Source organism: Cucumis melo, chromosome 10 (genome assembly GCF_025177605.1).
Source record: "Cucumis melo cultivar AY chromosome 10, USDA_Cmelo_AY_1.0, whole genome shotgun sequence".
In the NCBI taxonomy this organism is placed as follows: Eukaryota; Viridiplantae; Streptophyta; class Magnoliopsida; order Cucurbitales; family Cucurbitaceae; genus Cucumis; species Cucumis melo.
In genome coordinates, this window is record NC_066866.1 from 13,307,741 (window position 1) to 13,379,829 (window position 72,089).

Genomic DNA, 72,089 nt, shown 5'->3' on the forward strand with positions numbered 1-72,089 from the left:
AAACAAACCTTACCAGTAAGATAATTTCAAGTATTTTCTACCATTTCAAGAAATCACATATTTTTGTTTCATTCACTAGGCAGAACCCATCTCATATACATGAAATTTGAACATTCATATACCTCGCCAAAATGGGACAGATTTTAGAACATTCATATACATGAAAATAACAAAACTCATACAATTAGATCAAAGAAAAATGAGAACACTTAGATCATACATGCGCTAACCTTGCCTGATCCTTGTTGGGATGCAGTTCTAGCAGGAGAGTAAATAAGAACCTGATATAATTACATAAAAGGAAGACAAATGAATCTAGAGGGTCAATATAGAAAACGAATAACATGACAGGAAAATATGAACCAATGGTTACTGTATTAGAATTACAAGATTAAACCTCAACTCACTTCTCCACTTCTTTTCAACTTTTCTACAGTTTAATGAAACCAACAAAGAAACAAAAGAAATTAAAATAAAAAATAAAAAAGTAGCTATTTTGATCAACATATCAGTTTATTTCCACAAAAATAGACAAGAATCATCGCTAAAACTAAAATACATTTAAAACAAACACAAACACAATTCTTCTGAAGATTCATCACAAAGATTTAATTCATATTCATAAAATCAAATCCAGAAGAACCAATCTCAATACAAGATACTGTAAAACAAAAGATGATGATGAAGAAAAAAAGATAGAGTAATCTCCAATACATGGAGAAGACTACCCAGTATACAACCTTTTCTTCCAGAGTCAATTTACTTGTGAAGTTCAAGAACTTTAGCCCAAGATGTTCAAGAACTTTAGCCCAAACTGAAGGACTCACCTCCTAAGTATTTGGATTTAGACAGTCTTTTCTAATAAATGTCAAAAACTTTGCCTAATTCAGTTTCACTTTGCTCAACCACTGCAAGATCGACATCACCCCACCCAAAAACTGGTTTTAAGCAAAGCTTGAACACTAATTTCATGACTACTGGGTCAAACTGGGTCAAGTAAATAATTATGGCTATGTACAGAGAAATTTGAGTCAAAGAAAGGATGATGACCAATTCATTAATTTTCACACTACTTTTCTTTTAGAGAGAAATGCATTAAAAAAAAGTTTGAAGTTAAAATTGTTAATGAAGTTAATCTCATTAATTTAATTTTCACCCTACTAAGAAATGAAAAAAGGAACAAAAAATTGATACTCAACTACGATCATTCAATGAGGAAAAGAAAGCATGATTAAAAACTATCTCCAACCTACAAGCAACAAACAAACCATGACACTAGATATTAAGCTCTGGGTCTAAAAACTTGAAGTATTGGGTACTTCTATGTGTTCAAAGCCGTTAGTCCAATTGGTATGCATTTCTCAGTGCAATCATACCAAGATTACCACTGTACCAGCAGGCTAATTCATTTGCTTCTGTCTCAAAGTTCACAAAATGTACAACCTTTATAACAAAGTGAAAAAAGTAGAAGTTTAAAGCAATACAGAATTAGGATATTACTTAATCAACTCCTCCCTGAAAAAAAAAAAAAAGAAAAGAAAAGAAGAGAAAACCCACCTCAAATCCTCCTTGAAAGAAACCCAAAGAAGCAAAAGGAATTGTCTTTCATAGCAGACATGAATCAACTTTTAACTTCAATAACATAATCACTAGTTTCGTCAACAATAGCAAAACCAAAACTAAATCCAAGAAAAAAATCAATCAACCCAAAACCAAAAAAAGAGAAAAAGAATCCCTAAAAAAGCAAACTGAGGGACCAAAACTAAATACGATATTTGAAATCAAAATTCAGCAACAAAAAAAAATATTTTGAAGTCTGTTAGATTCCAAACTTCCATCTTTTGAACAACATACATTCACAAAAATAATATTCAAAAACAAAACAAAACACTCACGCAATGCATAAGAAAAAGAGACTTTTAAGAGACACTTCATCAAACACCTTATGAGCATAAACTAATAACTCAAGTATGCATCTTCTTCATCTTTCCACACACATCACAAGTTGAAATCTAAATTCCACAAGCAACAAAAAAAAGTTTTTGAAGTATGTCAGACAACCTTGCAAATCCCAGCAGAATATACCTACCAAGAACGATCCTCTACAGCCGCAGACTATGGGTTTATGAACCTAATCACGCTATAGTCAGAAGGAAGAAACTCAAAGAACAGTGAGAGAAACTTGATTGGATTTGAAAGATTTGTTCAAAGGTCGAAGATAAAAGAGTGAGAAATGTGGGAATAAGATCTGAGAGGGAAACAAAGCACAAAAAAACTCACCACTTTGATGTCAAGAAGAATCGTGAAGACTTGCGAATAGAACAAGCTAAATACCACTTTGATAACTGCACAGATTGGTAGAGGAAAATACACAGTTGTGATGGTCGGCGATGGAAGTACACGGTTGCGATGGTCGACGATGAAAGGAGTTAAAGCTGACGAGGAAGATGAGAGAAATGAGAGAGAGAAGGGAGATGGAACTTTGCGACGGTGGAGATTGAAGAAAGGGAAGAAGAGGAGATGAAAGATGGACGAGGATTAGATGCAAGAAGGGGAGACGAGAGGGATAAAGGGAAGGGATGGAGGCGGCTGCTAATGGGTTAAAGGAAAAAGCATTAAAACCCTAGTGTAAAAGGGAAATATTAATTAAATAAAAATAAAAATAAAATAAAAAGTAGCTTTAATGTCGGTTTTAAACCGACATTAATCCTTCCTCTTTGATGTCGGTTTTAAACCGACATTAAACATCCGCATTTTGAAAACCGACATTAAACATTCATTTTCATTTTTTTCAACCGACACCAAAGGTCATATTTCTTCTAGTGATAGTATATTAAATAGAATAAATTGAGGAACTTTGATTAGTACAGTTGATGAAAATTTATGGAAAAATATGGAAATAAAATAATTGAACTAAAAGTTGGAATATGAATATTTCAAATAAAAATTTGAAACAACATACTAAAAGTCTAATAATAAGAAGGAAAAACTAGTTCAATGAAGATAACTTGCATCTCTTTTGAATAGGCTCGAGGAAAATGGCTAATGAATTGTTGTACAAAATATATCTCGATTATCCTTGATCTTAGCCAAGGATGAAGTTGAAGGCCAACCTTCTTTGTCTAACGATCAAAGCGTACTATGATCTATTTAGGCCTTGGGGAAGATGACGTGGTGGGTCAAAAACTCAAACTAACCTCCTCGGCCAATGATGGGTTATGATGAGATTGAGGCCAACCTTCTCCATTTAGAACGCACGAGTCCATTATGCATACCTGAGAAATAACCTATTTTATTTCGGATTAGGAAATTGATCATATTCTAATCCAATTGTTAGATGAATTATATCACAAACCCTATAACAAAACCTTTAGTAATGTTGTAACTTAAACTTCCAACGTCATTCTATAATTCTCTTAGTGACTTAAGTATCATACCTGTTTTTCTTTATTTTACAAATTCTCTCTTTCTAAATTAATTAAAAATTCACAACCATTAAATTAGTGTTAAAATTTCACATCTAACCATACATAATATATTATATCTGAAATTAAAGGGGAAAGGGTACAATCAAACACACATAATTCAAATGATTTTTGTTTTGGTTTTATTATTTTTTGTTCTTTTTCCCTATATTTTAATTAACTTAATAATCCAAGTTCCAAGTGTTGTATGTATTTGGGGCTTTATCATTTCTTTTTCTTTTTCGAGTCCAATAATTTAGTTTGTCATGATTTGTTTTGAAGTGACTCAAACTGAGATTTATGATACAACAAAATCTTTGACCTTGTCTGTCTCTTTATAAACTTTGTTATAGTTTTTGCTTTTTCCTCGATCCATTTTCTATCTAAATTAAATCTTGTAGTTTATTTTTTTTTTCTGTTTCAAAAGTAAACATATTACCATTCATCATTTCACTGTTGTTTCTTCATGTGTGACCCAACTTTCAACAATAAATCTTCCCTCATAATATAGCCAATAACATCAATAATGTTTTAAAATATCGTAACTAGTTAAAGATATATGTCACCTATTGGATCTCTAACTCTTACCTTGCGAACTTCATATATAGATATATTGGTCTCTTCTTCGAGTAACAGTTTATTTCTTATTTTCTAAATTTTTAATAATAATTTAAAGGGATCTTTTCAAAAATATAAAAAAGCGGCAAAATATTTACACTATATAAAACAATTCCGAAAATAGAAAAATTCCAAGGTCCATCGTGTAAAATACTAAAAAAGTCCCGTCAACTACGCCGTCAACAACGAGCGCGTAATATATTTGCGATTGTTTAGATATTTGCGATCGTTTAGATTTGACTATTGTTTGGTACACGATCGTTTAAATATGGTTACAATTTATTTTTCAATTCTATGGTTTAATTGTATTACATGATCGTTTAATTTGGTAACACAATCGTTTAGATTTGCATTTGGCTATTGTTTGGTACACGACCGTTTAGATATGCCTACAATTTATTTTTTCAATTCTATTGTTTAATTTGGTTACGTTTAAATTTCGTTACACGATCATTTAAACGATTTTTTTTCAAATCTTGGTACACGATCATTTAGATTTGGCTAAATGATTTTTTTAAATTCTTTTACTACACGATCGTTTATTTTTTTTATAGGATCGTTTAGATTTGTTTACACGATTGTTCAGATTTGGCTAAATAATTTTTTAAATTCTTTTGGTACATGGTCGTTTAGATTTGTCTATCGATGATTTATTTTTTTTACATGATTGTTTATATTTGACTACTTCAATTTGAATGATTTTTTTCAAGATTTTTTATACACGATTTTTTAGATTTGCTATTTTTTGTATACGGTCATTTAGATTTGGTTATCCAAATTCAAACAACGTAAAAAAAAGAAGAGGAAAAGAAAATAATGGAAAGAAATCACAAAAAAAAAAGAGATGGAAAGATTAAACGACGTAAAAAAGAATCAGAAAAGAAGAAAGACGAAGAAAATATTAAACGATGTAAAAAAGAATAAAAAAAAGAAGAATAGACATTGAAAGAAATCGCAAAATCAGAAAAGAAGAAAGTCGATGGAAAGAAATCACAGAAAAAAAAGAGGAGAAAAAGAAAGACAATGAAAGAAATCGCAGAAGGAAGAATATGAAAGAAATGACAAGAGGAAGAAGACGATTTCATGGCGAGGAAGAGAAAAAAATGAAAGGACAAACCTGAAATATTTAAAAGTGACTAATTTGATGAGTTTTGTTACACAGACCGTAAATAGTTTGATATTTTGTTGTATGTATGTAAGTTTCTCTAATTTAAAACTAATTTATCCGTCCAATTTAATTTTATTGTACTTTACAATTATTCTACGTAAAATGTGATTAAAATATCATATAATTTTCTTATACACATGAGATTGTTAATTTTGATAATCATCTAAATTTGTAGATAAACTCTAAGGTTAATAATCAATAGAAAATTATAACAAAGGTTCAAAATATTTATCTTTTGGTAGAAAAATCAATTTTGTATATTAACTATAAATAGTTTGTTAAAATGTTTCTATTTTAAATAATAAAAAAAAAGGTACCTTAATTAATTACATTTTATTTTATTTAATGACCAAAGAAGGACAAGAAAAAATTTAAATTATCGGAAACTAAAATGATATATAAATAAATGGTGTAAATTAACTCAATTTTGTACCATTTTAAAATTTTGAAGAAATAATGTTTTTTCGAAAAACACAATGGAAACTTCATATTTTTAACACATTCTTTTAAGGATAAGGATTATAACATATGATTTGGATTTGAACATTGTAAGAAAGAGACTGCGTGATAAGATGTGTTGGATGTGACCCTTCACTACTCCAAAATGATTTATGGGAATTTTTTATAAGTTATATATTGGAAGACTTAGGAAGTAAAAATTGAATCCACAAGTGTTATTAACAATATTCTATTTTTGTATTTCTTTTTTTTCTTTTTTTTTTCTTTTTTTAAATAAAAGAATTATAGGCGTAGCATAGATTATATTGGCAATGAGAGCTCCCGATTTAGAATTTAGGTTCTACATTTGATGTGGTTAAATCCGCATTTCCTTATAACCACTCAACATCATATATTTACTATCTTCTTCTCCTTCATAAAATCCAAATTAAAATTATCTTCATAAACTAAACATACAACCTTTCAACCTTCTTTGTTCTTGTTCCCATACTTTCTACAAAAATTCCCTAATTGTCCCCTATAGAATTGTTTCATATTAACCATACTTATTTTTGGAGTTTCTATGTGACTAAATCACAAAAAAGATAAAAAATAATGTTACACCATATTAATATTAATAGTAACCACCAATTAATTCTTTTCGACCTTTCTTGTAACGACTCAGCTTTTTAAACTAAGTCAAGGTCATTACTAAAAAAAACGAATAACGAAATACATTTTCTTTAAAGAGATAGACCATTCAAATTCTTATAAAACAAAGATGCTCGTGAAATATAAGATTATCAAAACCAACAAAAATAATTTGAAAACATGACTCGCGCATTCTAACAATTTTAAAGAACTAAAAACAAATAAATAGGACAAAATCTTAAGCAAAATGTTTAAATTTTAAAAATACTAAAAGACATATAATAAATGCGGAAGCTTAACTATGTTCTCATATGGCATGACACGGATCCCTATCTGTCGTTCGCCAGCTTCTTAAGTTCTTTACCTTAGCCTGAAAACATAAGAAATAGTAAGTATATAAATATACTCAGTAAGGGACCCACTACCAGTCTCACTTTATGATTTGTTAACTTTTCATTAGAAACATAAACGTAGCATCGTGTGTCCAATGGAGCATACCTAAGTGAGTGAGACCGTACGAACACCATTAAATCGTGCGAGCGATCCCATGAGAACACCCTAGTCGTGCTAGTGATCGCAGGTACACACTCCATAATATATATATATAATACGTAGGTACACCCTTAATCGTGCGAGTGGTCCCATCAGTCGTGTGAGCGACCTCGTATACATAATATAATTGTCCCCTAACCATGCACGTGATCCGTAGATACACCTCAAATCTTGTGAGTGATCCCGTAGGAACATCTCTAGTCATGCGAATGACCCCATAGATAGGATCACGATACAGGTGGGGTAAGAAACTTATCATATAAAGTTAACAGACATATCATAAACCAAAAGCATGTGACATCATCATAAGCATCATAACATAACATGAATATTAATCGTAACGTCCTTAAGCATGCAATTAACGTATCGTGTATCATAATAATCATAGACATAACAGTCATCATTAACAACATATCATCAGTTATCGCCAACAACTTAACATCAATCATAATCTATAGCATCGTATTATGCATCTTAGCTACCATTGATTTCATAATCTTAAATACATGCAGTCTCTTAAATTTAGTTCGAAGGTCCAGTAGTAGAGTCTCTCACCTCGAGATTAGCTTAATTCCACAAATATAATCCTGACAGAATGATCAAGCTTCCTAAGAGAAATCCTAAACAGTAAGAGAAAATACTAAGTTCAATAACTTAATTAACAGTTGATTAAGGATCCAAAAATCCAATTTATCCTTGGTTGGGCAAAATTCCATAGCTCAAAACTTCTAAATAAAATCTAACAAAAATAATCCAAAATTTAATTTATGGTCCAAAATTATTATATATTGGGTATTACCCAAAACCCATCAAATACTTACCAAAAAAATAAGGAAAAAGGCAAAAATAAGGTTGGCGGTTTAAAAAAAATGGTTTGGCGGCTCAAGGAATAGGGTTGCGACTGGCAAGCGACTCGCAGCTTGGGAGGACAAACCGGCTCAGGCGACGGGACAGCTCAGGCAGCTTGCAGCCGTGGCTGGAAGCGACTCGACTGGCTGCTCGCGCAGATCAGGCGGATGCCTTGCACCGGTCGGGCGGACGGTTGAGGAAGAAGCAACCCGCATACTCACCCGACTCGGATGGCAACTCTGACGTTCGTTGACGGCTGTTGCTCGACGGGATGATGTAGCGAAAGACGACGCGCAACAAGAATGGCTCAATCGACGAGTGACAAGTAAGGTGAGCGGCATGCGCTCGGAGATTAATGGACGAGGTGCGACATGAACGATGATCCACGGTAGAGGCTTCGATGGCTGACTACGGAGAAGGAAGGCGCGATGACAGCGGCAAAGGGAGTGAGGGCGACTAGGGTTTTGCACTAGGTTTTCTAGTGCAGAAAGGTTGAATATGGCAGCAATACGAGGGTTTAAATATCATTAATAATAATAATATAAATATTATTATTATTAATAATATCTCCTTTTTCTAATTTTAAATCTTTTTCAAAATACATTCCAACCTTGTCTCCCATCATTTAAAACTTTCATCCAATCAAACTTTTTTTTCTCCTCATAATTATCTCTTAATATTTATATTTGTCATTATATAATTATTACTTTAAACTTCTTTTTCTCTCTCCACGATATTTTTCTCTAAAATATTATTCTTCAAATAAATCTATCTTCTTTCAACAATACGATATCTTTTCTAAAATAATTATATCTTAACAATATAATTATCTTAATCTTCTTTTTTTTTTTCCAAAATACTATATATTTTCCTTCCCAAATTATATTTTAACAAATATAATTATTCTTTTCATTTTCCATAATAGTTATATGTATATAAGTCCATATATACATAAAAAAATTCCAAATCTTTAAGAAAATCACTTCTCCAATTTAATTAAATAAGCCCCAAAATTATTTAATTAAACTCCAATTTCTAAAGAATAATTAATAAATCGTCAAAGTAACATCCCCTATTTTGAACCTAATTACACAAAACTAAGATAATAAGTTCCAAAAATTATTTTAAATTTCGGAGTGTTACATTTCTCAACCACAATTTTATATATTTAGGATTTGCTTTTTTAGATATGATATTGATTTATTTATATACATTTATCCTATGATCTTTTTAAGTCCTAATGTTGGAATTAATAATTTCATATAGCTTTTTGTTTTAATATCTATCTTTGAAATAGTGTACAAACACATAAAATTAGTAAAACTTAAAAAAAAAAAAAAAAAAAAAATCTGTGTGTATTTATTCAACGTTAACTTTTGTATTGCATGAGGCCTTGAACTATTTAATTCTATGGCCGTTTAAAGAAAAAATCAACATACAACCTCAAACTTAGGGGTAATAATTGATTTTTCCTCTAAAGTTTTATTTACATAATCTATTTTTCTTCTATAGTTTCAGTTACATCCGTCAACTATATATTACATTTGGCTACGTGTAATGAAGATTGGTGCAATTGTAATGAAATTTCATCGATTGATCAATAGTAATAAACTTGAATCATAAATGTAATTAGATTGTCTTTTTATCGCTTATACTTAAGATCATGAATTTTGCAAAATTTACTATTATTTTTACCATTACCTCTACCTCATAATCAAGCAATAGCGGTTAGTACAATTGCAAATTTACATAACACAAGTTGTGTTATGTATTGAGCTCCTACGAGCCATTAATCAAATTGTGTTATTTCATCAAAGAATTGGGTGTGGGCTCCACGTGTTAGTACAGTTTGTAATTACATGCCACCAAATAAAGATTCAGTGTGTAATTCTTCTTAATCTACTAGGTAAACATAACCTTATATTCAACTTTTAGGTTAATAATAAGTTGGCATATATAACATGTTGATTAGTTGAAGCAAATTGTTAGGTAACGTCATCACTACAATAAATGTTACCATCAGTACATGGAGATATAGTATCCAAAATGATCTCAATATTAAATTCATATATACATTAATATGCAATGTAGGTTAAAAATGTAGAAAAAGAAAGAAGGTGTTAAAAGGACACGTAGATATGTTTGAAAATGAATGAAAAGAAAGGATGTGGTCTCCAAAGTGTACAAAATGTTGCTAACTAAATTAAATGCAAAGAGAGACCAAATTAACAACAACATATGAATATGGCTGTTTGCCACACATCCATTTATGCTCTATTCTACATTCCTCTTTTCTTAATCTCTTTCATTCATTCATTCATTATTATTATTATTAATTAAAATGTTTTCCCTAACTTATTTTACCGTTAAATTACAAATTTTTTCATTTTTATTTCTATTTTTTGTTTTAGATATACTCAAATTTTTAGTTTTACAATACGATGTTCTTAAAGTCTACCGTGTTATTGATATCAACTATTGAAACTATCACTAATAGATTTTGATATGTTTACAACATTTTAATATTGTTATACACTCAACAAATTTTTATATATTTACAACTCTAAGAATGATACGTATTCTAATTTAACATGTATTTTCGAGAATGCTTTCGTCTCATCTTTTGTTGCAATTGTTTTTTCCTTATCAGGTTTCTTTCACTGCAAATGAAGATCCCTTAGAAAAGTACTTTTCAAACAATCAACTGTGACAAGTAAATTTGATATAAATCCATTCTTGAAAGAATTTCCAAAGACATCAAATTTTGGAGAGAAACTAAACATTAAAGAAAGGTCTATTTAATCGCATAAATGTACTTTTCAAACAATCAATAGAAAGATACTTATAACGAAAGCAGTTTTGAGAAGAAAAAAAAGTACTTTCTGGAGAGAAAAAATTGTAAGACATCAAAAATATTAAATTATGAAGAGCACTTTTAGCCAATATTAACTCAACATCTTGGAAGAACAAAACAAATGCATTTTTTCTTTCTCTTCCAATAAATACAAATAATAAATAAATAAAATTTATCATCCAAAGAAGGGTCATTGTCAAGAAATAGTGATTATGAAAATGGACCTAAAAATAACAACAAAAAATGTCAGCCACATGAGGTTTCCCCTTAGATGCAGATTTAAGGGGTGTTGGATTATAACACTACCATGTGGCCTTTAATGGCAGCTCTATGAGGGTCCCTAAAATGACCCTTCAAAAGTGGACAATTTAGTAATTTTGCTTGTCCCACCAACCTGTATAATACAAGGGATCAATAACAAATGAACAACAGAGAGCATTGAATACAAAATCATCATCATCATCATCATTGTTTTAGTTTTCATTCAGAACAAAGAACCACAAAATGGTCGTTCTCATTCTCAGGATCTTTCAATATTCAAACTAATCTATATAGCTGCAACTATGGACCAAGCTATGAGTTGAATAATGAAGAATGAACAAATTCCTTTACCAAAAGAAACAATGTTTTTTATGACAGCAAATGGGACTATGAAACAGAATTCCAGCCGAGAGAAAGCTTCTCTTTCTATCACAAGAATATTTTTGTCTCACCCGTCGAGTTCCCCGAACGCGAATTAATGAAGAAAAGAACGAACAACGAACAAATGTGGGAAAAAAATTCTGTCAACAGGGTCAATCTATGAACAAGCCATATTTTCACTGGGAGGTTGAAGCATAGGTTGGCAAAAAAATTGGGTTAAAATGTGCTGCTACTTTCACTGACTGATATTGAGGAACCTTCTGGCTTTATTTCTGTGTCTCTGCTACCAATATCGAGACCCTGCAATCGGGTAATAGGATCCTGCTGAAACATTTCTGTTAAGGCATGAGGCTGGTGCGATGCAACAAACAAAGCCTGATGTGGGTTTGGTAAATTAGAATGGAATGGTTGAACTTGGGGTCTTTGCGTCGTCATCCTCTGTGGGTTGTGTTGCCCAGGTTGTGGTTGGTGTGAAAAGCAAGATTGGGGATATGAAACTTGAGGCATTCCGAAGTTATACGAATCGGTAGCTGTCATTACTTCTCCCGTCGCAATCTTGAGCCGCTCAACTTCTTTTTTCAAAGCTTCATTTAGAGCTGCATATTACAAAAAGTCATAAAAAGATTATATTGCATTGTCTTTCGTTCAACCGTAAAGCAACAATATCACTATAATGCACAATAAAAGCTGGTCCAACGGCAAGACTTTCTCATGCAACCTAAGGTGAAGAAGAAGCATCAGGATGACAAGATTAATGCGCAAATATAGACATCAAACAGCTCTTAAATTCAAACATTTATTCAAGATCATCAAAATCTGGAAAAGGCAGCTTCTAATTAGGTGGATTTGAAACAGACCCTACTTGGACAAGTGAAAGTTAAGAATAAAGAAAGAAAAACCAATAGCAGATGTAAAGAAGTGGATATCACATTATTCATGACACCTAAAAGCTAAACAAAGAGGGTTGGATCAGGTCAATAATAATACATAGACAGGGTATACGTGGATGCATACCATCGCGTAAATGAGCTTGCTGTTCCATAGCTTGTAAACGAAGTTTGAGCTCTGAGTTTTCGGTTGAAAGCCCAGTGGTATCTCTCTGAAAGAAAGAACATGAACAAAAGATGAAATGATCAAAGGAAAACTACTGTGAAGCCTGTTTTCATTCATATGCTCGTGACAAACTCCAGACCACGCTTACTTCACAAACATCACAACATGTGAAAGTTAGATGACAAGTTATAACTTGGGGAACTAGGATTAGCACATGACTGTAATATGCTCGTCAATAAAGCTTTTAACAAAATGTGATGTTGACTATGCAGTTAGAATTCAAAAAAAATAGTGGTAGTAATAATAATAGTAATAATAATATTTTTTTGCAATGTTCTTATTGTAACTTTAATAATATTCATGTCATCACTCTAGTTCCTTTATAACGTGATTTTTGTGAGAGAGTTAGATGAAGAAATGATACTTGGAAGGAGAGATGGGGAAAGGGAACCCAAAGTGAAGGTAGATTTTGGTGTTTATGAGGAGAAAGTGGAGGTCAAACATAAAAAAGACAAGGAAGAAGGAAAAGAGAAAGAGAGAAAAGGTAAGTGATGTGATGGATGGACTAAGAACTCTTTTGGAAACTCTACTAGTACACTATACAATCATACCTCAGTGTTACCACCTTTTTCACTTTTTCTATTTGCTAAGAAACGTTTAAGTAATTCCCATTTGTATCCTCTTTCCTTTCCATGAAAAAGAAGGCAAGTCTCCAATCTCCATCATTACCTCCTCTAAAAGCATCAACAACCTTTTTAAGTGAAGGCTACTAAACTCAAAGGCAAAATGTATGAAATAAAAGCGACACTCTATAATCACATTCTAAATTTTAGAGAAAAAGTAAACTCTGTAATCATATTGGAACTTTCGCCTATTGCATTTTCAGGAAAAGCTAAAATCCTAATTGTCAAATTTAGTATCCATTCAGCAAGTTTCAGATTAGCTGCCCTTGTCCATTTTTTGTGGAAAACAAAGGGTTTTCTTTCATAACCAGGGTATTAGAAGGTAATTATAGGAGATAAAAAGAGAGAAATTACTAAGTTCTATAAATTACTGGAGGTCATTTGATAGCTATTTGATTTTTGAAAATTAAGCTTAAAGATACTACTTCCATCAATGAGTCATTTTTGGCCCTGTTATCTAATTCTAAAATTGTTAAGAAAGTCCAAGCCAAGTTTTGAAGACTAAAAATGTATCTTTTAAAAATTTATTTGCTTTTGGAATATGACCCATAATTTCAAATATATCTTTAAAAGATGAACTAATCATAAGGAAACATGCAGAATGTTCAAAAACAGAAAATTATAAATGAAATCATTATCAAACTTTGAACCATCATGGGATGGTCTACCGGTAAAAAATGAATATTCTCAATACCTAACTAAGAGGCTATGAGTTCAATCCATCTTGGTTACCTACTTAGGAATGATCCAAACACTCACGAATATAAAGAAAATAGTTCTCAAAACATGACCTAAGTAAACTATAATTGTTACATAAGAAAAATTGATACTAAATTTTGATGGGTTTTTCACCTTAGATACTAAATTGTTACAAATTTGAAATACATGATTTAAAATTTTACAAATTCGGTAAACCATTTAGTAAAGTTCAAAGAATCAAATTATAATTTAGTAAAGTTCAAAGACTAAATAATTACCTTTTATAAAAGTTTATGGTCCAAAAGTGTTTTCCAAAAAAAGAATATCGATATTTAGTACAGAGAACATGAAAAGTTGTCATAATATAAATTTTAAATGATTAAAATAAAACTACAAAAGTTCAATTTTGTTTCAAGAATTAGGTAAGAAATTAAATTTCTCCATAATGGAAAAATAATTACATCTAACTTTTAAAAGAATATGTTTATCAATAATGATAGTAACAACAATGATAAATAAATAAAGCTTGGTCAGGGGAGGGCTCCATTGCCTCCCCCAAATTCCAAAAGCAACTTTTCAGAAGTAATAGAGCGGAAAATCAATGTACAAAATCAAAATTCAAAATTCAAAATTCATCTAACTTAGATGACAAGTGGAATTATTTTAGATAACAAAATTGCAGAAAACATTAACCAATAGATGGCGCTATATTCGTAAATATTTTGGTTCATTTGGTTGAAACCAACCCTTTTAATGCAATGAACATTGTTTATGGAGAAGAAATAGGTACAAAAATTCCAAACTCTCAAAGTTTTTCTTCAACCAAAATTTATTTGTTCATTTCCAGAAGAAATTTTAATAATAATAAAAAGAATCACACACACATATATATAAGAAAATAACTTTAAGAAACAACAGTAGTTTTAAAGATTAAAGTAGAGCTTTCCTTCTTTTATCTTTTACTTATACTTTCGGGAGAACGTACTAAGTCCTCTTCCCACCCACCACTTTGCATAGGGACTTCTATGATTTCTCTATTTTTTTCATCAATCTTTTTAAGTGGTTACTTCTATAACTTTAATGCAAATCTATTTCATCTCTTACTAACAAAAGCTAAGAAATTTCATAGCAAGGGAATTCTAGTGTTTCCACTGAAGTGTATGAGGCAAATAATGGCAAGAAAATAGCTTCCCCGATGTTATGTCTACTTTCAGACTCTAAATATGTAATGTGACCTTGATCATTGTAAGAACAAAAGATGAGATAGGTGAAAATTAAAACCTGATACAATGTGAGCTGTGCAGAGAGAGTTGTCGCTTCGGTCTGAAGGCTTTGAACTTTTCTCTCAAGTTCCATTATGTAGCGAGCTTTCCTCTCTTTTGACCGAGCAGCAGACTGTCTATTTGCCAAAATCCTGCAAATGAAGTACTAAGAACAGATTAAAACTAGTTGTAAAAGTTTTAGAAACAGGAAAAGACGACACAGACTGAGACAGCTGATTAAGAAGATATAGATTAACATAATACGTGTTTTTCCCATTCCTTGATTGATAAGGTAGGGACCTGATTTAAAGTTATTGAACTTGAAGAACCACTATGAGATGGCCTAATGGTCATTAAGGAAAATGGAAATATGGTTAAACATACTTTGAAATTTGGAAGAATAGGTTCAAACCCCACATAATGGCCTACAGTATCTGGTTGTCAAAAACCTAGTAAGATCTAATATCACAAGAATCTCTCATATTAACCAACTAAAACCAGTCTATACATATAGCTAAATCCCCCCAACATTTAATCAATAATTAAAACTTCATCCAACCATCAGAAATTGAACTAATTCCCATTTAGTCAAATGAAACACAAAGTACTGTCCTAGGGGAAAAGGCATTCACTAATTCGATCTTCCAGCCATGAATCGAAAGTCCAATCAACAAGCAACGCATTTCAAGAATGAGATTAACACAAAACACATTGCAATTGGAGAACCTAAAAACAAATTGAAGCACATTACAATAGAATAGTACAAAACCTCTTGGCACGTTTAGGATCAATAGTCCACAACTCAGCGAGCTTATCAGGATCCATGGCCTTCTTAGCCTCAATAGACTCCAAAATGGAAGACCCATCAGCAGAATTGCTATGACGGTGCCTGGGGCGGGAGATTTTCTCCCCTTCAACATTCACCCCCCCAGTACCACCGGCAGCCATTGCAGGATTTGACGAAGACCCATTTTCGATTTTAGATCCGATCTTCTCGATGTCCATGAAAGTACACAAGAGATCATCCTCAAAGCCCAGATCTTCAAATCCAGAAGAAGGGGCGTCGAAAGGGTCGGAGACTAGATCGAGATCGTCAGGAATCCGGAAATGGACCTCGGAATGAGCTCGACGGTGGAAGGAACCGCGAAATGGGGGAGTGGGGTTGGAAGAGGAAGCCATTTGATTGGTGGGATTGGGGAGTTCCATGGATTGAAAGGCTTCCTCTTACAGAAAGAGAGAATCTGCTGATTATATTGTTCCCTTGTTGTCGTTGTTGTTCTTCTTGTTGTTGATGGGTAAATCAAAGTAGCTCATGTTCATCCAAATCCATTGTTCTCGTGCTTTGTTTTTGGTTTCTTACAATTTTTTTTATATATAAGGAACAGACACAGAAGAACACGTTGCGGTTGGAAAATTTGGATTTGTATTTGTATAATCTTTATAACATTAATCCAAATCTAAATCTCTCTCTCATTCTTACGATTCAAAACTCAAACCAAATTCAATGTTCCTTAAACTTCCTAGATTGCGAGTTTATGTCTTTAACTTTTAACTTCAAACAGCAACGTCAATTCATTATCCCAAATGTTATTTTATCTTATTTGATTTATCAACTTTTAACTTTATTCTGTTGGATCCAAATTCACTCATCAACCAATTTAAATGTGTTAAATACAATTTCCGATTCACCAATTAGACACCAATATAAATTTCAAGGACTAAGTTCATAATATAACATTTTTTACTTCTTTTCTTATTAGAAAAACGTATTCTTTTTACCTTTGAGTTGAACAATTGAATCCAACTATTAACCTCAGCTCAATTTGACTCATTATAAAATTGTAGAAACTATTTACGAAATTTTGTCCGACCATAAAGATTAAATTCTAACATTTTATTTTCTAAAAATATCTAACTTTTTAAATCATGGTATCTAAATATTAACTTCTTAGAAATCATATTTACCAAATTTGTGATTTAACAAAAATTATATTTGATAAAGATTACACGAGCATAGTGGAACAAAAGACTGAAATTTTATCCTAATTGCAACTAATTAACAAAAAAAACCATAAACCGAAATAAGATTAAATAAAGGGTTTTTAACAAAAACTTACATTCGAAACTTCGATTGATGCTTCAACCACCATTAGGGTTGATCTACTGTCCTCCGGACTCAGAACCGGGTTGTGGGACCTGTTGGATGAAGGAAACCGGGAGAGAGAAATAAGATAGAAAAAAGGGTTGAGATTTAATTTTTTATTTTTAATAAAACCAAACAAATAAATGGCAGCCCAAATTTTTTTAGAAAAAATGCTAACCCTCCTTCTTAAGGCTCCAAGAGACCATTTTATATAGAATTCACATGCAAGGTTGCATATGCATGCACACACATGGGCCAACAACACGTAATCAACTAACCCATTAGTCGGCTTAATGCCTTTATAGTTTGCTAACACCTAGCACACTATAGTTAGTGGGTTTATCCAACTAAATGTTGGATTTTCCCACTAACTTAGGCAAAGGGTAAAATTGTCATTTGGTCAAAGCCAAACTTTGACTTTTCAAACAAAAAAGTCAACATTTTGACTTTTTACAATTTTATCCGTCTTGACTAATTTTGACCTTTCGAGCATGAATCCCCATTTATTTTCTCAAGGTTCAAATCCCATTTGAATATATTGTCGATCAAAATTTGACTTTTCAAAAGTAAAAAAATCAACATTTTGACTTTTTACAACTTTGACTATTTCCATCTTTTCAGAGCCTCTGAGTATGAATCCACATTCATATCTTTAATATTTAAATCATATTTAAGCATAAAACTCTATTAGTAATTTAACACCGATGACTATATCACATATACTTATCGGTTTCTCTCTTCTCTCCTATTTCAAACAATTTGACTCATTCCATCATACTGTTCTAAGTTATTTCATATGAGCTAGCAGGGAAACCTAATGGACCTATAGATCACGGGCTCCAACGATCTAAGATTAACAGGCTAAACTCTTTTATACCGTGCTAATCAACATCCGTTAACTAACGGATCATTCCACTATAGTCCTGTAGTTGCACTCCCCTCACTATAGATATATTTGTGTCCATTTAATATAACCATGATCAGTAAGTTAATCCTTCACAGGTTGTTCGTAAGCTTGGCTGGGTCGAAAAGTACCATTTTACCCCCAAGACTACATCTTTCTCCTTAAGTCTCACTGATCCACTATTGAACAATTAGTTTTAAGGTACAACCTATAAATCGAATCCCTCTCAAGCCAATGAGAGGGTGGGGCCCCATTGTTCAAGACTTGAATTCAATCCTTAAGGAAACAGCTTATCTACTAACCCTAAAATGGGTAGAAGTGAATTCTTTCTTGCACCCTATGTTCCCAACTATCCACCCGATCTTACCCCTGAAATGGGAGGCTTATTGGACCAACGTTAATGAGTTGCCCTCACCTATGCAAATCTAAGGATAATCTCGTGTGAACAGGAGTTCATAACTAGCTCAAGATTAAGATTAAGTTACCTAGGTAATCAATAATCGAGATAGCCAATTTTAAACAGTAAACTATGTTATAATGTAAAAGTGACTATTTCATGGTTCTATCTTATGTAAATCTTTTACATAAGATACCCCCACTTTCATGTCTCTACATGAACGATTCAGGATTACATCGTCTATATTAACTACAAAGCGGGCCGCATCCATAGTATCTCTGAATAAGGCGCCTAACCTTTATTTATATATTGTAGACTATTTAGGCTATTTACTCGAACTTAATCCATATTTATGTCTCTACATAAAGTTCAAGTTTTGTAACGACCCAACTCTTTATACTAAGCTGAGATCATTACTAAAAAGAAACAATGACAAGAGACACTTTTTGAAACGAGGGAAGAATAAATTTTTATTAAAAACGGAATATTAAAACACTGAAACATAAACGCGGAAGCAAAACTGAGTCCCCATATGGCATGTCACGGATCCTTCTCTATCGCTCGCCAGCTTTCCTCTACCTTTACCTTCGCCTGAAATGTTAAACATAGAAAGAGTGAGTATAAACATATACTCAGTAAGGGACCTACTACTAGTCCCGCTAGGTGTCTGTTAACTTCCCATTAGAGTCTTGTAAATGGTACCCAATCTCTGACACGTTCCCGAACACGTGCAACATGCGCTCCCATAGGAACGAAAATCTGGTCTCCGGTGTCTCGGGGGAGCACCTAGGACATGTTGGTCTGTAGTGAACTCGGGGGTAACATTAAGACAATCGAGATGCGAGGACCCCGTCGAATCACTGGAATCATATCTATATCCATGCTAGACTGGCGTCTCGTCGGACCACACAGTCCTAAATAGGTGGTGATCCCGAAGGACACCCATGCAGGTACGACTCTAATAGACAAAGTTAACAGAACACCCTATCCATAGCATGTAGCATAACATAACATCATAACATGGCATGAGTATTAATCTTAACGTCCTTAATCATGTGATTAATATATCATGCATTAACAATCATCAACATCAATCTACCAGTCATTAACATAATATCAGTCATTATCATCAATCATCAACATAATAATCTCAGTCATCATCATCAACATCAATACAATGACAGTCATTATTAGTAGCATCAAGTTATGCATTTTAGCTACCATCAATGCATAATCATAATTACATGCGGTCTCTTAAATTCAGTTCAAAGGTCTAGTAGGAGAATCACTTACCTGGAGATTTTAGCCAAACAAAGGTACTCGCTAGTTGACAGTAAAAATTCTCCAATTAACTTGATCCTAATCATAAAAGGAAAACTTAATATCTTAATTAATGAAATTAGCAATTGGCTAACATCCAAAAATTCTCCCAAATTAATTAACTTTCTAAAAAAAAAGGGGTTGAAACCAATTCAACCTTAATTGGGAAAAATCCAAGATTTAAATCTTAAAAAGTTTAGCCAATTGAACCTTTACAGAAACACCAAATAGATCCAAAATTAAATTAATAAAATATTAATTTAATTTTATTGGCTTACCAAGGTTACTCAGATGGAGGTTGGAAAATCCTCTTATCCTTGATGAAAAATTCATCACTTTAAATCCTCAAGCTTCCAAAGAGACCAATCTTAACTTCAACTGAGGCGACGACAGCAGAGGGTTATCTTAGAGAAGAAGATAAAGAACCTTTTTCTTTTTCCTTTATTTCCATCTTAAGCATTCCAATGCTATTTATAGACCCAAATAATAACAATAATAATAATAATTATTATTATTATTATTTCCTTTTCCTTTTAGGATATATATATATATAATACCAAAAAAATATACATATATCTTTATTCCCATTATCTTTCCTAAATAAATTTCTTAATCTTAGGCATTTATAACCATTAATAATAATAATAATAATACTTCTTTATTATTATTATTTTTCTCTCACCAAAATCTACCATAAATATATATTTATTTAAACCATTATTCTCTCTTATAAATAAATATATATCTTTTTCGTCCAATCAAATCAACCATCTCTCTCCTTATGGATTATCTTCTTTTCCAAACAAATATAATTATATTCCATCATATAATTAACTTCACTTTTTCAAATTATTAATTAAATATATATCCACGTATATATACTCAATTAAATCCAATTCCACTAAAAACAACTTTTCCCTCCAAAATCTCAAATTAACTTAAATCCTCAATTCTTTTAATCAATCAAATCTTTTCCAATAAATCACTTATAACTTCCAACATGAATTATCTTAACCCAACCATAACAACTTCACTCCAGAATCAATATTTATCTTTCTGCAGAATAATTAATTATCATCCACAATAATTAATTATTATTTACCTTTCTTCCAAAATAATTAATTATCTTCTACAATAATAATTATTATTATTTATCTTTCTCCAAAATAATTAATTATTTTCCACAATAATTAATTATTATTTATCTTTCTCCAAAGTAATTATCCTTTTACAAATAATTGTATTTTTTAAAATATAATTATTTTACTTTTTCTCCTTACTAAATATTCTTTCTCCAAAATAATTATCTTTTCCTTAAATAATTATATTTCAACAAATATAATTATCTTTTCCATTAACATAATAATTGTGTATATAATTCCACATATACATATAATTATTAAATCTCCAACAAACTTTTCACCCGATAATTTAATTAAATAACATCTATAATTATTTAATTAAATTCAACTTCAACAACACTAAAAATCCACAACTTTATTTAATCCTCTTAACCTACCATTTAAACAAAAACTTAACAAACACCACATGCCAATACCTCAAATTAATTAAATATTCATCCAAGAAATATTTAATTAATTTCAATTCCCACCTAAATCAAATAATTCTCATTAAATGGATTCAAAATAACGCCCAATAAATTATCTTATTTTTTGGGGCGTTACAAGTTTACTTAAAATAGCCTTGGGATCTTAGTTTATTGGAGTTAAGATTATAGTATTTAATTTCTCAATAACAACTTTATTGAATAGAATATGATTACAAACTACGAGTTTAGGACATAAATTCCAACAAACTCCCACTTGGACTAAAACTCTTAGTGAGATGAAAATGTTTGAATTTAACTATAAGAGAGAATAATACATATGAGTACAATAAACATATGAATATAATAAACTAGGGCACATGCCTAATAAGTCTCCCACTTGTCTTAGTTTACAAACATCGTAGACCTAAATTCTGTAGGTGGCCCTCAAACACCTTAGTCGTGAGGGCTTTTGTAAAAGGATCAACAATGTTTTGCTCGAAAGAAATGTGGATCACTACAACGTCACCACGATGTATAATTTGCCTGATAAGATGGTACTTGCGTTCGATATGCTTTCCCTCTTTATGGCTTCTAGGTTCTCGTGAATTTGCAACTGCACCACTGTTGTCACAGTATAAAGTGATTGGCAGATGCATACTTGGAACAATTTCTAAATCTGGCAAGAATTTCCTTAGCCATATTGCTTCCTTTGCTGCTTCACAAGTTGCTATATATTCAGCCTCCACTGTGGAGTCGGCTATACAAGTTTGTTTTACGCTTCTCCATACTACTGCTCCTCCATTAAAATGAATATTGATCCTGATGTAGACTTTCTAGCATCTTTATCCGTTTGGAAATCAGAATCAGTGTATCTAATAAGGATCAGATCCTCAGTACCATATACGAGCATGTAGTCTTTTATTCTTCTAAGATATTTTAGAATATTCTTAATGGTTGTCCAGTGATCACATCTGGGATTGGACTGATACCGACCATCCCTACTGAAAAGAAAATGTCGGGTCTAGTACATAACATTGCGTACATCAAACTTCCAACAGTGGAAGCATAGGAAATTTTTCTCATATCCTCAATTTCTTGAGGTGTCTTAGGACATTGTTCTTTTGAAAAATGAATTCCATATCTGTATGACAGCAGACCCTTTTTGGAATTCTGCATTTTATATCTAGACAACATTTTGTCAATATAAGATGCTTGAGACATGGCTAGTATTCTATTTTTACGGTTCCGAACAATTTGGATTCCAAGAACATATTGTGCATCTCCCAAATCTTTCATTTGAAGTTGCATAGCTAGCCATTTCTTGATATAAGTAAGATAACCTACGTCTTTCCCAATGAGTAGAATATCATCTACATATAATACTAAAAATGTTATAATGGAATTGACGACCTTTTTGTAAACACAAAGTTCGTCAACATTTTGTTCAAAGTCATAAGACTTGATTGCAGTATCAAATCTTATATTCCAGGATCTAGATGCTTGCTTCAAACCATAAATGAATTTCTAAAGCTTACAAACCTTTTATTCTTGACCCTTTACTATAAACCCTTCTAGTTGAGCCATATAGATACTCTTTTCAAGATTTCCATTCAAAAAAGTTGTCTTGACATCCATCTGCCAAATTTCATAATCATAAAAAGTGGCGATGGATAAGAGTATTTTAATTGACTTTAGCATGGCAACGGGAGAGAAAGTTTCTTCATAGTCCACTCCCTCTCTTTTGGTATAAGATTTTGCCACAAGTCGAGCCTTAAAAGTGTGTACTTTATCAGCTTGTATCGTTTTCTTTTGTAGATACATTTACAACCAATAGGTTTTACGCTATTTGGTTGATCTACTAAAGTCCAGACATAATTGAAATACATAGACTCCATTTCAAGGTCCATGACTTTGATCCATTGGTCACGGTCTACATCATTTATTGCCTATTTATAGGTTAGTGGATCCTCTATGCCATCATCAGGTATGACGACTTGAGTTTCACTTAAACCCAATTAGCAATCAGACTGATGAACAACCCTCCCACTACGTCGAGACTCTCTCAACTCTTGAAAAGGATGTGTTTAACCAGATTTCCTAGTTTTATCAACTACTTTAGTGGATGAACTAGGTTTATCTGTAGCACTTTTGGAAATCTTTTTTAATACTAATTTACTGCGAGGTTGATGATCCTTGATGTGCTCTTCTTCTAAGAATGTGGCATTTGTTGATACAAATACTTTATTTTCTTGAGGATCATAAAACAGACCACCTCTAGATTCCTTTGGATAACCTATGAATAGACATAATTTTGAACGATGTTTCAATTTTTTAGGATTTTGTACTTACACATATGTCGGACATCCCCAAATTCTAAAGTGACGTAAACTTTCTTTACGTCCTTTCTAAAGCTCATAAGGTGTTTCTGAAACACTTTTAGATGGAACGTTGCTCAAAATATAGACAGCTATTTCTAAAGCATATCCCCAAAAGGAATTCGACAACTGAGCAAAGCTCTTCATAGAGCGAATCATGTCTAACAAGATTCGATTTCTTCTTTCTAATACATCGTTCTGCTGAGGCGTACTAGATGTAGAGAGTTGTGACTGGATTCCATGTTCTTCAAATAGTCATGAAATCGCAAGTCCAAATATTCTCCACCTTGATCTGATCGAAGTATTTTTATTGTTTTATCTAATTCATTCTCAATTGCAGCCTTATATATTCTTTGAATTTTTCAAAAGAATCAGACTTGTGATGAATTAGGTAAACATGACCGTACCTCGAATAATCATCAATAAAACTAATAAAATATTCACACCCTCCCCGAGCTTTGACGTTCATTGGTTCACAAAGGTCCGAATGTACGAGCTCTAAAAGTATTTTGGCTCTGAGACATTTTCCAGTAAAAGATCTCTTGGTCATTTTTCCTTAAATACAAGATTCACAAGGAGGTAAAGAGTTATCTTCTAACTCACTTAGAAGTCCACTTTTAACTAATCTTTCCAACCCTATTGAGATTTTTTGACCAAATCTCAAGTGTCATAAATAGGCATTAAAAGAAACTTTTTATCTTTTATTCTGAGTTTTGGTTGTTCTAAACATTTCAATATTTAAGAGAAAATTTGATTGTGTTGGTCTTAACTTATATAAGTTTTTTTCATGTATAGCAGAACAGATTTGGATACTTTTATAGAAAATGAACGCTTCATTAATTTCAAAAGATATTCTATACATGTGTTCCAAAATACAAGAAATAGATATTAAATTTATTTTCATTTGTGGTACATACAAGACATTCTTTATTATGATATATCTATTTCCAAAATACAACTTTAAATCTCTCACTGCTTCAGCTGAGACCATCTCTTCTGGTCCAACCTTGAGAGTGATCTCGCCTTCTGAAAGCCTTTTCCAAGAACTATTTTCCTGAAATGAGAATCAAATATGGTCAGTGGCTCTTGAATCTAATATCCATATTGAATTTTCATATTCCACTAAACATGTTTCAACAACTAGTATATCATATTTACCTTGCGTTTCCTTCTCTGTCTTTTTCTCTGCAAGGTACTTTAGGCAGTTTCTCAACTAGTGTCCGTTCTGACCATAGTGGTAACACTTACCTTTTTTTGTAGCTTTCTTTCCCTTGTTCTAGTTAAGAGTCTTCCCCTTTCCTTTCTTTTTATAGGTTTAGGTTTTGAGGGTCTAGCTTTGGTTTTAGAGGACGATTCTCTTGAAGATTTTATTTTTGTGGTAGCAACATTTGCTTCCACTTGTTTTCCCTTACCCATGGTAAGGGTCTGGAATCGCTGGAGCTCGTTTAGAAGGGTTGTTAGGTTAAACTCTATCTTGTTAAGGGACACATTTGTTTGAAATGATATGAAACTCTTCGGAAGAGACTTTAAGATAAAACTAACCTGATTGGCCTCATCAATGGCACCACCATTTACTTCAGTGATGTTGAAGTGCATCATCATGTCCAGGACATATTCTCTAACAGAGGTCCCCTCCTTCATACGCTTAGTGTAAATGTATTTGATTGCCTCGTGTCTTAGGGACCATTCTGGTTGCCCAAACATTGCCGTTAATTCATCCATAATTTCTTTAGTCGTGGCTAAGGATTCATGTTTCTTTGCTAGAACATCTGACATGCTGGAAAGAATGTAGACACGGGCTTTTTCATTAGCCTTTACCCATCGATCATATGCTTCTTGACTAGTTCGATTAGCATTAGAGGTAGGGGTTTGAAGACATTCCTCAGTTAAGACAAATCTCAAATCGTCAATTACCAGTATTGTGTTAAAATTTGATTTTCATGTCGCATAATAATTGCAATTAAGTTTTTTAGAAGCTAACAATTGAACTATTGAGCTATTCATGCTAAAAAAACATATTGTAACGACCCAACTCCTTATACTAAGTCGAAGCCATTACTAATTTTAAAAAAACAAATAAAGTTTATAAAGTTTGGATAAAATGAAACAAAACCTCAAAAATTTAAATTATTTAGAAGTCTAATCAAAAGTAATTTGCGATATGTGTAAAGGTAAAATCCTAACTCGGGCCCTATCTAATTTTAAAGAAATAAAATAACAAATAAGGAATAACTAAAATGCAAACGTTTAAGGTCTGAACTTGGATATAAAGCGGAAGCAAGAGATCCCTATGGCTCGCCACGGTCACTTCTGGTCGCTCGCCAGCTTGCCCTTGCCTGAAAAAATAAAATGGAAAGAGTGAGTATAAAATACTCAGTAAGGGACCCACTACTAGTCCCGCTAGGTGCCTGTTAACTTCCTATTAGAGTCCTCAAAATGGTACCCAAGAACTGACACGTTCCCGAACACGTGCAACATGTGATCCCGTAGGAACAAAATCTGGTCTTCGGTGACCCAAAGGAACACCTAGGAAAAACTGGTCTGTAGCGTACCCGGAGGAAACGCTAAGACAATCGGGTTGCGAGGATCCCGTCGAATCACTCGAATCATGTCTATATCAATGTCAGATTGGCGGTCTGGTCGGACTACGCAGTCCTAAATAGGTGGTGATCCCGAAGGACACCCATGCAGGTACGACTCTAATAGGATAAACTAACATGCACCCTAACCATAGCATACACGTAACATAGCATCATTACGTCATCATGTTACATCCTATCATCATATCACACCACATCATCATGTCAAATCATATCATCATATCAAATCACATCTTCATGTCATATCATATCCTCATTAATTGACATGTCGTTATGCAATCTAGTCATCAATGTGCATAACTAAGAATGTATTCGATCTCTTAATTCTACTCGTATGGCTAGTAGTAGAATCTCTTACCTGAAGATTTGCTCAACGAGTCCTAACTGCAAGGTCACGCTTTCCCAGCAGCGAAGTCCTACTGGTAAGAACACAAATTTTTCATAACTTAATCACCAATCGACCAAAGACTCCAGACATTCCATTGAAGTAACTTACCTTAGGTTGAGGTTGCGACGCTTGAGCCCTTAACTGGAGAAGTCCCACGCTCCAAGATCAATTGGTCCTAGATGTTTCTTAAGAGAAATAATTTAATTTTTAACCCCAAAATTAAATTATTTGAGATCCAACAAATTTTAAATGTTTAGCTGGGTATTCCAAAACCCAATCAACTTAACAAACTAGGTGAAAAAGATCGAAGCAGGCTGACGACTCAAAGACAGGTGAAGCGGCTAGGCGACTCGGCTAGAAAGCAGAAAACGGCTCGGACATGCGGCTCGCGCGTGCGACTCGGCTACTGTGTAGGCGCTGGCGCGGCTCGCGATCGGCTCACGGAGAAGGGCGCGGGTCGGATCAGCTTCACGCGGTGAAGAAAACGCGGGTCGAGCTCCGGGTCGAAGGCGAGGGCACGGCTGTTCGGGTCGGGTGCGCGTGTGTGACTCGGGTTGCGGAGGTGCGGGTGCGGCTGGGCTTCGCAGACTTTGACGAACGGTGCTCGATGTGCGACGACGTGGCTGAGTGAGCGGTTGGGCTTCGCAGACTTCGATGGACGGCGCTCGATGTGCGACAGCGTTGCTGGGCGAGCGGTTGGGCGACGCGACTGAACTCGTAACGGCAGCTGACGGAAATGCTCGGGCGGACGACGGATCGGTGAAGACGATGCAGCGGGGCTCCACGTGAACGACTTAGAGACGCGGCTGAGATCCGCGCGTGACGGCTGGAGCTCAGCGGGCTTCGGTCGACGGTGGCGGCGGCGTGGCTTCGGCTAGGGTTTCTTTCCTTTTTTTTTTCTTTTTCTTTCTCAAAGAAGGTGATGATGGTTTGCACAAGTCCCAATGGTCCTTTTTAAAGAGATAATAATAATAATAATAGGCTTAATATTCTTCTTCTTTTCTCTTTCCCTAATTTAATCAATTGAATCCACTTAATCTCTTTCTTATTTAAGCCCAACAATCTCCCATAAAAAAATATCAAAATCACCCAATCACCTTAATCTTTTTTCCAAATAAATATCACCCTTAGATATTTTCTTGATGTCTAAAAATCAAATGTTCATAAATCACTTAATTGAAAACACTCAAAATTTCAATAACTACACTTAAGATAATAAATTAAATTCTAAATTGTTGGGGCGTTACACATGTTCTCTTTAGAAATAAACCTATAATCCTTTATAAACCAATCTAATTTAGCAACGACTAATAATGTACCCTTCATTATTTATGTTTTGCAACAATATTTCAAAAGTTTAGGATAACCTCTATCGAAGGGCAGTCGATTATTCCTCCTTTGAACCAAGACAATCTTGTCTAGATGCTAACTCTAGAATAACATTTAGTTATCGCTTCTTTGGTCGAGAATGTACTAACAACTTAGTAATTCTTATAAGTGTAACCCGTCATTTTTGGATCTCAGAGATCAGAACCAATACGCTCCCGAAAGTGGAAAGACAATATGAAAACTGATCTAAGAAAAACTATCAATCTTTGGAGTTCGCGATGTGCTGAATCCTATAACACAATTCTCTGAGGGGGAACTTTGCTCCAGAGCAGACAAGCAAGCGCATTATAGGAATCTCACAGTGCGACCTAATAGAAGAGACCGTGGGATGTGTCGTCACATATCCCTTATCCACTTACTATGAACTACTTCCCCTATTCACCTTAATCTTGATCCATGCAAACACTCTCCGAAGGGAGTCCGCTCTTATATACGGTGTAAAGCCCTGCATGGATCTCACAATGTGAACTCTTAGGGACGCTAGAATTAAAAGTACATTACTCCTCTCTAGCTAAAGTGTTCTATAATGATTTTAAGGGTATTAGAAACTTTAGGATTATATTTAGGCTAACGTAAACAAATCCTAAGTCTAGGTAAAACATCCGAGCATAACTTATTATACTAGATTTTAATCTACGATGTCTAAGTGATAAACCAATTTTATTACCTAACACCTCTCACGCATGCTCATAAAACTAGGTTAACTAGGCTCAAGAACTGATAATTACGATCTCCAAGTAGGACGTGTTCCGTAAACCGTCAACTTAAGAATCTCCAACCTTAGTCATCTTGTCTGACTTGTTAACAAGATCGAATCAAATAAGCCTCTTGTAACCAATTTTACAAGATATCGACCTAATTCTATGAAATTTGGAAGATATGATTTTTAACCTAGGTGAGCATGCATCTTATCTTTGTTATAGATTTCAAACGTCTAATTCATTTTATAACACTTAAAAAAAACTTAGACAAACCTATAACATACATCCAACAATATATAACCATTATATAAAGAAATTAATTAATATGGATTTACTTTATTTAACTTTCAATTAAATCATATTTTAATTAAATTAAATCATACTTAATAAAATTAAATAAATTATTGATTAATTAATTAATTAATTTTATTAAATCATATTTAATCAAAATTAATTTAATTAATTAAATAATTAATTAATTATATTAAATAAATAAATAAATAAATATATTAATTAATATCCATATTAATTAATTAACATGCATGTTTATATTAACTACAAAGCGGGCCACATCCATAGTATCTTTGAATAAGGCGCCCAACCTTTATTTATATACTATAGACTATTTAGGTTATTTACTCGAACTTAATCCATATTTATGTCTCTATATAAAGTTCAAGTTTACTCAAAATAGCCTTGGGATCTTAAGATTATAGTATTCAATTTCTCAATAACGACTTTATTAAATAGAATATGATTACAAACTACGAGTTTTAGGACATAAATTTCAACAATATTGAACTAAACATGTATTTATAAAAGGGAATAATGATGGTTGAGGATACATTTAGCATTTTAGATTTAGGTTTAATTTTCACATTACTATCATATTTGAATTAGAATAATGGAAAATTATCTTTTAGTCCCCAAATTTTGAAGAATATGTGTGTTTGGTCCTTGGATTTGGAAAATGTATTTGTTTTGTTCCTAGGTTTATAAGAGAAAAGTTATAGTAAATAACAAAATTTTGGAAATAAACAAAAAATATAACACAAGGATAAAATATTTGTAAAAATAGCAAATGTTTACTAGTCAACTTGTAAAATTTTATAATTGCAACTCTGCTCTTTTGTGGCTATCATTAATAGATGTTATCACTAGTAGACGATATTAATGATAATAACTGATAGTACATTTCTTTAATTGAAGTTATCACTAATAACATCTATCAGTGGTAGCAACTTATAGCAGCTATCAATCGCTATCATTAGTAGCTTCTATCAACAATAACTTCATTTAAGAAAATCGGGAAGAAACACTCGTAAAGGTGACAAATAGAAAGTTATCACACTGATAGTATTTATAAGTGATAACAACTAGTACCATCTATTGGTGATAGTAACTAATAGCAACTATTAGTGACAACATCTATTGGTGATAGCTGCTACTACTAATATTTGTTATCATTGATAATTTTTAGATTGAGGAATTTGGGAAAAAGTGCCCAAAATTATAGATGGATATGAATTTTTAGTCTTTTACTAATTTTGTGTTGTATATGCAATTATTTTATCATTATACTATATATTCTATTATTTTGACTTAAATGTTATTTATGCATGAGTCTTTTATAAAAATAGACTCATTTAGTTCCTGAGTTTCTAAAATGTACCATTTTAGTCACCGAATTTTAAAAATAGGTTTAAAAATATATAAAAATAATTTCTAAAATCCATATCCTCTAAAACTACTTTTAAAATTTTAAATGTTATATAGCTATTTTAAAAAATAAAACAAAACTAGGATTTTCTAAATCTATTATTAAAATTTAAGGACTAAAAAAGATACAATTTAAAAGCTCATAGACTAATAAATCTATTCTTATAAACATGAAAACTAAAAAGGTAAATATTTAAAACTCATAAATCAAATACATATATTCATCAAAACTTGAAGATTAAAAAGGTAATTTTTTCATAGAACAATTATTTGAAATGATAAAACTACTGAAAAAATATTTCAAATATTGCAAAATGTAGTACGTTAGAGATAGATAGTGATGAACGCTAGATGAATAATAGTTTATCCTTGTATACATTGATAGACAATAATATTTTACTATATTTATAAATATTTTTGATCCATTTTATTATATTTGATAACATCTGTAATAGGAAATAAATAATTAAAACAAACCTAATAAATGTAGATGGATAATTGTGCTTAAAGAGTAAAATGGTAAGAAAATAATAAATATAACCAAGATCAAACCCTCTATTAATTTATTGATTCTGTATAGTCAACTTATTTTTTTAACTTTTTTACTTTAGTTTCATGTTTGTTAAGTAAATATTTGAATTATTAGCTAAATTTTAAAAACAGAATTTAATAATTACGCATATAACTTGAACTTGGATCAAGAGTTCAAATATTCAAATTCTCACCTTGCCACTTAAACATTAACCTAATGCAACAACGATTACACATACTTGAATTTAACCACTATTATAATAATTAAGAAAAGAAAGAAAAAAAAAAAACATTGTGCAAAAGAAGTTCAAAGGTGGTAGGGTTCATTTAGATAATTCAATGGCAAGATTGTTAGCCAATGATGATATGGTTGGTTGAGACACACCTCTAGTCCCTCCCAAGTACCATTTCTTAATCATCTCAACCACATTTCCATTCTCAACTTTCATCTTTGATTCCTCCTTCTCATCACTTGAAAACTCTATCTGCAAAAATTCCACATACCAAATATAAGATATACTCTTTTAGAAATTATAATGCAATTAATTGTTCATTGAATTTTATTGAACACAAAGTTGAAAGTTGAAGAACTTATGTTAGATATATACTTGAGCACTTTGGAGAATCACACTTCAAAAGTCAACTATTTGGAATGGATTTGGGGTGGGAGAGCCAACAACTTAAATATACCACTTTTTTCATTCCATTCTAGCCAATGTGGGACAAAAGCATTTCATATATACTTACCTTGCATGTCTACTAACAACTTATTAGAAGCTTTCTAAAGTTTAAAAGTCAAATAAACACCTCAAAATGTATGAACTAAACTTTCATAAATAACCCATATAGTAGGAACTATATATGTATGAAGATTGTATCAAACCACGGGACTATTGATTAGATTTAATCGAACAAAACTCTAACATTTTCTAAAGAACCAACATTGTGATTAAAACTAAATTTAAATAAAAAACAAAAATAAAATGATAATCTCTAAACATTTAGAGAAGTTAGTTACCTGAGCAATGGTTGAAGCTGGTGGGAAATGAAAGTTTATAACAGAATGCGTCTTCAAATATTTGGACTGAAAAAATTCAACAATTTTTTCCAACTGAGCTTCCTCTTCATCTTCATATTTGTCATCAGCTGCCAATCTATCCCTAACTGCACTCTCCAACTGAACTCCATATTGTGACCCTTTGATCTCTTTGATCACCACTACTCTTATTACCTTCTCCACTGGAGCTGTCACCATTTTAAGCATTTAAGGTCTAGACTTTAGCTTTCCCAATTCCAGTTATTAGTTGAGATTTTGAGACAAAGATTTGATTAACTTTCCGTACTTCCAAAAGTTAAAATATTACCCTCGAAAATTTAGAAACATTTTGAAACTACTTTTAAATTATAAATTCTTTAGAATTGTAGATGGAAATAAATTGTGATATAAAAGGGTGATCATAGTGACATAGAACAAAAGATTTGGGTCAATACGTCCTCTTTAATATATCTTTGAAATTCTCAAGGAATTGTCTCCTCCAAATATTTTTGAAACATTTGTGAAAATTTAGGACTCATTTTACAATTATTGAAATGATAAAAGGTATTTTAGAAAATGACAAAATCCAAAGGTGTTGTTATATAATTTAAACTTAATTTAATATATGTTTTTGGATTCTAAGTTCACTTATAACGGTTTTACATTTTGCTTCGGAAGTAATTTTCAAAGTATAAATAATATATTTAGATATGCTTTCATTTCTTTTTTTTTTAATCAAATCTTTGACTTTTGAGACTTATAAAATTCTCACTGTATATAATATGAGAAATTTTTATGAATGGCAAAGTAAAACTATTAACAAAATTTAACAAAAAGGTTAAATAGACTCTAAAGAATTTTATAGAGTAAATAATTATAACTTTTGGCTATAATTGAAAATGTTCCTATATATATACACGTGTTTTTCAATTAATATTTTTTAATAATTGTTAAAATTTAGTAACAATTTTAATTAGAAAAATTGTTAATAAATGATCATCTGGATCTATTGCGAAAGTCGTTTTGTTATATTTAAAAACTACTCTTTTAATTCTCTCAAATAAAAAGTAAAAGTTTTAATTTCCTGTAATTCATTTCAATGGTAACAAGAGGTTCTATTGTTGTACTAAAAAATATTTTATTTTCATATAAGAAAGATGAAAATAAAAAAAATAAACAAAACAAAAGATGTAAGTGAATATTTAATAAGCACAAAAAAATTGAATGCACCTTTCAAAAAAAAAAAAATTGAATGCGGAGATCGGAGAAAGAAAATTTTATTCTCTCTTTCCCCGTAAATTATTGAAAAACAAAAAGCAAATCAAGAACATAAAACGAACACACCAGGGGTAAAAATGTGATATGATCTTTCTTACACAAATAAATAGAATTGTAACTCTTGTAAAACCAATAGTTCATGAAAAACATGTACAAAAACATAAACATTAACCTTTACAAGTCATTCAATTAGGAAGCTTTCGAAAATAAAAATAACCCCCAAACTTCTCACTAGACTGACACACCAAAAGTCATCACCCCGCCAACTAGCTAACTGTGAGATAGATAATTTAGAAAGTGACAAAAAAAGAAAAAAAAAAGAAAAGAAAAAAACACTTATCACAAGCATATCCATACTATCTATCTATCTATCTATCTATCTATATATATAGAATAAGCTAAACGGGACGAATCTAATTTTGTCATTGGTTAGAGCTATTTGAATTGAAATAATGTATAATCTTTCTAACAATGAGATATGTTTGAATGGATCTCATGTGTGATGCGATAGTATAAGAAACATCATAGATATGAAACATTACGATCCAATAATGAAATATGTTTGAACGGATCTAAATCCTTTGCACGTGTGACGAGGTAGTATATGAAACATCATAAATATGAAACATTACGATCAAACAATGAAATATATATGTTTGAACAGATCGTCAAGTAATTCACATTTAGGAATGTGATGAGATAGTATAGTTAAAAATAGGATAACTAGGGAGATACCAGAAACAATAGCCTGAAAGAAGTCATCATCTTCCACTAAGTCCTTAGCAGCTTTTCCCTTCCATTGTTGCAAATGCTCCACAACTGAAGGCTCCAAATAAACTCCAATGGCAGTCAACTTTATTTCTAGAAAGTGAATCTCTATCTCTGTAGTTCCTGTTATACACACATATACATATATCCCATACAAATTACTATTAATTAGTTAAATTTATGAATAAGTTTATATATTAAAATTTTTTGTATATTCATTGTTCTAAATAACACGATATCATAACTTATAATACATGATAATATAAAAAGTACGTTTGGTTTCTAAAGTTATAGGAAGCAACAATTTAGTCCCTACAATTTTGATTTGTGACGATTTAGTTCCTATAGCTTCAATTTGATAATGATTTAATCCTTGTACTCTTATTTTCGTAATGATTTAGTCCATATAATTCTATATTGTAACAAAATCATTATAAATTTGAGAGTATAAATTATTACAAATTTGAGAGTAAACTGCAAACCCAATTTGATGGACTAAATTGTTCATTATAAGAAAGTTTTTTTTTTTTTTTTTTTTTTTTTTTTTTTTTTGACTAAAAGTGATATTTTATTTTATTTTGTAATTTAGCGATAGGAGAGAAAAAAGTGAAATGAAAGGAGGATGAACTCAACTCACCATGACCCAACAGAGATAACGGCTTGGCCTTAACGATCTGCTTAGGGAAAGCGATGTCTGCTACCACTTCCACTTCACTTCCCACTGCTCACAGGGTTTTCCAAACACCCAACACAAAACAAACCCATCAGCCAATTCACACAAAATCAAATAAAAACCCCACAGATCCATCAATCAGTTCGAGTTTCAAAGGCCATAAACACATAAAAATCCCCCAATATGGGAGCAAAGAGATAAATTAGAGTGAAATCACATGCGAGTATTCCTTGAGACATTTACACAAACAGTGGATATGCATAGAAACAAGAACAAAAATTGCTATGTTTTTAAGAGTAAAAGAAAGAAGATCATACTAAACACAACTGGAATTTCGAAGGCTATAAACACATAAAAAGGCCCAATTTTAAGAGCGGAGAGACAAATTAGAGTCAAATGGCATGTGGGTTTTCATTGAGACATTTACACAAACAGTTGATAAGCATAGGAACGAGAACAAAATTTGCTGTGCATTTAAGAGAGGAAAGGGAAAGAAGAGCTTACTGATCGGCGATGGAGAAAGAAAGGAAGATGTTGAGCGGGAGAGAGAAAATAGGGTCACCGGTGAAGGAGATGGGATTTTAAGCTTGGTAATGGAGGCCATAAATAGAGCTCTGTCATTTATCAATGGGGAGGCAGAGTGGGTTGGTAGAGAGGACGGGACACACAGCTGAGGAGTTTGGTTTGGTGGTTTAATTCTTTGATTTTCCCTTTCTAAATCTTTCAATATCTCTACGTTTGTTGTTTTATATGTAACCGTTTTTCTAATGGCTAAAAGAAACTTTCAACTTTAATACTTGGGGAAATTTGTACCAATAGACCTAATTTCTTGACTCAAAATTCCAAATGATTCACTAAAAGAAAAATAATGTCATTTAACTGATAAGTCCTCACATTATGTGTTTTGCCCTCACTTGCACTTTAATTGATGATGTGATTGTTGGCTAAATTACGAACGATTCGACAATCCTTCTAAAATGAAACAAGCATTATGAAATTGTTTATGAGGAAGCTTGAGAGATTGAAATCAAAGATGAGTGTAAGAGAGTGTTACACAGAGGAGGATGTAAAGTGAGAGATAGTGAAACATAGTGAGAGCAAGACATAAAAATTTCTCGATTTAAGACACAAATGTTCATGACAGTACATAAAGAAAGAAATGGTCCATCGACAATGTATGCGTACTTTTAGTACCCTTTCTAGAGATTTAGTTTTTGTTTGACACAAGTATATAGTAGTTTGGCTTTCCCTTTGAAGAATTGATTTAAAGATGGTTATATGGAACTTTGATTTCTTTTTTAAAAAGTTTTTCAAGCACATGTCATAAAATGTATGCCCACTCATAGTTCATTTGCCTTCGTGAACCATTTGAGTAAATTATTGATTTCAATGTATTGCTACTAAAAGGTCTTATTGATTCGGTAAGCAGAATACTGATTTTTTTTAATTATTATTTTATATGTATTTTAGTACAACAAAAATATAGGAATTTTGAATTCAAAATAGAGATAGTAAATGTCAATCAATTATCAATATTAGCATATATAGCAAGCAGCATTTTAAAAAATTTATAAATATAACAAAGTTGTCAAAGTCTATCACAAGTTTATTATTGATAAACAATAAAATTACAAATATTGGTAATTTATTGATAGACGAAAGATAAATCTTTTTGTAACTTCAAGATGATACTATACACTAGATTATTATTTTTAAAACCGGTATTCATTATAATTATGCTATTGAACAGACCAAAGATTACAGTCATATAAATAAGAACAGTTAATTTAATTTAATTTTTTTCTTTAAAAAAGATTAAAAATACATAGTCGAAATTTTATTGAAAAATGGTAAAATTTTCAAGATCCTGTCAAAAAAAAAAAAAAAAAAAGAAATTCTTTTAATCTTAAAAGTAAGGATATAAGAACTAGAAAGTTGTAAAAAAACAAACTTAGTAATTTGAATATGTATATATTATATTATATTATATGTTAGAATTAATAATAAATTTGTTGCATGGAAAAACATCCCAAAGTTGGTCATTCTTTTAATTTAAACATTTCCAAAAATTAATGAAGGTGTAGTTATTGTTGTGATATGCTTTGTTGGCCATGTTTTAAGCCTCAAGCTTTGTAATCCAAATCCACCGTTCATTTCACCAACCTCGCTTTCCTAATCGCTATGCTTTCACTTTCCCCTTTTTCTCTCATTTTCAAACACATTTTCATCCTTATAATCAAGCAAGCCCTTCAATTTTCATGCATTTTGATTCTACAACAAATCCATGTCGTTAATCAAATGTTTATGATATATATAGGATCTGAGTTTGATTTAAATCATAATCATAATCTCACCTCATAATTAGATCCAAATGAAAAATGTATATTAAAGAAAATTGATGGAAGAAAAGGTTGAAGATCATGCTGGATTTTTTTTTAAAGTGCAACCTATTTCGTTGAAAAGCTTAGAAACGTCATTGTTTTGTCCTACATCGAGAGGTTTAAAAACGTTATAAGTTATAAAAGGAGTCATGTTTTTTGTTTTCAATTGTTTAAGTTAGAAACACTTTAAGCTTTAGAGTGTGTTTTGGATTGATTTTTTGAAGTCTTTAATTTTTAAAATAATTCATTTTAAGATAGACTGAGATATTTGACATTTGCTTAAAATAATTTTTGAAAAAAATAAGATTATGAAATAAATTATTTTAGAAAAAATACATGGAACCAAATTTTAGAATAAATGTTTATTTGATGTTTAACGAGGAATCTCTCCCAAATATCTTTTTTTCTTCCTTTGTTTTTTCTATTCCTTTTTTTTTATCTATTTTTCACTTCGTCGTTCTTTTTTATTTTGTTTTTTTTTTATTTTTAAATACTTTGAATATTTTTTCAATGTGCATTCATATATGTTTAAATATAGGGATTTGCAAATGTTCATCTCTCAGCCAAATCTACTTCACCTTAACATCTGTGATAGAAATCTCGAGGACGTCAATGAAGAACGTGATCGAATTGCACATCTTTTTGTCTAGTTAATATTATATTGTCTTAGAAAAATTATTGAGCTTATTTATATTTTGTTGTTAGAAATCAATTGTTTTTTTTTTTGTTATGCGTTTACATTTCAAGATATGTGTGCTTCTAAAATTGAAATATCCAAAAAAAAAAAAATTAATACAAAAAAAAATGAAATTAATGTATAGTTTCAAGTAACTAAACAATTAATAATTTTAAGATAACGTACGATTAATTTTAAAATATATTTATGAAAAAAATATTCAAAATGTGTGTATTTCTTTATGAAATTAGTTCATAATGTTTAATAGTCTTTTATGATAATTTAACCTAAGTACAAACATTGTTAGTATAGGACAAACCAAACACAATTTTGCATATAAACATTTACGAAGAGATAAAATCAAACATGTAAGTGTTTAGATTTTAAACTCATTTTATAAAAACGTTTTTTTTGAAAAATGTATTCTTAAAAAAACATTTTTTTATTGTCAATCTAAATGCACCCGTAGTATGTTGACTCCAATTAAATTCCTTTAGTATTCTCTAGGCCGAGAGTGAGAAAAAGTTGTGAATGACCAAAAGTTTTGAGAGGGTATTTTTGTAATTGGGGCCGAGAGAGAGAAAAATATTCTTTATGATTGTAATAATTTTTTTCACAAAGTGAATTTCTTTCTTATTCATTGTTTTTTATCCAAGTTAGGAGTTTTCCAAAGCAAGTTCTTTTGTTTCTAATTTTAGGGATACTTGCAATATAACAATTAGATTCAAAATAATTAAGTATATAACAATATTTTTAAAAGATTACAAATATAACAAAATCTGTCAAAATTTATCACTGATAGATCATGTTGTAAATATTGGTCTATCACTGATAAACCATAAGAGTCTATCAAAGATAGAATTTATCACTTGTATATTTTGCTATATTTGTAATTTTTCAAAACATTACTATATACTTAATTACTATTTTTAAAATTGCTATCCAATATAATTACCCTAGTTTTTATTACTTTCTCTTAATTTCTTTATTTTTTTCTCTCCTTATTTCATGCGGTAGAAGTGAGAGGTTTTTCCGAACAATTCTTGCAATAAATCAACGATTGATGTATCTAAAACATGTAAAATGACAAAAAAAAAAAAATTATCCACGCATTTATTGCATTATCTGCCTTTCTACATACATATATAAGCAAATATCAAACTCATTAAACCTAAAGTTTTATCGATGATACAATACCAAGTGTCTTTTTTATGTTTTGAATGAAATTTATTCCTCCAATGTGAGTGAGGAGTTTTATTTATGGAGAAAAATTTAATACAATGCTAGTTATTAAGTAACTATAACTGATCATTTTAACAAACTAACAACCAACGTCTAACTAAACAGTTTATGTTACATCATAATCCACCCCCTAGCTTTAAACTCGTCCTCAAGTTGAGTCAGCAAGTTGGAATCCATTAGGGTACTTCTTCAACTCTGCAATGCTAAAAACATGATTGATGGTGATTCCTTCTGGTTGCTCTAACTTATAGCCTTTAGGTTCGTATTTAGCTAGGATTTTGTAAGGACCAATTTGTCTGTCCTTTAGTTTACCGCCGATTTCAATTGGAAACATTTTCTTCCTTAAATGAGTCATTACTAGGTTACCAATTTGAAAATTTACTTCTCTTCTCCTTTTATCCTTCTCTTCTTTGTAAAATTCTATGGTTTTGATTAGATGGTCTAGGACTTTTTTGTGTTATTTTTGGATGTGCTTGACCATATCTTATGCTTCATCTTGAAGTTCTACTCCAATAAGGAGATTAGTTAAATCAAAAGTCAGCCTCGAGGCTTTAGTATAGACAATCTCGAAAGGAAATTTGCTAGTTGTTCTATTTTTCATGTTATTGAAGGAAAACTCGATGTGTAAGGTTCATATCCTATTGTTTAGGATGAGTCCCAATTAAGCACTGAATCAGATTTTCCAAGGATCGGTTGGTAACTTCTATCTGACCATCTGTTTGAGGGAGTCAGTGGTGCTGAATTTTAGGGTAGTATCAGGCTTCTTCTAAAGAGTCTTCTAAAAGGCGGCTTAGAAATTTGATATATCTATCATAAACAATTGTCTTAGGAATTCGTGAAGTCTTACTACCTCTCTAAAGAAGAGGGTAGCAACGTAAACAACATCGATTGTTTTTTTACAAGCTAAAAAGTGAGCCATTTTACTGAATCTATCAACAACCACCATTACTGCATCATAGTCTCTATGTGTCTTAGGTAGGCCCATGACAAAGCCTATCGATAGGTTTTCCCAAATGTTTTTAGGAATTGGCAGGGGTGTAGATATAGGCCGACATTTGTTGAAGTTCTTAGCCATTTGAGAAACTGCACATCTTTTAACAAAATTGTTAGTATCCTGGCCCACATAGAATTTTTTGCTAATAATGTGGAAGGTCTTGTCTTGACCAAAATGACCAGCCAATCTTTCTGTATGGGCTTCCTCTATCTTGGCTTCCCTTAACGAAGTGTGAGGGATACAAAGTTGGTATCTTCTAAAAAGGAACCCTTCAATTAAATGGAAATCTTCTTCTTGGATATGATTATAGCAATTGCTTCAAATTTTCCCAAAATCTTCATCATTTTCATACAATCATGGGAGATGGTTGAAAGCTACAATCTCGATCGAGAGGATAGTCAATCAGGTTCCTATTCTACTTAATGCATCTACAACCTTATTCTCTTTCCCGACTTAATGTTTGATGGTGAAGTCAAAACGTTGAATGTAAGATATCCAATGAGCATGCATCCTGTTGATACTTTCCTGTGGTTGTAAATACTTTAAGGAAAAATGGTCTGTGAGGAGAATAAATTCCTTGGATAAAAGATAATGCTCACGTTGCTTTAAAGCCCTTACAAGAGCATATAAATCATGTTCATATGTACTTCATGCTTGTCTAGAAGAGCTTAGCTTCTCACTAAAGAACTCCACCACCGGATGTCCTCCTTGAGATAAGACTGTCTCAATTCCAGCTCCACAAGCATCTACAACCACTTCAAAGGAATTATTGAATTCTGCTAGTTTAAGCACCGGTTGACTATTAAGCTTCATTTTAATCAAATCAAAGCTTTTCTTTTAATTCTTCCCCCATGAAAACCCTCATTTCTTTAGGCAATCAATAATTAGGGCTATTATAGAGTTAAAATTTCTGATAAGTTTTCTGTAGAATGATGCCAATTGTCACGACCAGTTTATACGCACGCATCATTGACCTCGCTATGCAAAACGAAACACAACTTGAGCAGTTCTAACGCATAAAGTGAAACGCCAGAACACTCACTTAAAACTTATACTTCAACTTTATCACGCAGCAAAAGAAACAAATAAAAGACTACAATATAACTTTAAACCAACCATTTCTTATTATTTGAACCAAGCGTTTTACAATTACATTTTTCTTAATTCCTTTAGTGCAAAGATAAATCTTAGACTTGAACACCTTGCCTAGCTCTTACAAAACTGAGATGCAACTCTTTTCAACAAGGCTTCTAAAAATAAAATAACTTTCCAAATACAAGTAATACAAGGTAAAAAGAACTTAGTGTTGGATTTTATATCATAAAACTTTTAGATAGTAAATAGAATCCATTGACAGTTATTAATAAAGTGTTATTATTATAATTTCAATAAGTGTTATGATTTTATTATTAGTTTTGTCTTAATAACCCAAATCCAATAAACTAACATCATAAGTTGTTTGATGAGTCTTGAACAGTATGTAGAGATATATAGGGATCAATGTTTAAGATAAGCTTAAAGGGTCTATGGTATAGGGATAAACCTGGGTACCTTATCCTGATAACACTATAGATACGACTCACTTTGTATTTGATACAAACACAATGATCTAACGCGTTCATGTAGGTGACATGCGAGTGAGGGTATCCTATGTAATGAGTTTGCATAAGCTCGGACCGCGAAATAATAACCACTAGATGTAACTCTGTTAATTAGTTAGGTTTCTATTTCATTAGGATGACCTAGGTAACTTAGTCTTAATCCTAAGTGTAATACGAACTCCTGTTTGCGAGAGATTGTCCTTTGATTTGTACGGGTGAGAGTGACCAGATTGCCAACTCAACATGCTTATTATTTTGGGGACAAGATCGAGTGGGAAGTTGGGAACATAATTACACAAGATGGAATTCACTCATTCCCGACTTTAGGGTAAGTAGATAAGTGTTCCCTTAAATGGTGTCTCCGAGATTTGAACAAAGGGCCCTACCCTCTCTATGGCACGAGAGGGGTTTCTGTTTAGTGGTTGGACCATAAACAAGTTAATCACTAGAGGAGCACTGGTATTTAAGGACTAGAAGTAACTTAGGGGTAAAACGGTAATTTGACCCAACTGGTGTTACGAACACTTGTGAACGACTAACTTACTAGTATTCATCTAATATCCGTGGACACAAAAATATATCTATAGTGAGAAGAGTTCAGCTGTGAGTCTTTAGTGGATTGTACACACAGTTAATGAATATTGGTTATTGTGGTTAATGAGTTTAGCTAATTAATCTCATATCGTTGTTGCTTCTGATCTGTAGGTCCATTAGATCCCCTTCCTAGCTCTTAAATGGTAATGAGATTTAATTGCATTGGTTGTAATTTGAAATGTTCAAATTTACTTTGGGAATTAATATAATGTATGGTGATATATTATAATATAAAGTTTATATTTTAATTAAACTTTATTATATAAATTTAATTTTGGATATGATTCAAAATTAATTTATGAGAAAATAAAATATTTGAATAAGTTCAAATATTAATTTAATGTGAATTAGATTCATATTAAAACTATATGTTAAAATTTAATGTGTATATGATACATATTAAAATTATAGGTTATGAAAGAAATTTATATTTGAATATGATTCAAATTTGGGTTAAATTAAATATATGATATTTAATTTAGCAATTAATTAATTGGAGAATTAATTAATAGTTTAGTTTAATTTGATTTAATTAAATTAAAACTATAGTTTATGTGAGAGATATTCATTTAAATATGATTTAAATGAAATATTAATTAAATATGATTTAATTAATTAATATTAATATTATTTTAATAATAATGAGTTATTATTAAATTAATAGGGAACGTGGGTGGTTTTCCCACGTTTCCAAATTTTCTCTCAACTTCCCACTTCTTCCGTCTGAAAAATGGGGATTTATCTACATAACAAAAATAGAAGAGTTTTGTGATTTTTCAGACTCTCTAATTTTCTCTGAAAAATTTTTCTCTATAAAAAATACTTTTCCAATTGGTTCCCTCAAACCATCTCAATTAAGAGAATATGAAGGTTTCTAAGTAGTTGTGTTCCCCAATTTGGAGTTTTGTAGATACAGAGACGTCAACGATCGTAAGTTTCCAATTCTCTATATTTCTCTATTATTCATTATTTCTTGAAAGCATGCTTAGCCTTAAATAAGGTTTTGCCAATGTACTAGTATTTTTTAGGTTCCAATTAAAATTGGGTTATGGTCTCTTTTAATTTTCCGCTGCGTTGGGCTTTCATCCCTTTACTTAGGTTGCTTGTCGAGCTTCTATGTGTAGCAACTCATCTTATCCTTTCTTACTTGGCCTTAATGCCTGCTCACCTGGAGAGGAAAACCTTTAAAATGTAAGTCAAAGACTTAGTGAGTAATAGTTTTGAAAACCTTTTGGGGAAATACAATTCAACCAATAAATTCATTTTCATAACATAACAGACTTCAACGCCTTATCTCAATAAATCATCAAATCGCATAAACACACATTAGTTTCATATTCCTTTCCACCAAGAACATGAACCATTCCCTACACCAAGACTCGACATCTTGTGTTTAGACTACTGCAATGTCCTTTTCATCAACAACATAAAAAAAATTTCCTAGTTCATTCCTTGTTACTTTTGCTTAAGTTCCTAAGCTCAATACACTCCTTTTATGCATTGGTCAGCTTCACTCCACCATCCAATCCTTTTCTACATAGCTGTCTTTACTCCTTATATGTACATAATAGTTAGCTTTATTGATATGAATCAGACTAATGATTTTTTGCAAACATACATTCAATACAAAACATTCATTGCGTATAAAACTTTACTTCACATAAAGGCTTTCTTTTGAATAATCATTCCTTTCACAAATCTTAAACATGTAGAAACAACTTTACATTTGAACAAGAAGTTTTAGAAAGGATCTTTGAAAATATTAAACATTTGAAAGTCACTCATCACACTAAGTTTCCCTTCAAAATGCCTAACTTCAGGTCTCTTCTTCTCTTTGATACTTCTTCTCCTTAGCAAAATAACACTAATTATCTTTGTATACTCCTCCTTTTCCATCCCTTCCCTTCTATTTATATTAATCTCCAAAATAGATTAGTCATCCTTAGGTCCTTATTAACTTTCCAGCTCCTACTTATAGTGGTACACGTGTAAGCTTAGTTTTTCTCATGAACATGCTTTATTCTAATTTTGACACGTAGCCCACTAATTAAGTATTAATAGGAAATCTCCCAGAAAAACTCCTCATTCTTCATTGCATAGCTTATCTCACATTGAACTTTAGATTGCTTAGTTAGTTTTTGTCTGCTTTGTCATTCTCCTTGCGTCGCCTAGTTACTGCCCAACTTCAAAACACATATTCTTCTTCGCATCGTCTAACTTTATGCATTTCAACAGAACTCTTTCTTTCCAAAGTCTACTTCAAAATTCATATTAAAATACTTTATTTTCCAAAATTTACCATTCTATTCTAGCATGGGTCTTACACCAATCCCATAAAGGCTTAGACTTTCTTTACTATTTGGATTGGCCAAGTTATCACAACTTCCACCTTGGCTTCATCCATTTTTATTTGGTTTTCACAAATGATAAGTCTTAGAAATGAGATTCTTCCTATGTTGAAAGTGCACTTCTTCAAATTGATATACAATTCATTCATCTTTAGGGTTTCAAAAACTAGTTTTAGGATGTTCTTCATTTTTGCTGTATACTAAAATGTCATAAAAAAGACAACAACGAACTTGTTCAAAACAAAATGGAGTACTTGATGCATTAGACTGTAACACCCCATAAATTTAAGGAACTTATTATGGGTATTACATTAAGTGGACTTCAAAGTTAAGGAATATATTCGGTTGTTTTGTGTTGGATTAATTAAATATATATACATGGGTGTGTATGTTTAATTAAAGATTTTGGAATTTGGTAGAAATTGTTATTAATTAAGACGTGAGAGCCAAGTATCCCAAGTTGTTCAAAGATTAGAACTTTCGAGGACGAAAGTTGTTAAAGGAGGGAAGATTGTAACGCCCCAAAAATTAAGATAATTTTGGAGTTAATTAGATTTAATTAATTGGGCGTTATTTTGAATCCATTTAATGAGAATTATTTGATTTATGTGGGAATTGAAATTAATTAAATATTTGTTGGATGAATATTTAATTAATTAGAGGTTTTGGCATGTGTTGTTTGTTGAGATTTTGATTAGATGGTAAGTTAAGAGGATTAAGTAAAGTTGTGGATTTTTAGTGTTGTTGAAGTTGAATTTAATTAAATAATTATGGACGTTATTTAATTAAATTGTGGGGTGAAAAGTTTGTTGGAGATTTAATAATTATATGTATATGTGGAAATATATATATAATTATTATGTTAAAGGAAAAGATAATTATATTTGTTGAAGTATAATTATTTAAGGAAAAGATAATTGTATTTTGGAGAAAGAATATTTATTAAAGGAGAAAAAGTAAAATAATTATATTTTGGGAAAATATAATTATTTGTAAAAAGATAAATAATAATTAATTGTTGTGGAAGATAATTAATTATTTTGAAAAAAGATAAATGATAATTAATTATTGTAGAAGATAATTAATTATTTTGGAAGAAAGGTAAACAATAATTAATTATTGTGGAAGATAATTAATTATTCTGCAGAAAGATAAATCTTGATTATGGAGTGAAGTTGTTATGGTTGGTTTAAGATAATTCATGTTGGAAGTTATAAGTGATTTATTGGAAAAGATTTGATTGATTAAATTAATTGAGGACTTAAGTTAATTTGAGATTTTGGAGGGAAAAGTTAGTTTTGGTGGAATTGTAATTAATTGAGTATATATATATAGATATATATATTTAATTAATATCATGGAAAAGTGAAGTTAATTATATGATGAAATATAATTATATTTGTTTGGAAAAGAAGATAATCCATAAGGAGAGAGATGGTTGATTTGATTGGACGAAAAATATATATATTTATTTATAAGAGAGAATAATGGTTTAAATAAATATATATTTATTATAGATTTTGGTGAGAGAAAAATAATAAAAAGAAAGAAATATTATTATTATTACTAATAGTTATAAATGCCTAAGATTAAGGCATTGATTTAGGAAAGATAATGGGAATAAAGATATATGTATATTTTTTTGGTATTATATATATATATCCTAAAAGGAAAAGGAAAAGGAAATAATAATAATAATAATTATTATTGTTATTATTTGGGTCTATAAATAGCATTAGAATGCTTAAGATGGAAATAAATGAAAAAGAAAAAGATTATTTATCTTCTTCTCTAAGATAACCCTCTGCTGTCGTCACCTCAGTTGAAGTTAAGATTGGTCTCTTTGGAAGCTTGAGGATTTAAAGTGATGAATTTTTCATCAAGGATAAGAGGATTTTTCAACCTCCATCTGATTAACCTTGGTAAGCCAATAAAATTAAATTAATATTTTATTAATTTAATTTTTGATCTATTTAGAGTTTTGTAAAGGTTCAATTGGCTAAACTTTTTAAGATTTAAATCTTGGATTTTTCCCAATCAAGGTTGAATTGGTTTCAACCCATTTTTTTTAGAAAGTTAATTAATTTGGGAGAATTTTTGGATGTTAGCCAATTGCTAATTTCATTAATTAAGATACTAAGTTTTCCTTTTATGATTAGGATCAAGTTAATTGGAGAATTTTTACTGTCAACTAGGGAGTACCTTGTTTGGCTAAAATCTCCAGGTAAGAGATTCTCCTACTAGACCTTCGAACTGAATTCAAGAGACCGCATGTAATTATGATTATGCATTGATGGTAGCTAAAATGCATAATTTGATGATAATGATTATACTGAGATTATGATGATAGTTGATGTTGATGATGATGACTGAGATTATTATGTTGATGATTGATGATGACTGATGTTATGTTAATGACCGGTAGTATGTTGTTGATGACTGTTGATGATTGTTAATGCATGATATATTAATCACATGATTAAGGACGTTAAGATTAATACTCATGCCATGTTATGATGTTATGTTATGCTACATGTTATGGATAAGGTGTTCTGTTAACTTTGTCTATTAGAGTCGTACCTGCATGGGTGTCCTTCGGGATCACCACCTATTTAGGACTGTGTGGTCCGACGGGACGCCAGTCTAGTATGTATATAGATATGATTCGAGTGATTCGATGGGGTCCTCGCATCCCGATTGTCTTAGTGTTACCCCCGGGTTCACTACAGACCAACATGTCCTAGGTGCTCTTCTGGGACACCGAAGACCAGATTTTCGTTCCTACGGGAGCGCATGTTGCACGTGTTCGGGAACGTGCCAGAGATTGGGTACCATTTTCAGGACTCTAATGGGAAGTTAACAGACACCTAGCAGGACTAGTAGTAGGTCCCTTACTGAGTATATGTTTATACTCACTCTTTCTATGTTTAACATTTCAGGCGAAGGTAAAGGTAGAGGAAAGCTGGCGAGCGACAGAGAAGGATCCGTGACATGCCATATGGGGACTCAGTTTTGCTTCCCCGTTTATGTTTCAGTGTTTTAATATTCCATTTTTAATGAAAATTTATTCTTCCCTCGTTTCAAAAAGTGTCTCTTGTCATTGTTCCTTTTTAGTAACAACCTCAACTTAGTATAAAGAGTTGGGTCGTTACATAGACGCATGAAAGTACTTGGAGCATTAGAAAGGCCAAAGGGCATCACAAACCATTCAAATAATTATTCATTTGCCTTGAAGGCGGTCTTCCATTCATCCCTCTACCTTATTTGAATTTGATGGTAGCCACTCTTTAAATCTACCCTTGAGAAGATAAGAGCATCTCTCAATTGGTCAAGTAAGTCACTAATTCGTGGGATAGGAAAGCAATATTTTATGGTTATCTTGTTGATGACTCTGCTGTCAACATCCATTCTCCAACTACCATCCTTTTTTTTGGAGCTAATAAGGTTGGAACCGTACAATGACTAATGTTGGGTTGTATATGTCTCTTTTTCAAGAGTTCTTCTATATGTTGATGTAAAATTTCATACTCTTTTGGACTTATTCTGTAGTGAGGAAGATTAGGAAGGGAAAAGCCTGAAATTAGATCAATATTATTTTGTATGTCTCGGAGGAGAGGAAGTTTAGTTGGCTTTTCCTTAATGCTTGGAAATTGTTCCAATAACTCTTGGATTTTTTGTGGCACATGCTCGGAGCATTCTTTGGAAGGATGGCCTTCAACAACAAGGCCTAAAATATTAGTTTCCTTCCCTTTAATAAACTATTTTCCACTTACATTGATGAAGATATGGTTATTGGACAATTTTGAATTGATACCTTCTTCTTTGTTCTTCTTGCTAAGATAGGCAATAGGATAATCTTCTTATGCATCCATTGGAACTTATAAGTATTTTTCCTCCCTTTATGAACTGCTTGAGTGTCATATTGTCATGATCTCCCAAGTAGGATATGACAGACATTTATATCAAGTACATCATAAACGATTTGGTCTTTATAGCTCCCTCCAATGGACAAAGGAATTGAACATATTTAAGTTATATGCATATCTCCTCCTTTTTCGATCCATCCTATTTTGTAAGGATTGGGATGAGGTTCTGTCTTGAGGTTAATAGTAGAAACCAACTTCTTGGACACAAAACTTTCTCTGTTGGCACTGTCAATTATCTTATTTTAAACCTTGTTTTGGATAGTGCATCGAGTTTTGAAAAAGGCTATGTCTTTACTGGTGGGAGTTGTCTCCTTTTTGGTGCAATCAACACTTTTTGGAGTACGTAGAAAAGTCTTTCCCCTTCATCTAGTTTAAGGACTTCTTCATCTTGATCAAAATCATCTTCTTGTTCAGCATTGTCTCCTTTTAGGGCAAAAATTAGAGAGGTAGCCAGTTTAACCACAATGGAAGCATTTACTTAAATTTAGTCTTTGGTATACATTTTTTACTTGTTTCTTGGATTTTTTTTCTACTTTCTTCCCATTCGAATCAAGGATTTTTTTTCTTTCTCTTGCTCTTTAGTGGCTTAAGTAAGAGAGGAATTGTTGTTTACAAACGTGGCTTTGTTGCTATTAGAACCATTCCAGGGGGCTCACCTAGTAGTTTTTCTTGAAACTACAATATTTTCTTTAAACAAACTCTCTACATGTGATAACATCATAAAGAGTTAGGAAAGGTTGAAGTTTAACCTTCTTTTTAATGTCAAACCTTAGTTTTAAAAAAATCGGGCAATTAAATGATTTTCATTCTGCATTATGTTTGTCCTAGCTCCCAGATGGTGGAATTCTTCAATGTATTCAGCCATAGATCGAGTCCCTTGATGACAACTTTGATATTGATCGTAGAGAGTCTATTCATAGTTAGGTGGAAGGAATCTAACTTTCATCAACTTGTTTATTTTTTCCTAAGAAACAATAGGTCTCTTGCCATTTCTTCTTCTACTGACTTCGACTTGCTCCCACCAAGCTGAAGCTCCAGATTTCTACTTCAAGGAAACTAAATGTACCTTCTTTCCCTGGGGAGTGTTCATAAGCTTGAAATTTTTTTTGGTGTTCTTAAACCAGTCTAAAAAAATTTCAATATCTCTCTTACCATCATATTTAGACAAGTCAATTTTCGTTTTGTATTCTACCGACTCTCTTCTTCTTTCATCAAAACATGGTTAGAATCTCCTTCCTTGATCATTTATCAATCTTTCTTGAAGTTCATCATCGGTAAAACTCCAATCTTATGGATCTTGATAGAATTATTGGACTCTTTAAGGGATTCTTGGTTTCTTTGAGAGAATTCTTGGTAATCTTGATTTGACCTTGCCGTTCTTGAGCTTCAAATCTCATTTCTTGATGAATTTTCCCTATTCTTTGAATTTCAGCTCCTCAAATGCCTCTTTGCACCCATTCATGAACAAACTCATTCGTTCTTTATGAACTTCTGAGGACGAGCTAACATTTCTAATCTTTGGAGGACTCTTCTTGAAGGTTTGCTTGAATTCTCTCCATCGAAGCCTTCATAGATAGCAAGCAATGCATGGTGGATCTTGGGGAGAGGATAGAGTTCACGTCTGCCTCTTGGTTTTGAGCTGGTTGCTTAACCGCTGCCGGTTACACCGGACAACCATGGTCCCAAGAGCTTATGGTGCTTTGATACCAATTTGGTGCAATACCAAGTGGCTTTTTTATGTTTTAAATGAAATTCCATCCCTCAACTGAGGGAGGAGTTTTATTTATAGAAAAAATTTAACACATTGTTAGTTATTAAGTAATTAGCAAATCATTTTAACAAACTAACAACCAACAACTAAATGAGTAGTTTATGTTACATCAATCTACTTCCTCAATTCCACTCTTTAAAGAGTATGGCTTCCATTGATTGTAGGGATCGTCCAAAAATATGTGCAACCATAAATAAACAAATACAGAAAAAAAATTAGTCCATGGAGGACCTTGGAAGAACCCATGGAAGACCTAACTAGTATTATTGAGGACTTAAAAGTAACATGGACGATCTTAGTAGTACATATTGATGAACTAGAAGCCCTATGAAAAAAAGCTTTATAGAGGACCAAGGATTACCTCAAAGAACTCATGAAAAAGTTTAGAGTACTTCTAAGTAGCTTAGAAGACCCACGAAAGACCTTAGAGCACCCATGGACCAACTTAGAGGATCGAAGAATGACTTAGAGAACTGATTGAAAACCTTAGAGCACCCATATATAGATGAGTTTAGAACACACTCATTGAAAACCTTAGAGCACCTATTGTACAGCTTAGATCACTCATAAAGCAACCTATAGAGGACCCATGGAGAACCTTAGAGCACTTATGAGGACCTTAGAGCACTCAGGGAGTTCAGTGGGTGAGACATCAATTGCAAATTCGAATATTTGTATTGAACTACTCAACTTTATCAACTCAACGGTTTCGAAAATTAAAAAAACACAATTATGAGCGAAAGTGTCAGTTACACAACACTAGCTTATGGAAATCGAGACATGCATAGTGGAAGAAAGAATCGAAATTTACTCTAGATGCATCTAACTAATTAGAGATTAACATGCATATAAAACTACCTTAATTACACTAAATTAGGGTTAATGAAAATCATACATTTGAAGACTTCCGATTCCTCGATAATCTCCTCAGAAACTCAAACCAAGATCGCCACTAGTGTTGATCCGCTATTCTCCAAACTCAGAATTGGGTTGTAGGACTAGTTATGTGAAGGAAATTTAGAGAGACATGGAATTTGGAGGTAGGAATTAGGTTGAGATTGAGAGAAAATTTTTGATAAAACTTTGTAAAAACAAAAATAATCAATTTTGCCAAAGAGTTCTCAAAAATTTGAAAAATACCCTTTAAATAAGTGTTAGTAGGATTATCCAACAAAATGTTGGATTTTCTCACTAAGTAGTCAAAGGGCAATATGGTTTTTTTGACCATTTAAGTCAAAGTCAAACTTTGACTTTTTATGTCAAAAGTCAATATTTTGACTTTTTACTGTTTTATCCGTCTTAACTAATTTTGACCTTGCGAGCAAGAAACCGCATTCATTTTTTTGAAATTCAAATTACATTTGAATATAAACCGGTCAAAGTTGACTTTTCAAAGTCAAAAGTCAACATTTTGACTTTTTACAACTTTAACCATTTCGATTAATTCCAAGATTTTGAATATGAATCCGTATTCATATTTTAATATCTAAATCATATTTAAACATAAAACTCTATCTCAAACTTATAATCAATGGCTATATCAAATATATTTGTCGATATCTCTCTCTTTACCTAATTCGAACAATTCGAATTGTTCTTACATATTGTTCTAAGTTAATTCCATATGAGCTAACAGGGAAACCTAATAGACCTATAGATCATGAGCTCCAACGATCCGAGATTAACTGGATAAACTTTTTTTGACTGAGTTAATCAACATTCGTTAACTAAGGGGTCATTCTACTAAAGTCTTGTAGTTGCAGTCCTCTCATTATAAATATATTTTTGTCCATATGATATAACCATAATCAATAAGTTAATCCTTCATAGGTTGTACGTAACCTCAGTTGAGTCAAAATATTGTTTTACCCCCGAGATTACATCTTATTCCTTAAGTCCCACAGATCCACTCTTGAACAATTGGTTTAAGGTCCAACCTATAAACTGAATCCTTCTTAGGCTAATGAGAGGGTAGGGCCCCTTGTTCAAGACTTGGTTTTAGTCCTTAAGAGAACAACCTATCTACTAACCCTAAAACGCGGGTAGGAGTGAATTCCATCTTGCACACTATGTCCCTAGCCATCCACCCGGTCTTACCCTTGAAATGGAGACTTGTTAGGCTAGCGCCGTTGAGCTGCCCTTATCCATGCAAATCTAAGGATAATTCTGTTTGTACACAAGTTCATAGTTAGCTTAGGATTAAGATTAAGTTACTTAAGTCATCGTAATCAAAATAGTTAGTTTATATAGTCAATGGTGTTATACATGAACGATGTCTCCTATGTCTCTACATGAACGATTCAGGATCACATCGTTTGTACTAACTATAGAGCGGGCCGCATGCATAGTATTTCTAAAATAAGGCACCCAATCTTATCCATACACCATAGATCGTTTGGGCTATATACTCGAACTTAATCCACGTTTATGTCTCTACATAAAGTTCAAGTCTACACTAGATAGCCTCATTACTTTAGTTTATTGGATTCAAGATTATAGAATTCTATTTTCACTAATAAGTCCTCAATAACCACTTTATTGAATAGAATATAGTTTTAACTACAAACTACGAGTTTTAGAACATAAATTCTAACACTGGCTTATACAAAAGACTAAAGCTATTCTAAAAAATTTATACTGTTCATTGTCAAGTTACTCATAAACCCACACTACAAGAAAAAACCACTCTTATTGGTGCATAAAATATTTTGCTAAAGGTAAAAAAAGGTGTCACTAAAAGTATGAGGAATGCTTCACTTACCACAAATTATTATATGAGATAGTTACAAATATAGTAATTAGATTCAAAATATTAGCTTGTACAACAATATTTTAAAAAATATGCAAATATAGCAAAATTTATCAAAGTATATCAATGATAGACCGTGTTGAAAATGTTGGTCTATTATTGATAGACAATAAGTGTCACACCCCATTCTAAAGCACCTCCTCACTAGGCTCGAGATGGTGGCATGAGCCGACCGACATTGTTCTTCTTCTAATGATACCTATCGATCCTACTTAACTTGAAACTTTTAACTATACCTTTTATTGACAAACGGATATCCTGCAAAAGTGAAAAACATTTAAAATTTGAAAATAAAAACTTTGTGTAAATCATATTCAGATTCATTTAACTTATGGACAATCTGTACAGGTAGGTCTTACATAGACAAAAAAATAAATTCAAAATCTCAACAACACTATTTCCTAATACAACTTAAATCCTTACTAGTCTATTTCAAAAAAGCAACTAACTCTCTCCCTAAATTGATTACAATTTCCAAAATGTATGAATGGGATGAGTCGTACACATAATTTACTAAATCAAACTTTTAGCAGGGTAGGTGGATTTGCACTTAGGCATTAAAACCACGATCTCTATCTATAAGAAAAATAAAACAATGAAGGGTGAGCTATAAAGCCCTATGAGTGGTAGCTTTTTTTTTAAAAAAACATGTTTATTGAAAACTATAAGGAATAAGTAAACTCAATAAAGCAATTATTTTTTAATACTTGACTTTCAAACCCTTTTTGTTTTTTGCTATATCTTGAATTTCATGTATCTACGAGACAAACTCTAGACGCTAGTAGCACCCTATCTCGTTATAGCTATCATGAGATGGAAAATCTAGGTGTTCGTAGAGGCCCTCATCTCTTACCTAGTCTATTTGATGGAAAATCTAGGCGTTCGTAAAGGTCCTCATTTACTAGATACCCTTATCACATGACCTCTGTGCACAGGACAATCTCCCTCGTAGGGTTGCTATCAACTCAAGACATCTCGGTGTAGACTAAAACATATTAAAAAATCTCATGCAAGAGGTTCAGGTAAAACCTCTTGCATCAAACAAGCCTCATATCTAGCTTTATATAAATAATTTATTTGCTCAAATACTTGCAGAACTTGGCATTCAAACACATATTCATAAATCTCATGTTTAAAGAAACATTTCTCAATTTGGATGCTTTAGAAATTCATCTCAATCATGCTTTTCGTAAACTCATTTCTAAACTTGAAACTCATGCTTTGTAAATAAATTATAAATCTAGTATATTCAAATATTTAAACTCAAAACATGTTTAAATTACATTTTCAAAAATCAAGCTTAGAAATTCATTTTAGATTCATTTTTGTCACTCACAACTTTCGACTAGTTTCGTGGTTTATAGATTCACCCTATTTTCTCTTGACCTGAAAGTAGCAAAAGAATTCAAGTCAACCCAATCAAATGAAGCTTCCTTAAGTTATTCTTTTTCTCTTTCTACTCAAGAGATTTGTTTTTAATTAACCTTAATCTCTTTGGGGTCTTGGTAACCTTAGGTCACTCAAAACTACTTTTATCAAGCTTGCCCTAGCTCAAAAGGAGCTCGTTAAAAGATTAAAGTCTTAAATCAACATCCAGATCTAGCAACTTGCTCTAAAGCTTCTTAAACAAAGAAGAGGAAGCATGAACTTACTTGGATACAAACCTCAAGGCTTAACTCTTCCCCTTACCTTAAGCTCGCCAACCACTACAAGCTTCTCGATTGCTTCTAGAAGGAAACCCAAATTGAAGTATGGTCAGACAAAACCTTCTTGCTTTGGCTCCAACTCTCTCGAAATCTCAACTTATTTCAAACCGTTCTCTTTATTTTGCTCTTGAAGTGGAATGGTGTAAAATGAGAGAAATGAAGGTCTGATGGACTTAAAATGAACTTTATGTCCAAACAACGCTAACCCTTACGAAATAGAATTTTCTGAAAAATCTGTTTGTTGCGTATCCTTTAATGATCTCGGTTGAGAATGACCTGAGATCATCTGAGATTTGCATACCTCTCAGCTAGATATGCCTGAAATCTTTCCTGAGAACTGTAGAATTTTCCTTTTCTGCCTCCAGTCTCTTGGTAACCACAACCCCAAAATGGCACGAGAACGCATCTCTAAACTTTTTTGTCTTTCATCTCGATCGACAAGCACTGAGACGCTCGTGCCTTAACTTCGAGATTTACTCTCTATCTTCCATCTCGCCTGAGATCACTTAAGGTTGCTCGAGATTCTTAACTTCAAAGCTCTATGTTTTTTCTCTCGATTAAATAGGACCAAGTCTTAGCACCTCTGTCCTGAGATTCTGCTTTTGGGTACTTGTTTCGCTTTGATACACTCTGAGATGTTGTCCCAAGATACTTGACTTGGCCCAAGACTCTTTGGGCAAACCCTTAGATTTCTTCAATTAACAAGCAAACAAAACAAAAGATTCAAATATCACAATAGAAGCATATCAGCGATAGAAGTCTATCATCGACAGACTTTGCTATATTCACATTTTTTTAAAAATGTTGTTATATACTTAATTATTATTCCTAAAACTGCTACCAATTGTAATCACTCATAATTTAATGAAATTACTTTAAACCGTGTTACTAATAATAGTAATTTGTGACATTATTTTTTATGTGTTGCTAAAAATTAGCTTTTAGTAGCTAGAATAGTTGTATTACTAAAAATTGTCATTTTCTTATGGTGGACTAACTTGAGCGTTGGAGTGTGTATGGCTTGGCATCATAGTGATGTTTAAATTTTCTTGGTTTTTAGACAATTGAGCTATATTTTTTTCAATAATATAGATTTATGTTTGATCTATTTTTGGTATCAACATTGATCATGCAACTTGAAATGAATCATTTATCAATCAATTTTGTTTAAGATCCTCTCATTGTCAAATTCAATTTTGAAGAGTGGTCAACTTGATTATGAAGATGCATGATTTCCAAATTTGTAATTTGATGCTAGTTAGAGCAGAGTTGGAAGGTATTACGCTTCTTTAACAAATTGTTCATGATTTTTGTATTCTCTCGTTGGGATTTATGCCCTAAATTTTGTAGTTTGTTAATTGGCATCTCTGTAGACAAATTTTATAAATAATTAAATGTCTTATTTATTCATTCATAAATAAATGTTATTTGTTTCTTCGCATAATTCAAAACCAATAAACTAAGATCCTAAGTTATTTCATATAACTTGAGCAGTATGTGGTTGACATGCAAGTAGATAATGCTCAAGTAATATCAAAGAAAGTCTATAGTATATGGATAAGGTTGAGTGTTTTATTCTAGTTACAATATGAATACGACTCACTTTGTAAACGTTACAAAAGCCGTAAGTGTTACAAACAATATGATCTAGATGGTTCAATTGGAGATATATGAGTTAGAATATATTGTACAATGAGATTGTACAAGATTTGACAAAATATATAATTGCACACTATAACACTGTTAACAAAAGAGATTAATATTACAAATGATAACCATGTAACTCAATCTAAATCTTGAGTGAATTATGAACTATTGTTCATGAAGGTTGTCCTTTTTTATTTGTATAGAAGAGAGTGGCCCTAGTTGTCACCTCAACAAGCCTACCGTCTTTGGGGATAATACTGAGTGGGTTGTTAAGACCATAGGTGATAACATGTAAAATTAAAAAAAAAAAGAGAGAGAATTAGGATCGATAGATTACAAGAAGGAAGCAGTCGAAATATGAGGAGCTTAGTGTTTTAGAGCTCAATAATATTTCGTGATGTGCTTTGCATTACAACTTGGAAGTCTATTTATAGACCCCGAATTTCAAGCACAATTGAAATTTGAAAAATTAAAAGATAAAATCAAATCAGACAGGATAAAACCCCTTATCTGACACGATTCTCTTTTTCTAAAATACTTAAAACTAAATTTATTTATACAAAAAGGAAAATGAAAAGTCGTTGGAAAACTAATACTTAATACTTATCCATACTTATTTAATATCCATAATGGATATTTATTAAAAGGAAAACTTACATAAATATAACAAAACTGTAAACTATTTACGACCCGTGTAACAAAACCTATAAGGTTAGCCATTTTTTAAATATTCCAGGTTTGCCCTTCCATCTTTCTATTCTTCCTCGTGATTCGTCTTCTTCGTCTTCCCCGTCTTCCCCTGCGATTTCGTTTTTCTTCTTTTCTTTTTTTCTTTTCTGCGATTTTTCTTTCCATCATCTTTCTTATTTTTCAATTCTTTATTTATACAGTTTAATCTTTTCATCGTTTTTCTTCTTTTCCTCTTCGTTTTTTTTCGCTGCGATTTCTTTCCATCGTCTTTCTTCTTTTCTTTTTTTTTACGCGTTTACATTTGGTAACCAAATATAAACAACTATGTATAAGACTATGTACAATAAAATAACAAAATTTAAAAGATTGTGTATAAAGAATCTTGAAAAAAATCATTTAGATTGGAGTAGCCAAATGTAAACGATCGTGTAAAGTAAAATAAAAGATTGTGTATAAAGAATCTTGAAAAAAATCATTTAGATTGTAGTAACCAAATGTAAATGATCGTTTAAAAAAGTAAACGATCGTGTAAAAAAATAAAACGTGTATAATAAATCTTGAAAAAAATCTTGAAAAAAAATCATTTGGATTGGAATAGACAAATGTAAACGATCGTGTAAAAAAAGTAAATGATCGTGTAAATAAATCTAAACGATCGTGTAACAAAAGAATTAAAAAAATTGTGTGCCAATATTTTTTAAAGAAATCATTTAGATTTGGGTCCCCAAATTTAAACGATCGTGTAACAAAATTAAACGATGGAATTGAAAAGATAAATTGTAGCCATATCTAAATGATTACGTATAAATTGTAGCCATATCTAAACGATCGCGTTGTAGCCATATCTAAACGATCGCGTATAAATTATAGCCATATCTAAACGATTGCGTATATATTAACCCATATCTTAACGATCGCTTTGTAGCCATATCTAAATGATCGCTTTGTAGCCATATCTAAACGATCGCGTATAAATTATAGTCATATCTAAACAATCATGTATATATTGAACCATATCTAAACGATCGCGTATATATTGAACCATATCTAAAAGATTGCGTATATATTGAATCATATCTAAACGATCGTGTATAAATCGCAAATATATTACGCGCGCATTATTGACGGCGTGGTTAATGGGGGCATTTTTGGTATTTTACATGATGGGCCTCTGAGCTTTTTCCGTTTTTGGAATTTTTCTATAGAGTGTAAATATTTTGCCCTTTTTTTTATATTTTTGAAAAGAGCCCTTATTAAAATCTATTACCTAACTTTAATAAGTAAGAATACATATTTATACAACAATTAATTATACATATTAATAATTTACATAATTAGTAAAGAACATATATAAACATTTTTGTCGGCCATTGACCCATGGAAAAATTAAAGCATTTTTCATATTTGTTGTCCTTTCTTGCAAGTACTATATCATGTATCCATTAATTGTATTCCCTACGACGGGTTATTGACTGACCAACGAACTCACCGCGCTTCATCATTGCGACTTACAGCCAGGACCATCAAACGTAGTCGAACACTCCATGAAATATATAATTTCATTTTAGCTCTTTGGACTTGGTCTTTATTGGCGCTTGTTGTCTTCAATTTTTTCTATATTTCTGGATAACAAAACAATATTTACAGAGTAAACTAGAATTTTACAAAGGTTTACTCATTAATTACACCAAAGATGAGAATTTACATTTTTTTTAAATTTCATTTTTTTATATATAAGAATATGTACAATAAGTAAATATAGTAATTTTGAATAGAAATCTTCTTTCAGAAGACTCTATATTGAACCTATTTTTCTTTTGAAAGAGGATTTTTGATTCGGAGCTCACATAGGCTGTGAGTTGAGAAATGGATCGTCTAGATCATATTCTGGATCTACTTGTTCTTCGTGTTCCTGTATGGAAGAAGATACTAACTTTGAAGATGAAGAAGCATTTACTGCCATTGATAATAATCTCTGGAAATCTGCATCAGTTGTGGCATGAATGAATGTTGCAAGAAGCTTTGATTTGTCATTTAAGAACTCAGAATTCTTTTTTTGATCAATATCTTGTAGATATCCGTTCTCTGCGAACTATTCTCTTATGTGTTTGATGGTGGCATGTTAAAAATTGTACTTTTCCCACCATTTGATTTTAAGATTCTTAACCAACATCTTATATTGAGGATATGATGCTGTGTTGTAACTTCAACAAAATATCTATGAAATTTGAAAGTAAAGGCAGAATCTCATTGAATTATGAAAAGAATTCTTTTGAATTGTTCTGGAGAAATAAAAACATGATTCTTAAATTGGAGTTGGTAGAATATCGTCTGTAAGACCAAAATTATTTTACCATTGAATAAACCATAAGGGAAAATTAATTTTGTAGGCGTTTTGACAAAAAGAAATAACCCATGAGTGGTTTCTATTTGAAAACCAAATACCCTATACCAACATTTGATATAATCTTGGTATGAGAAGGATTGAGGAACGAAAGGTTTCGAAAGAGATTTTTCTATAAAAATTCCTTTATTTCAATGAGTTGGATTGATTGCTTTGAAAATTTTAAATTTTGAATAAACAATTTTTGAAGGATCGTTTTTGTTTGGAACATGAGTTATTTCTACAGACTTTGTGTCTACTAGAATAAACTCATAAAATTTTCTTGTTTTTCTGAGGTCTTCAGGAAGAAAATTAAAGTCCTCTGGAATTTTTTTTGAAACTGTCTCTTCTAAAGTGAGACTTTGATATTCTGGTTCTATGATAGGATCATAAACAACGATAGACTTTTGAAAATAATATTTGATTTTGGATCTTGGCACAAATTGTTTATCGAGGGTAACAGCTTGTGAATAAGTTGTAGGGGGAGTAGAAGACTCCCTATTGGATGAAGGAGAGGTAGGAGGTCTCATCTGAACGACTCCGCCAGAAGGACGGATAAGATTGGTCGAAGGCCTAGATGGAGTTGATGACTCCGTGGGAGACCCAATCCGTATGTCAGACGATCTTGATCTGGATCGAGTTACCGTGATAAATCCTAAATCCATTGCATATTGATCTGCACTCATAGGTGAGGGTGCAGAATTTGAAGAAGAAGATGGACGATTGCCCTTTGAAGAGGTAAAGTTTATTCTTCCTCTAGCACTTCCCATTTCTGAACTCATTTTTTTTTCGAGAGAGAGTTTTTAGAAAGGAGAGAAATTTTTGGAGTTAGAAACTCCCTTGATAGATAATCAGCTAAGGGGTTTTGTTTTCCTTTTATAGGCACAACTTCAATATCAAAGCAAGACAATATGGCTTGCTATCTAACAAATATTTGTTTTGAGACAAGATTTTTTTAAATCTTTTTCCAACGCAAAGTTTGAGACTCTTGAATGAGTTTTGGTAATGAATTTTTTTTTAATTAATTCACCTTGAAATTTTTGAATACAAAGAACTATTGAAAGTAATTCCTTTTTTACTATTGAGTAATTTTTTTGTGTGTTATTCCAAATTCCTAAATGAAATCAGATTATTGATACGGTCTTATCTAGACACTATTTTAGGATTCCTCCATATCCGATATTAGAGGCATCAGTCTCAACGATAAGATTTGCTTTTGAATTAATTAAATGAGGCAAGGGATTGATTTGACTAAAGACTTAATTTTTTGAACAGTTTGGGTATGTTTGTCAGACCACGGTTTTGAATTTTTTTTTAGCCTTTGGTATAGTGGTTTGCAAATGGGCCTGATGTTTTGAATCAAATCAGCAGATACATAATTTAAACAGGCTAAAAACCTTTGAAGTTGAGTTTTATCTAAGATTTGGTCAGGAAAATTTGAAGCAAACTCAATTGATCTCTGAATGGGATTAATTTTTCCTAGATGGAGTTCAAAACCCAAAAATCTTATTTTTGTTTAAAATAATTTAACTTTTAGTAGAGAGACTACCAAACCATTTCTTTTTATAATATCTATAAAAATATTGATATGCTTGAAATGTTTTTCTATGCTTGGAGAAAAAACTAAAACATCATCAATATAAACAATTGTAAAATCTTGAAAATTATTAAAAATATAATTCATAATTTTTTGAAATTCTGATGTTGCATTTTTTAGCCCAAAAGACATTACATTCCATTCGTATTGTGTGAACGGAACATTAAAAGTCGTTTCATATTTATCTTTTTCAGAAATTTGAATTTGCCAAAATCTGGATTTCATATCAAATTTTGAAAATATTTTTGCATTTGCAACTCTTTTGACTAAATCTTGTTTATTAGGAATTGGATATTTAATCCATTCCAAAACTTTGTTTAAAGGTTTGTAGTTGATTACTAACCTTGAAACTCCATGCTCCTTTTCGGCGGCATTGTTGACATAAAAGGCGACACATGACCATGGACTTTTTGAAGGTCTTATTAGATTTTTATCTAATAAGTCTTGTCTTGAATTTCTTTCCTGCAATGTGTTAGTAAGTCTGAATTCATTTGAATCGGTCTAACCTTTGTTGGAATATCCAAAAAAGTTGCAACCTTCGATAGGGAGGATAACAAACCAACTAATCAAATTTTTACACAAATAGAACTATTCAAAGGGATAAAAAAGCGACAAAAGATGACAATGATGGGAGGTAGATAATCAAAAGAAAGTTGGTAGTGATCATTAACTGAAGCTTGCCATGGATAATTAATGAACACGTGACACAGATAAGCTAACACAACATATGGAATTAAATGCAAGCTATCAAATCATCATTGGAAAAGAGATCATACCATTCTTTTTGACACATATAAATAGCCCTTCAAATATCAGCAACAAAAGAGAGGAACTACTCAAAAAGATTAGAAGAAATTCTATCAAATTCCTCCCACGACCCATCATCTTCAACCTTTGTATTCCCATTGGAAAATTCTAAGTGAGATCTTAGTCTTCCTTCAAAAACAAAAGAAGACACACTCCATTATTCCACTAGCAATCATTTGCGAAGCAGACACATTGTAGCCAAAGGGAATAAGAAATTAGGACATGTGGCTTGACCCACTCTCCTATCTATCATTTACATTTTTATCATCATTTATATTTTTATTATTCATTTAAAGATTGAGAAATCATACATTTTTAATATAAATATGAATATTTATCTTTTTCAGTTATCCATGCTTTCTACTTTCACCATGCAAGGCTAAATTTCTTATAAATGAAGAATTAAGAAGATGAACTAACATTTTCAACATAAAAACATGGTAAGTGATTACTGAACTCTTAAGTCAATTGAGAGATTGAGTTTAGATATTGGTAATTAACTACTCGAGAGAATAAGTAGCCGAAACCTCATTAAAAAAATGGAAAAGTTAACTCTAGTGCTAAGTTAAGTCTTTTGTTGAAATCAACATTAACATGTATGTCTAGAGATAAAATACGTCCAGCATCCAGGTGCAAGAGGTGCTCTTCTTTAATTAGAAGTTGGAACATGACGATTAATTATGCACTAGTAAAAGAAAGTGTTCGTGAATTTTCTATGCCCTAATTTTATCGATAGACTTTTCTTACATAGTTTCATCGCTTGTTTACTTTAATGATTGTCTAGCATTCCACATCCATACAATTCTACCACTTCCACCTCATCACATTCGTCCTTGTAAGTATTAGTTTGTAATTAATTGTTTGAACATAAGCATACTATGCATATTCGTATACTCTTCACAAAAGTTTGATTAGACATCCAATTAAGTGAATCATTAAATCCTTGTGTTCAAGTCTAAACTTACGAGGAAACATTTCTTAAGCTTATACTTGTAATTAAGCTAGGAAAACATACTAGTACTAAAAGAAAAACATTCATTCATGATTAAGGCACAAATAAGATCTTGAACTATTCAATTATTATTCATCACACACAATAGATAATTGACGAATCAATCAAAATGTGATGATATTTTCTTATCACGTTGCAAGCAATTATTTGAAAATTGAATCATAACAATAGGCTTAAAAGAGATGGAATTCTCTCTTTCCCGTCTTTAGGGAAAATAGATAGGTTGTCCTCAAATAATAAGTTATCATCCTTTTATTGGTCAGAGGGGAACTTTTCATTAGAAGAACATTGGAACTTAAAGAGCAAAAAATAACTACAAAGGTAAAACAGTAACTTGACTTAGTTACAGTTACAAATGACATGTGATTGATTGACTTAAAAAAATGATAAAAAATCAATGGGCGCATGAATACTATCCTATTTATAAGAGTGCAATTATGAGTTTTTATTAGAGTGTCTCGTAAGTAATGAATATTGGTTAATTTAATTAAAAAGTTTAATAAATTAATTTCAAATCACCGAAGCCTTATAAATTATAAGTTTATTAGGTCTCTCTACTAACTCATAATAAGATTCAGCGAAGATTTAGTTTTATATATTTAAAAGGTACAAAAAAGTTTATTGTATAGGATACAATGAATATAAGATATGCAGATACAGTATAATATGAAGTTAATTTAAATGAGATTCAAATCTAAAATTTATAATATGATAATATTAATATATAAATAAGATTCAAGTGTTATGATTTGAATTGATTTTATAGTTTAAAAATTAATATGAGATTCATATCAAAACTAAGGGATGAGAGAAATATATGTCAGAATATGATTGACAAACTTATATTATTAAATAGAAGATATTGAATGTAGGTTTAATTAAATTATTTAAATTAACTCCCAAGGGGAGTGGAGATCCCCTCACGTTTCTTTTTATTTATTTAGTTTTCTGAATACTCCTTTTAAGAAAATGTGAGATAATAAATAAATATTTATGTTTTTTTCTTTATAATTATTCTAAAAGTCTGGTTCTCTCTACGAATTAACATAAAATTGTTCTTTATGAAAAAAAAAGTCTCCTTATTCTTGAAACTCACGAGGATCCCAAAAATTCTCGAGAGAACAATAGAAAAGACATTTTGGTGGTATTGCATGCGTTTTGTGATCGGAACGTTTGTTGTTCGTGTTGTCAATCTTAGAAGAAAATCAAGAGAAGAGTACTATATGAGATGAGATATTTTGAAGGTAATAGCTTATTCTCCTTGATTTTATTTACTATCATTATTTTTCTATTATGTAACTATTTCTTGTAATGAAATTTGGACAAATGACGATCAACCGTTTTTGCATTGGAATTCGATCCCATCATCTCTTTAAAATTTGTAATGAGTTAGTTGATAGTATGACCTAAATGGTTTTGTTAATATGCTTGGTTTAATGTCATTCTCAAGTGGATTCGAAAGCTGACTATATGAAAGATAGGTGTTCTTTATCTAACCTCGAGGCATTATACATTTCATTACATCCAAGAAAAAGTTAGTTTGGATTCACTCTCCATGTGTTTACAAATACCTTTTGAAACACTCCCAAAAGGGTTAATCTAAAAATTTAGCCAAAGAACCTAGCCTCACCTTCATGTACCATTGTTGGAGAAATATTTGTGTTTTGAAGAGTACATCACCTACAAAACAATGAGAACAACACACTTGTGTGGTGTTTGACCATAAACACTCCGATGCATAAGTTAATTTTCAACACAATAGTCAAAAAAAGTTTTTAACGAATAAGATGAACTTACATGAAGTGGAGTTATCATGTTCTATATATAGCGAGACAAACTATGGCTCGCCTCATTGTTTTAGGATTGGGACTCTAATGGACTAGACTAGGCCACATACAAGAAACCAGTTAGAAGGTCAATGTTTCACCCACTTTTCATTGGTAACTTTACTTGTTTCTTACCTAAGCTAAGTTCTTTTAGAAATGAGACTCAATAGGACCAGATTAGGCTGATACAAAAAGACAATAGCCTAAGGGCATAGTTTGGATGGAAAATGTCTTTAACGTTAGTTTTGGATGGAAAAGATCCCTAAATTATTCAAATTTTTCAAAAATAAACTTGAACCTAAAAAAAGAAAAAACTATTCTCACAAATTAAAAATATCTTTGTCGTTAGTATAATGATAACTTATTTGAAGTTTTCTTGATTAAAAAAGAATCAATTTAAAAACAAAGTATATCGATCTCGTTTAGTAAAAATTTAGTTTTTTAGTGTTTTTATTTTAAATTAAGTCTATAGACTTTATTTCCACCTTCATATTTCTTCATTTGTTATCGACTTTTTTATTTATTTTTTTTTACTAAAAGTAACTTTCAAAAATTTAATCTTTGTATTTAAGAAAGATGCAAATCATGATAAGAAATGGAGAGAACATTTTATAGGCTTAATTAAAAAATAAATCTTGAAACAAATTAAGATAGTAGCTTTAAACAACAAAATGGTTACCAAACGAGGTCCATAAATATTCTCATTTTATTTTTCATATGGATACTCTCATTATTTTCTCCAATTTTTCCAAGTCTTACACGAATTTTCTATTATGGTTTGCATTTTGTATCATGATTTGCATTTTTCTCAAGTACAAAAGTTGACTTTGAAATTTATTTTTGGTAAAAAAGAACTAGATAGGAAGAAATTTAGAGGTGGAAGTAATAGCGATTGACTTGATTTTCAAAAGCAAAAACTAAAAAACCAAATCATTACCAAAATGGACCTATATAATTTGTTTTTTAATTTATTCTTTTCGAACTCAAGAAAACTTATGAAAAGTTGAGGTGTAGTCTATTGTGTTATAGTTATGTCATCTATGATATCAAAGCATCAATACTACAAACATAAGATATAAGCGAAGCACTAAGCAAACACATATGAGTTTGTTAACCTAGTTCACTATAAATCACCTCTGTTTTGGGGTTATTGTGCCTAAAAAAGATAACTTCACTAATAATGATGATAAGCAATTACCCCGTAGTACTTATTTGTAATGATTATATAAATACAATGACTCTCGAATAGCTATATCACTCAATTGAACACCTAATTAAGCGCCCTCTAGGTATGAGACTCCCTCTCTCGATAACTTTAGCTCCCTCTAAGTAGTAGACTTAGAGAAGATGGTCTTAGGGCTTTCCCTAAAATGCACATTCTCTCTCTGAAGAACTTGAGCTTCCCAAGATTGTGAGACTTCTTCTCACAATGTTATATCTTGAACAAAATTCTCTTTATTCGAATGACTTAGGCACTATCTAAATTTAGAGAATCCCTGCACAATGAATCACGATGCACAATAGTATGGAGAATGAAGCATGTCTTCAATATATGTAATTGTTCCTTTCTTCTTACATAAGCCAAAACAATTACAACAAGATATTACAAATATTGTACTTAAGACGAATTGAACGACCAACTCTAATAGGAGAACTAAGTGTCTTTTAAATACGCACAACATAATCGCAATGAGAAACCTTAACTTTCATAGCAATCACACACTAAGTAAAGAAGATGTTGACAAGAGAAACAGAAAAGGAAACTAATGATAGAAAATGTATCTTATAGAACAACATTATGGTAAATTATCGATTTTTCAAAATAATGGTAATGCAATGACATTTCCAACATTTAAAGCCTCAAAACAAATATTGTCAATCTCATAAAACCTAACTTCAAATAAATTTATCATTATAATAACGATAGAGATATAGAGTTATTTTTTTAACAAGATAATAACAGTTTTAGTTCATATACTGTTTTCTAAAACTTTTTTTTTTTTTAAGTTCAGAGATATTTTTGAAACTTTTCAAATAGTCAAATGTATTTTTGAAACAAAACTTTAACAGTTTCCATCCAAAGCTCGGTAAGAGTATTTTTTTTTTTTAACTCTTTTTCGTAAATTTGAGAGTATTTTTGAAACTATTAAAAGTTTAGAATTACTTTTGACAAAAGAAAAAAAAAAACAAAGTTAAGGAACATTTTTTATAATCTACCCTAATTTAAAAGAAGATAAAAAATTTGAAACAAAAATGTTTATTTCATTAGGAGGGTAGCCATTGTAGTTTTGGTTGTGGTTGGAAGGGAGATGGTAATTATTAAACTCAAATAATCAGTCTTTAAAAAAGGATTGGATTAAGTCTAAATAATTCTACACCCAAAGTTGAGTTCAAAATCAACCAATCCAAGTCCATGCCAAAAGTCTCTCGAAAACTTCATCTCGAGCATTTACTCACCCATTGGGTCGTTCATTCATCCCAACGATTCAAAATTCAGAGTCTACCCGAATCCTAAAATTGACAATCTACAAAAAAACTAAAGATTCTAAATTCAGACCATTTAATAATATTGATCACACTAAAAAAATTAAAAAACTTCAACAAATTGGTTGTCTAACAATCAACAGGTTGAAGTTAATCTCCCCTAATTTGAAAACAAGCTTAGTATAAAAGAATGATAAATCAGAGACTTTAACATACTACCGTAAATCAATAAAATCAGCTCCATTTTACGAATTAAATTTCTTTTCGAAATCTAGTTTGAACAAATCAACACATAATGTAGGTGGAACAATTTTTACCTCTCACCTCTCTTTCTCTCCGAGAAGTTAGAGTGTCCAAAGAAGTTTCTTAAAAAATTGCTACTTTACGTGAGTCCTACAGAGGCAGTTACCTGTAATCACTTCAAGGGAGTCCAATATGAAAATTAATAATCAAACACATCACAAACACGATCTCGAGGCACATGGAAATTTCTCCTCAAGGTAATATCACCACTGCAAAATATATTGTTCTTGGTAAACATGTTGTTCATCCTTAGTAACCTGATGTTATGTTTATCATGATGACCGACGCATGCCTTAAAAAGGATGAAAAAAATTGACTTAAGTAGGAAACAAGATTAACATGCTTCCTGTTCAATGAAAAATTTGTAAGTAATTATGAAACGTTTTTAACGTTTATGAATTAATTGTTGATCGTTATTTGAGGTTTTAATGTTTATGAATTAATTGTTGATCGTTAACGTTCTTATTAATTTTTTACCGTTCATAATTAAATTCTTAACGTTTCCTTAATGAATTTGATTGTTGGCCGATCCTCCCCACACTATATATAGTTCCCTCATTCTCATTCTCACAACACACGACAAACACTGATCCTTCCCACACTATATATAGTTCCCTCATTCTCATTCTCACAACACACGACAAACAATCTTCTCACAAATTTTCATTCTTTTAAAATTTTCCCGAGCTGTGATTTTTTAGTGTTTTGATTCCAATTAGTTTTTGTGCAAAACTGATTGATGAAAAATGACTGTTTTATCTTGGGGACAACGAGACATTATTCTGTTTGCACGATTCAGAGCAGAGCCGTGAAACGTCTTAAAGAGAGCGTGTTCCGCAACTCAACTGTATACTAATCTTGCTTCTGTTTTGCAGTTTTCATTTCAGTAACGATCTACCTTGCAAATGTTGTTCTGTTCTTTAAGTACCAGATTGCCGGATCTAAAACGAGTTGAAGACCGAAGTGCAAGAACAATTTTAAGACGTTACTTCTTTGTTGTGATGGCCGGACAATTCCAATCTGATTTGATGTCTTCTGATCTCAATCGTCTGTTTCGTTTTGAAGGAGCACACTTCAAAAGGTGGAAACAAAAGATGTTGTTTTTCGTCACGTTAAAGAAAGTGGCTACTACTTGCACTACTGAAAAGTCGAAGATTTCAGAAAAATATCCTACAGAAGAACAACTAAAGAACCTCGCCACCTGAACAGAAACCGACTTCATCTGTAAGAACCTAATTCTTAATGGTCTTACTGATGAACTATATGACTATTACAGTACCATGACTACTAAGAAGTATGGGACGCACTGCAAAAGAAGTACGATACTGAGGAAGCGAGATCGAAGAAGTACGCTGTCAGCCGATACCTAAGATATCAAATGACTGATGACAAATCCGTGGAGGCACAATCACATGAAGTCCAGAAAATAGCCCACGAAATTATCAGTGAAAGTATGCCACTCAATGATCAATTTCAAGTTGCTGTTATTATTGATAAATTACCTCTACTGTGGAAGGATTTCAAGAACACTCTAAGGCACAAAACCAAGGAGTTCTCACTGGAAAGTCTAATCACGAGGCTAAGGATAGAGGAGGAAAAAAGGAAGCATGATAAAAAAAAAAAAAGGTGAATCCTATCCCAGAAAGAAGCCTACTGCAGTTCTGAAACCGGACCTGAAGTCGAAAGAAAACAAGATGAAACGAGGATCCAACAAACAGAACAACCCCCATTCCAAAAGTACGGTACAAATTGTTTGTTATAATTGTAATAAGCCTGGTCATTTAGCTAGAAATTGTAGAAACATGAGTCGTTCTGCTGCACAGGCGAACCTGATAGAAGATGAATTAGTAGCTATGATTTTCGAAGTTAATGTAATTGAGGGGTTTGAAGGTTGGTTTCTAGACATCAGTGCATCCCGCCAAGTCTACCACGACCTTAGTCTTTTGAAAATATAATGAGGTTAAGGATAAGAATATCCTTCTAAGAGATCATCACATAACCAAGGTGCCCGACATTGGAGAAGTAGAATTGAAATTCACATCAGGCAAGACGCTTGTGCTGAAGGAAGTTCTGCATACTCTAGAAATTTGAAGAATTTGGTCTCCTTAACATGGTTGGATTCACACAAACCATAGGATCAGACTTGTTTACCTTAACTAAAAACAATGTTTTTTGTGAGGAAGGGTTACACTACTGATGACATGTTCAAATTGAATCTGGAAATTAATAAGATTGCATCTTCTGCTTAGATGTTTTCTTCTTTTAATGTTTGGCATACTAGACTTTGTCATGTTAATAAAAGGTTAATTAGCAACATGAGTAGGTTAAATCTTATACCTAAGTTATCTCTGCATGATTTTGAGAAATGTGCATGTTGTAGTCAAGCTAAGATAACTAAAACCTCGCATAAGTATGTAACTAGAGTAACAGAGCCTTTAGAATTAATTCATTCTAACTTATGTGCATTTGATGGAACTTTAACTAGAAACAGTAAAAGGTATATAATTACCTTTATAGATGACTGTTCTGATTACACTTTTATCTATTTGCTTAAAAATAAAAGTGATGTCTTTGACATGTTCAAAGTTTTTATAACTGAAATAGAAAATCAGTTTAACAAAAGAGTTAAGAGACTTTGTAGTGATAGAGGAAATGAAAATGATTCAGTTGCCTTCAATGAGTTTTATAACTCAAAAGGAATAATACATGAAACTACTGCACCTTACTCTCCTGAAATGAATGGAAAAGCAGAAAGAAAGAATAGAACTTTAATTGAGTTAGTAGTTGCTATCTTACTTGAGTTAGGAGCAGCACCATCTTGGTAGGGTGAAATGATTAAGACTGTTAATTATGTCCTTAATAGGATTCCTAAATCACATAGTAAAAATTCACCATACGAAGTTCTTAAACATAAAACACCAAACTTGTCTTATCTTAGAACTTGTGGTTGTCTAGCTTATGTTAGAATACCTGATCCAAAAAAAAGAAAATTAGCAAGTAGAGCGTATGAATGTGTCTTCATAGGATACATTGAAAATAGTAAAGCCTATAGGTTCTATGACTTAGAAAACAAAGTAATCATAGAATCGAATGATGTAGGTTTTTTCGAGGATAGATTTCCTTTTAAATCTAGAAATAGTGGAGGCCTAAATAGTCAAACTAGTGGGTCTCAAGTTCCAGTAGTCTACCTTCAGTTAGGATCCAAACGCAAGACAAGACAGTAGATCCTAAACCTAGAAGAAGCAAGAGAGCTAGAACAGTAAAAGACTTTGGAGAAGACTTCGAAATGTACAACGTAGAAGATCCGAAAGATCTAACAGAAGCCTTATCCTCAGTAGATACCAATTTATGGCAAGAAGCTATCAATGATGAAATGGACTCTCTTGAATCCAATAGAACTTGGCACCTAGTTGACTTACCCCCTCGATGTAAAGCTATAGGCTACAAATGGTTTTTAAGGAAGAAACTCAAACTTGATGGATTAGTAGACAAGTATAAGGCTAGATTAGTAGCAAAAGGATTTAGGCAGAGGGAGAACATAGATTTCTTTGATACTTTTTTCTCGGTCACTAGAAGCACCTCTATCAGAGTGTTGATATCTATAGCTGCCCTGAACAATCTCTTAATCCATCAGATGAATGTCAAAACTGCTTTCCTAAATGGTGATTTAGAAGAAGAGATTTATATGGAACAACCTGAAGGTTTCATAGTTCACGGCCAAGAAACCAAAGTTTATAAACTAGATAAATCCCTCTATGGCCTAAAACAAGCTCCCAAGCAATGACACAAAAAGTTTGACAACTTATTCATGTCAAAAGGATTCAAAGTAAATGAAAGTGACAAATGTATCTACTATAAGATTGAAGGTAGGCTATGTATTATCATATGCCTATACGTAGATGACATGTTAATCTTTGGATCAAACTTGCATGTCATAAATGATGTAAAATCTATGTTGAATGCAAACTTTGACATGAAATACCTAGGTGAAGCTGATGTAATCTTAGGCATCAAAATTACAAGAACTGAAAATGGAATTTTCTTAGATCAATCTCATTACATAGAAAAGATTCTAAAGAAGTACAACTACTTCGAAAGTAAACCAACTTGTACACCTTATGACTCTAGTGAGAAATTATTCAAAAACATTGGTGACAGTGTTAACCAATCCGGGTACGCTAGTATCATAAGCGGTTTGAGGTATGTTGCTGATTGCACTAGACCAGACATAACTTACGTCGTAGGATTACTATGTAGGTTTACTAGCAGATCCAGTCTAGAACACTGGAATACAATAGAGTGAGTAATGAGATACCTTAAGAAAACTCAAAACCTAGGATTACATTATAATAAGTTTCCAATTGTACTTGAAGGTTACAGCGATGCTGATTAGAACTCCCTTTCAGGTGACTCAAAGGCTACAAGTGGCTATGTTTTTAATATAGTAGAAGGAGTTGTTGCTTGAAAATTCAAGAAACTGACAATCTTAGCCCAGTCAACGATGGAGTCAGAGATGATAGCATTAGCTACTGCTAGTGAAGAAGCAAGTTGGCTTCGAAGCTTGCTATTAGAGATTCCCACATGGAAA

General features: G+C 31.8%; 2 protein-coding genes and 1 long non-coding RNA gene across 4 annotated transcripts; all 3 read right to left on the reverse strand.

The window, feature by feature from the left end:
- Positions 1–6,425: 6,425 nt before the first annotated feature.
- On the reverse strand, positions 6,426–8,248 carry LOC103496744 (uncharacterized). 2 transcript variants are annotated; one of them, XR_007824107.1, is made up of 4 exons: positions 7,713–8,248; positions 7,447–7,511; positions 6,838–7,088; positions 6,426–6,709 (listed from the first exon to the last, which is right to left on the reverse strand). It is a non-coding gene; the product is annotated as an uncharacterized LOC103496744 (long non-coding RNA). The 2 variants fall into 2 exon arrangements; XR_539228.3 differs by having other exon boundaries at positions 6,838–7,511.
- Positions 8,249–11,032: 2,784 nt separating this feature from the next.
- LOC103496745 (transcription factor RF2b) lies at positions 11,033–16,450 on the reverse strand. Its single transcript, XM_008458728.3, has 4 exons — positions 15,703–16,450; positions 14,953–15,085; positions 12,251–12,335; positions 11,033–11,832 (listed from the first exon to the last, which is right to left on the reverse strand). The coding sequence occupies exons 1-4, from the start codon at positions 16,137–16,139 to the stop codon at positions 11,453–11,455; spliced, it is 1,035 nt and encodes a 344-aa protein (XP_008456950.2). The 5' UTR covers positions 16,140–16,450; the 3' UTR covers positions 11,033–11,452.
- Positions 16,451–31,128: 14,678 nt separating this feature from the next.
- LOC103496746 (chalcone isomerase-like protein 2) lies at positions 31,129–35,538 on the reverse strand. Its single transcript, XM_008458730.3, has 5 exons — positions 35,209–35,538; positions 34,669–34,752; positions 33,999–34,154; positions 31,968–32,194; positions 31,129–31,434 (listed from the first exon to the last, which is right to left on the reverse strand). Exons 1-5 carry the CDS (start codon positions 35,306–35,308, stop codon positions 31,273–31,275), a joined length of 729 nt encoding a protein of 242 aa, XP_008456952.1. The 5' UTR covers positions 35,309–35,538; the 3' UTR covers positions 31,129–31,272.
- Positions 35,539–72,089: the final 36,551 nt, after the last annotated feature.

Bases quoted from the DNA above. Each gene is read 5' to 3' on its own strand.
- LOC103496745 (XM_008458728.3), bottom strand. From the start codon at position 16,139: ATGGAACTCCCCAATCCCACCAATCAAATGGCTTCCTCTTCCAACCCC. The intron at 15,086-15,702 runs GTTTTGTACTAT...CTTCATTTGCAG, and splicing joins GATCCTAAACGTGCCAAGAG to GATTTTGGCAAATAGACAGT. The intron at 12,336-14,952 runs GTTTTAATTTTC...TCTTTCTTTCAG, and splicing joins CACAGCTCACATTGTATCAG to AGAGATACCACTGGGCTTTC.
- LOC103496746 (XM_008458730.3), bottom strand. From the start codon at position 35,308: ATGGCCTCCATTACCAAGCTTAAAATCCCATCTCCTTCACCGGTGACC. The intron at 34,753-35,208 runs GTAAGCTCTTCT...CCCTGTGAGCAG, and splicing joins TCTTTCTCCATCGCCGATCA to TGGGAAGTGAAGTGGAAGTG. The intron at 34,155-34,668 runs GTGAGTTGAGTT...TGTGTATAACAG, and splicing joins GTTATCTCTGTTGGGTCATG to GAACTACAGAGATAGAGATT.